Here is a 72089-nt window from a genome sequence, read left to right on the forward strand (position 1 = left end):
TCCAGTGACATTTGAACCTGTGATCTTCTTTATTCAAAACTTAAACCCTAGGCTCTAGAACTACCCAAAATCTTGTATGGATGTGTGTGCGTGCGTGTGTGTGTGTGTGTGTGTGTGTGTGTGTGTGTGTGTGTGTGTGTGTGTGTGTGTGTGTGTGTCTGTGTGTGTGTACGCGTGTGCGTGTATGCGTGTGCGCGTATGCGTGTTTGTAGGGTCTTTGTTTCTAGCTGACATTGGAATGATAACGGTAGAAGATGTTTAAAACTAATACATGTAAATTATTATTATTATTAGTCACGAAGAAGAATGTTTTTAACTTATTTGTAGGTGAAAGTACAGCTCTTTACAAAGACAGCCTAACAGTGGTCGACATGTGATCATAATGCATTATATCACTTGAAGTTTATAAATTATATATTGCACAAAACAGCTTAATTGGCGATGGCCCAATGCCTCTGGTCACTAAAGGTGCTTCTCCTATCATTATGTTAGAGCCAACAAGCAACAAAATGGTCCCAATTTGCCAGTAAATATTTGTGTTCTGTTTACCGCAAGTGTTCTCTACTTAAACATAATGAGCACTGGATACAATCTGAGCATGTCAATGAATCCCATTATACTATGGAGCTGACACTGGTACCTACTTTCCCTGTTGTTTTACTTCAGCCATGTTATAATTCACTGGTGAACAATGATATTGGCGGAACTACCTCACAGCTGAAGCTTACTTATGGCTCTATTTGTTGAAAGTGATATTTGTGTTTCTTCATATTACATTTGTTACAAATCAAACTGTGGATTTTTATTTGCAGGAGCTTTGAGGTGGAGCCCCTCTGTCATAGAGGTTACACAGCATATGAGCAGAATGTGCTTAAGAAGCGCCTGCAATACACCCCAGATAGGGAGGGTTTGTCAACAGCCAAGAGAGACAACAAGTTCAAGAAAAACACCTGACCACATGCTTTTACACAAGATGTTTTAACAAGTCATTTTTCCTTAGAAGTGAATTTATGATGCCTCATTTAACCAGAATAAGGAACATGCATTTTCAAAAAGAAATCTTAACTGTATGCAATTACCAGTTAAACAATTAAATGTATATGTTACTGATAATTGTATACGCTAGATAATTGTATATAACTGTTACAGTAAGCACCTGAGCTATGCAATTAACAGGAATATGTGATATGACTTAATATGATGTGCTTCTGATATTAAAGTTAGATTGCAGTGTCACCTGCATGAATTATCTCTTAATACATTCAGGATATATTGAACATTTCACCAGCGTAATTGTTGTGTTTACAATTAGAAAAACAGGAACTTGAGATCTCAAACTAACATTTTTTCCTTGAGGTATTGGGGGTAATTCTAAAGGTTTTTTTGCGTTCATCTAGAGGTATTGGGGTAATTCTAAAGGTTTTCTTGTGTACATCTAGAGGTATTGGGGGTAATTCTAAAGGTTTTCTTGTGTACATCTAGAGGTATTGGGGTAATTCTAAAGGTTTTCTTGCAATCATCTAGAGGTATTGGGGGTAATTCTAAAGGTTTTCTTGTGTTCATCTAGAGGTATTGGGGGTAATTCTAAAGGTTTTCTTGTGTTCATCTAGAGGTATTGGGGTAATTCTAAAGGTTTTCTTGCGTTCATCTAGAGGTTTTTTTAGGGGGACGTCTGGCAACACAGCAGAAAATACGCTGCGCATGCCTGAAGAAAAATTAAAATACTGTAGCTCCTAAATTACTTTATCGATTTCTTCGGTTCCAGAAAAAGGCAATGAGTCCCTGCCTGCCAAATACGGGGTTTAAAAACACAGCCGTTTTTTTTTAGCGGTTCATCAAGGTCACTATCATCTGAAATTTGAAGTTTTTTTGTTTTCTTTAGGTACTCTCTTTTTAGGAGGGGGCATTTCCGTTAGGTCATTAAGTTTTCTTCTTAGCTCGCCTTCTTTTCCTAAAATAAAAATAAAATAAATAAAACCCTGCATTATGTCCAGATATTTGGGGATTATATTTATTTGTCATAAAAATACTGCGCTTTGACCATACAAATTAAGATGGACAGCCAACACTGAATCAAAACCGAAGTTAAATTAAATCTGGTTTAATTTATTTTGTGGGTTTGGGGATTTTATTGTAAAGCACAGCACACAGTAAATAGTTCTTACAAATGCCAGTCGTCAAGTGTGACGAGTTCTTAGCGCCCTCAGCACCACCTACCATGTTATAACAGTATGAACGAAGTACAACAAATTAATGAAATAAACCTTCATTTCAAATATACTGTGATATTATATATATATATATATATATATATATATATATATATATATATATATATATATATCAAATACCGTGTAAAGACTTTTTTTTTTTTTTTTTTTAAAAACATACTTACCAGTCATAATGATCTGCGCTTCATGGACAGGCCATCCACCTTTTGGAGGTTTGTTCGTGTCTCTCCACTCTGCTCTGAAGCTTCGAGTAGTCTCTTCGACATCATCAGCAATGCTGAATAAATCAAAATTTCGAATCCAAGAAGTTGGAATCACGCTGTAAGAGTCTTTGTCGACCCCGCTTTCCCACTTCACCAACGCGTGCATCACCACCATACTACCTTCACCTTCTCGTCCGTTTTTAAATTTTCTGCGCGGTTTTTTTCCCCCAACAGGTCACTGCACAAAAAACAGTCCCGCTCTGCATTCTGGTACTTGGCGTTCTTAATAACACCAACAGGGTGTAATCGCATAGACCACCGAAGTATAAAGTACTACATATCCCATCAGTTACAGTCTTTTTCCTTCTTCTGAAACTGCAAGCGCACTGCATAAAGTTTTGCAAATGCAGAGATTTGGATGATGAGTTTACAATCTTATAAACAGTATTTAAGTAAACCTAGATATGCAATTCCAAAAAGAACAGTATCGAGATGGAGAAACAGGTAAAACAATAATAATAAGATGTTTATGCTTTTTAAAATATTTTAATTACAGTATGTCATTATTGCCTTTTGATTTACATTTACAGAAAAAGAACGGCGGGAAACGTGGACTACCCAGCAAGAAGCAACAAAGTTACTAAAATATCAGATTCTCAGGTAAGCTTCATGCAGCCATACACGTATAATTATAAAATCAAAAAATAGACCTTGTTTACCTACAACTGAGTTTGAGTGTTAATTCTATTTAAGAGATAAAAAAAAAAAACATTTTTTTCTGAACTAATAATCTGTGAACATTCAATTATCTCTATAATTTTAATAAATACATTTATTTTATTATTTTATGGTGGAACATTATATTTTTTTTCAGCTCAAATGATTTCACATACCATCAATTTTTCTGTTAATAAATGTGCTAAAAAAAATTCGGATGGATAGGCCCCTACATATGAAGATTAAGTTAAAGGCTAGAGTGATCAGTGTTCTTCACTTCCAGTCCTGGAGGGCCACAATCCAGCTCTTTGTAACTCATCAACAACAAAAGACCTGGGAAAAGGTTTAAATGGCTTCAGTTAAGCCAATTAGGTAATTAAGAGCTCAACTGGAACAAAAACCAGCAGGCATAGGGGTACTTTAGGACCACAGTCACTGACGTAACTGACAATGTTGTTGTAACGAAAATCAGCAGACACAGTGGGCCTCCTCCAGGACCAAGGTTGAGAAGAACTGGTCTTGAAGACAACAATAACAATCGACCTCAAGGGCTAGTGATATTCGAGGTGATGCTAAACCAGTCCTGAATGTTTAAATATAATGTTATTTTCTTGTAGTGTGCCTTTGCTATTAATGCAACCAGTTAAGTGGAGCCATCAGAAACAGAAGCTGACGAAAGACATCAACATGTAAGTTTAGTTGTAAATTTGAAGTGTGTGTGTGAAAAGTATTTTGTATATGGAGATTAACCCATAGTTTCATAGATAAAGTAGTTGTGGACTAGTGATATTCAGGATATTCAAAACAAGTCCTGAATGCTCAAATTGAACGCTTCTTTTTTGTAGAGTGTCATTGCTGTTAATGCAGCCAGTGATGTGGAGCCATCAGATACAGAAGCTGACGAAAGACAACATGTAAGTTTCCTAAATTAAAATGGTGTATCAAAATACTTATTTAGCACTTTCAACTGTTTCTTTGTGATTCCTAAAATTACTTTCCATCTACAGTAGTAAGGATATACACTAGAAATTGTTTGCCTTTTGAAACAGTAATGTCAGGATCTTTGCAAAATCCACACCCAGGTACCTATTGCAAACTAGGATACATCAGAAAGTGAGGATAATTCACACCTTAAGTTAAATTAAAAAGGAAAGTGTTTCTAGGGAAAATTATGGTATTACATGTTATGATTACCCTTTCAGCCAAATAGAAATAATACATTTCTTTTGAAAATGATTGTGAATTTGTTACAACTTTCAATAAAGTTTGATTTTTCAATCAAAGTTTGAATTATCTTGTGTGTATATATATATGTATCTTGTGTGTGTATATATGTATTTAAGACTTTATTGTTCTTGTTTTTAGAGAAGCATACCTTTAGAGCTTAAAGATGCTGGAGTTGAAGAAAGCATTACAGACAGTCACGTAAGCGATAGGTAGCTTGTCTCTGCATATTAACATCATAAAACATCTAACAGTTCTGCAAATTTTTGAAACCATTTTTGTGCCTTCCGTCTTCATAGGGTACTTCTTGTTATCATAATAGTCTGACTTTACTTTTTTATATATTAATAAAACACCACATTTTTACACCGTAATTGTATTCTTAATAGTAATATTACTTTTGCTTGTTTCCAGGTATCTTCAGACATTCTCAAAATCACAGAATCATCTCTTGAACAGAACCAACTCCTACTTCTTGCCCTGAAAGCTAAACATCAATTAACCAGTGAAGCTTTAACCGTCATTATGAAAGTTATAAATGTAATATGTGTAGAAAATGTGATTGCAACTTCAAAATACTTATTTGAGAAGCAGATTTCAGATGTTAAAGAAGTCATTCGTGTTTGTTATATATGTAAGAACTGTGGCTCTAATTTAGATAGCTGTGTTACATCAGGAATTTGCAGTGTTTGTGATGAAGTATGGACATCAAAAGATTGTATTGAAAAAGGGAATTTTTTCTTTTACATTCCACTAAGACACCAACTTCAGAATCTTTTAAATGACTTAGCTGTGCACAACAGTCTTTTAAGAAGTGTCTGCAGTGAAACTGATGTGCTTTCAGATAAACATGATGGAGTACTATATAAACGGTTGTTAGTTGATCAAGGCAGCCAAGAAGGACCACTTGACCGATTATCTTTGAGTTTTAATTGCGATGGAGCGCCAGTCTTCAAGTCTTCTTCACCAGTGTTGTGTTCTTTAAATGAGCTACGCCCACTGAAAGACTGAAGAACATATTAATGGCTTCCTTGTGGTTTGGGAAGTGCAAGCCTGACATGAATGTGTATTTAGAGCCTTTTGTAGAAGAGTGTCGTAGTTAATGGTCAGATGAGTTCAATGGGTAGATCCACTTAGTGGTAATGACCGTATATCAAAGATATACACAACTTGTGCAGTCTGTGATTCTGTAGCTCGACCTCTAATGCACAATATGATGCAGTTTAATGGGTACCAGGGGTGTGGATTTTGCAAAAATCCTGGTGTCACTGTTTCAAAAGGTAGAGGATTTGTCCGTGTATATCCTTATCGGAGAGAATCTACTTTGAGGAACTACATAGAAACAGTTGAATGTGCTGAACAAGCACTAGACTCTCAACAACCAATCTGTGGTGTGAAAGGTCCAAGTGTTCTGTACAACATACCAAAATTTGATATTGTGGAGAACTTTGTACCAGACTACATGCATTGTGTGCTCCTAGGTGTAGTGAGACAAATGATGGCCCTATGGTTGGATTCACAGTATCACACAGAAAGATATTACTTGGCAGCTCACATAGACAACCTAGATTTTAGACTTCTATCTATTAAACCTCCTTGTAACATATCTCGGGTGCCACGTTCAGTAACGTTGCGTAAATATTGGAAAGCCCATGAATGGTATGCATGGTTGATTTTTTATAGTGTTCCAGTACTTAAAGGAATTCAGCCTCAAAAGTACTTTAATCATTGGTGTTTACTAGTAGAGGCAGTTTCAATTATGCTTGGTGAAAGCATTTTTACGAACCAGCTTGACTACTGTGGTGATGTACTAGTTCGGTTTGTTTTTTTACTCGAAAAACTCTATGGAGTTCAGCATGTGAGCTACAATGTACATTTACTGTTACATCTGGTGAAAAGTGTCAAAGACTGGGGTCCATTATGGGCACATTCAGCTTTTTTATATGAATCCTACAATGGCTGTTTACTCAAGATGATTAAAGGAACACAGGGAGTGCCTTTGCAAATTTGTAGGAAATTTCTGATTGAAAAGGCTTTGCCTTTGCATGCTACTGAAATGGCTGGGACACCTAAAGGGGAGTTACTCAACTACTTCATAGACACAAACAGAAAGATTAAGTTTGCTGAGGAAATTGAAGGTGGAGCTGCTTTGGGACGATCTTGTCAGAGAGTTCTTAAAAGGGAGCATTATCTTGCACTGCACAGCTTTGTTAATGAAGTGGATCCAACAATAATTGCAACTTATAATGACAGAATTGTTATTGGAAAAGAAATTGTTCACACAAAACTATACAGAAAGGCAAAGAAGAGAAACAGCTATACTGTTATATTGAAAGATTCTTCTTTTTTCTCAATAGAAACATTTGTAATTTTGGATCTTGGCTGCGGCAGAAAATGCTATGCATTAGGAAGGTTCTTTCAGAACAGGAATTTTAAAATATGTTCTGATAATGCACTAAACATAGGATTAAGTCACATTTTCCCAGTTTCTCCTGAGTTGGGCCATCTTGTTGCAGTGGAGAGTTGTGTTATACAGCAGAAGTGTGTTTTTGTATATATACCTGGCCAAACTGTTGCTTTTGTTTGCAAACAGCCAAACCGTTTTGAACTGTGCAGATAGGTTTCAACTAGTTTCAATTTGTGTCATTTCATGAAAATATGTTCAAACTGGAGATATAATAAAATATAATTATACATCTGATCAGAGGTGGAAATAAGACCCCTAATGCATACCTGTTTGGTCCATTTTGGGTTTTACTGACTGCAGGTCCTTGTATAAACTGTACTGAAGAAGCAGAAAAAACAAGAGTCTGCAGCTCATAAAACACAAAATGGCTCCAACTGCTGTGCAGTGGGAGTCTTATTTCCATCTTTGTCATCTAGATGAATGAAACAGTAACACTCCAAAATACAGTAACTGTTCACAATGCATAACCCAGGTATTTCTGCCACACCTGACAGGGTTACTATTTTTGTTGGGGTATAGAATGTTCTTTTTTTGTAAATGTGTTGCAGTAAATTATGTGCAGCATTTTTTATTCTCAAGGATTACTGTTATGTAACAATTGCAATGGGGGATGCAGTCTGTGGTGAAAGCAGCAGGGCTTCTTTTGTGTAGATGAAAATGTGAGTTACAAAAAGTCAGGTTTGAAAAAGTACTTGCTCTGTAAACATGTCTAAAAATTGACAAATTAAAGAATAAACCAAATAACGTATTTGAACAAAATTATATTAGGTGGTTTTAGTTTAGATAAATTAGCAGACATTTGTAATTAGAGTTAAAGACTAGAGTAAACAGGTTGAAAATATGCCCCAAAAGATTGGAGCAACTGATAGAAAATCTCATAGTTATTGAGGATTGATCTTTAGTAAAATGTTAACATTAAATTATGTTGGTGTTAAGGTAGCTTTAATTGTGTCTTGTGTAACTAAGGTATCTTGTATCTTATGTAACCTGTATGTATTTGATATATGCTTTTTAGATTAGCAGATGTGATTTTACACGAGTTATGAAAATGTGGTGTGTGATAAAAATACTGATACTTTCATTTACTTAATAAACATCAAAAATATTGTAATTTTCTTATTTTCATTGTTTTTATTTGGAATAAGTGCAATAACTCACATTTTTGTAAATAAATGTGTAGAATATATTTATGGCATACAAATCAAGTTACATCATATTTTTAAACATATATGTTCACAGTTTGCTTTTTTTTTTTACATAAATATACGGATATGTGCTGCATATAGGTAACATATAAAACAGTGTACAATGACTATATTTATAATATTGAAAATATGTGTTCTTTCCGTATGGGCAGAGAGCAAATAATAGTTATTAGTTCCCAACATACCCTCCGCATTTAAACTAAACAACCCTGCTTTCATTCCTGCTGGGGACCAAGTCTGCTTAAAATAAATGCTTCCAATTCCAATGCTGTACTACAAAGCGACTTGGATCTGAATCATTTCAGCACAGTTCAGAGTAATAGTAACACTAAGAAGAAAGAAGTGTGTCTCCTTCTTAACTATATAACCCGATGCTATTGGAGTTTACATTCAAACCATCCGCCAGTTGCAAAAGCATGTCTCTTGTTTCTCACTCATTATATTCCAACTCGAGATTCACTACCAAATAATAATCTTACCATTAGGGACAATGGCTGCTTTTTCATATTTTACAGCATAATTTAAGGTTGCTCATATTAGAGTGAATTTATCTAGATAGACCTCCCTCCACACTTAAATTATTCACCTGCGTAGTTAGTGTAGCGGCAGAGGAAGAAGTAAATACAAAATAAACACAATATTCTAATATTCTAAGTGTCCATTAATTATACTTTAGAAGTATAGTAAAGCTAAGTAAAAAAAAACAGCAGTGTGAGTGTCTCTTGTCTTGGGTTACTTATCTGCTGATCGTGGCAACATAGCTGAATGAGTCCAACTCCAGTCCAACACAAAAGTCTGCTATTTAAAAAACAAACGTCAGGGAGAAAATCTTCGGCTATACCCCCTCAGGTTGTCAGTTCTTTTCCATCCCCCGAACACATTTTTCAGCTTCATGTGGTGAAATGAAGAACCTCTTCGTGCCTTGTACTCCACCCTGAGTTTAGCCGGGTACATCAATGCATATTTCAGTCCCTTTTCGTTAAGCTTCCTCAATGCTGAAATCTGGAAAGAGAAAGATCCTTTTGCCGTTGAAGTAAAGCTCACCTATCTCTCTGGGTAAGTGGAGGATTCTCTCTTTGTCTCTGAAATTTAAAAGTTTCATGATGATGGATCTCGGTCTATCCGCATTCACTGGCTTGGGCGCTCTCTCTATAATGAGGGGATCTTTAAAGTGGTCTTGTCCCACCAGCTGAGGTATTAGTTAGGCAACGAAATCTTCTGTGTCTCGCCCCTCGGAGCCCTCCGGAAGACTGACAAGGCGAATGTTTGATCTTCTTCTTCTGTTCTCCTATTTTGTCTTTAAGAGACGATATTTCTTTCTCCAGACGTGCAATTCAGCCTGCAGCGTCTTGTAGGTTGTCTTCGTTGGAGCTTACTCTGTTTTCAACCTCCGCTACCTGTTCTGCCAGAGTTGAAAGCGAGCCTTGTATGTGTGTCAGTTTAATTTGTATGTCTGCTGTTTTGGTGTCAATATGTTGGAATAAATCTGATTTCGATTGTTTAATTACTTTCCACAGCGCTTCTAGAGTTATCCGATCCTGCTCTTCCATGGTAGTTTTCAGCGGGGATGATGCGGCCTGTACATGCGCTGGAGAACGAGATTTATTTTTTGCTGTGGATCTTTTATTTCTTCGCAAATTGCAGTGTGCCATGAAACTTTAGGCTACTCATGTTATATTACACCATTTAAACAGTGGATGTCGAGTATAATTGTAGAATTAATTCAGACAAGGATCCCCAACAACGGAGCTCACAGAAACACGTCCTTCATGGTCGGCTGCATCACGTGACCCCCACCCCCTCCGCTTTGCAATATTTATAGTTAAGAATAAACACGCTCATTAACATTTAAACGTGAAATGGGGTTTCCATGTCAAACTGGGTGTGGAATTTCCCATGTGTTTCTTCATTCACACGAGTAAATGAGATTTACCCTATCCCTCTCTTTGGTCGTTTTTTTCAACCACAAACCTGATTTACACGAGGAATTCTCCCAAACGTGCCCGCGCATCGCCATTTCACGTGTAAATTGACCCGCACTGAAACCCCATGACTGTCACTGCTTTGGAAACCAGTGACAAGTGATCAGAAAGCAGACTTAACTCTCGCCTGGCATTCTGTGTTAGAAAGCGGTTACAAATTAAAAACTCAAAGCAAGATCAGTGACTTTCTTAAACCAGCTTCCTCCGCCCCTGAACAATGGATATAATATACTGGTAGGTGTGTAATGTCACTTTGTTGGCTGTTGGCACAGGGGTATATTGTTATGCATACTAATCTGTGTTTTTCACTTATTCTGGCACACTTCGGTCCCTATCTGCACGAATTAAAGAGTGTCTGCTGTGTTTACATGAGATATAAGCAAGATCTGCATGTATAAAGTGAATGGGGGGGGGGTTTGACAATGCAAACATTTGTGATCAAAAGTAAATTGAGCTTGGTATACCCTGTATTCTGTATCGCTACTGAAACCAATATATTTAAAGTGGTAAAAAATACATCTTTCTACGCATCCTAATAAAGAGCAACTTGGAAAAGAGCTGGGATGGTCCTTTCTTGAGAGGTTTTTACTTCATAATGAACTCTTTCTAAAAAAAAAAACAAGTTTATTTAAAGGGGGATTTGGGGTTTTCCTAAACATAGCTTTAATTAAAGTTGTATTCTCTTGCTGTTTAAAAATGTGATTAAAAGTGTGATTTAATATAGATTCATTTTTTTAATCGCACGATTAATCGAGATAAATTTTTTTTATCGTTTGACAGCATTCATCACTTTAAGAAATGGCCGTCTGAGAGTAAAAACTACATGTCCCAGGATCCTCCGCGGCAGAGACAGGAAGGGCGGGGACTCCTGGGTATATAAGGAAGCAAGCTGAGAGAGTCAAGGCAGTTCGTGGGATGTTGCCGCAGGGAACAGACTCCAGATCGCTTGGATTAATACTGGAATACCAAAACCTGTTACAAGCTTGAAAGAGGTGTGTGATTCAGGACTGCCGTTGTCTATGGAATTACGTTTATAGTTAAATCTGTGGGTGAGTAAAATCGCCGAGGTTAATTTGCTAAAGTAGGGGAAAATCAAACAAATAATTATATTACCAGCCAAATAGGGAACCTGAGAGTGAGGGGTAAGCCTGAAGACATGTGACTCTGTAATTTATTATAAAAGTAACCACACGCTCGTGAGAAACGTAAAAAACAAACAACATACAAAAAAAACTTTATTTGTTGAACACTATTTCTGTGGGGAAACCAGAAATTCCGCCCTCTTCACACCCGGGAGTTTTTGATCGGACATCTCGGCCATGTAGGAAGCGTCTGACCTTTTGGAGCGGTTCCACCCAAAGTGTCCTGATACTCACCTGGGGGCAAACCGCTCGGACCTGAAGTAAAAGGAATGAAGAGGGAACTGAAATAGGGAAAAGCAAGAAAAGAACTGAATGACTGAAGCGCACGTGGCGCGACTGAGTCTCCACTCACCTTACACAAATCCATACTACCCTGTTGGTGAATGGGGGAAATACTTGACTACAGACTCAAGCCGTGTTTGTTTGTTTGTTTGTTTGTTTGTTTCTCTGTGTAGTGAGGGACAAAGAAGAAAGTCAGTTAGGCCCGGAAAAGAGCTAGGCATGTTATTTTGGTTTGTTTGAGGGCCTCCGCCACCTTCACCGGCAGGACACTACACGCCTCCGCCACCTCCACCGCCAGGAGCAGAGCAGCAGGAGCTGCCTCTGCCTCCGCCACCTCCACCGCCAGGAGCAGAGCAGCAGGAGCTGCCTCTGCCTCCGCCACCTCCACCAGCAGAGGGTGAATGCCTGCTGGGTCCCTGTCCACCAGCAGAGGGTGAATGCCTGCTGGGTCCCTGTCCACCAGCAGAGGAGGAATGCCTGCTGGTACCACTTCCCCCACCAGCAGAGGATGAATGCCTGCTGGTACCACTTCCCCCACCAGCAGAGGATGAATACCTGCTGGTATCACTTCCCCCACCAGCAGAGGATGAATGCCTGCTGGTATCACTTTCCCCACCATCACGAGGAGAGGAGCTGGAGCTGCCTCTGCCTCCATCACCATCAGGGGGAGAGGAGCAGGAGCTGCCTCTCCCTTCACCAGAAGGACCAGGACTAGATGCTGGTGGTCCTCAGCAGCCCTTGCATAGGCTGCTGAGGAAAGCATGGGGAAGAACCGCCTGGCCGCAGTGGCCGAGAAGAGGGCCAAAACCTGCACCCCAGCTTGTCCTGACTCCCTGCCTCGCTTCGCCCAAGGATGCCTGCCTGGCATCTGCTGGGGTTGCCAGCCGCTCTGCATCGCCTGGGGTTGTCAGCCGCTCCGCATCGCCTGGGGTTGCCAGCCACATCGCATCGCCTGGGGTTGCCAGCCGCATCGCATCGCCTGGGGTTGCCAGCCACTCCGCATCGCCTGGGGTCACTGGAACTGCTTCGCCAGGGGTTGCAGTCAGCTCTGCTTGGCCGCAGGGGTCAGTGTGGCTGGAGCCCCACCAGAGGGAGCTGCTGGCTATGAAAAAGGGGGGAGAGGTCAGGAGTCCACCTTCCCCCACAGCAGTTTTGCTGCAGGAGTTCTGGGGGCTGGAGTCCCCCCAGAGGGAGCTGCCGGCTATAAAGGGGGGAGAGGTCAGGAGACCACCTTCCCCCACAGCAGTTTCGCTGCCGGAGATCTTGGGGGAGGTCTGGAGACCACCAACCCCAGCAGCTTTTCCGCTGCTGGACTTGCCCCGGCTAAAGGAGTCAGTCTGGGAGCTGTCAGCACGTCTGCTGACAGCCGCACCATTGGCAGCATTTCCGCGGCCAGTGGTACAGTGGGAGGAGAGATTTGCCCCACTGTCAGCACGTCTGCTGACAGCATGGCCAGTAGCAGCCTGGCTACTGGCAACATTGCCGCCCATCAACCCCTTAAAGTCCCTGTTCTTGGCCCAGGACTTTGAGCGAGACTTTTGGGATTTTAGGGGGGGAGGTGGCCATTGAGGCCATGTGTGCTTTGCACGGGGGGGGGGGGGTATATGTGACGAAGTGCCTGCCCCTGTGTGTATTTTCTGCTATATGTTGCGTGTTGTGTGTTAATGTTGGTATACAGTCATTGGTACACAGGATATAAACGGGTCTGTGTAACACGAGTGTTTAAAATGTATATTTGTATTTTGTCACGAGGATTGCACAGCACTTCACGTGCAGGTAAAAAGTAATAATATGTGAGCACGGGGAATTGCACTTTATTAATTCACGTGCAGTTGTACCGCAACTCCAATTGAATGATTGATTAGCAGTCGAGTCTCAGTACAGCTGCATAAAAGCAGCATGTTTTCACCCTCTCAGGGTTGTGTGTTCGGTGAGTGGAGAACGGGATTGGAGATGGAGGTAATTGTGATAATTGTAAGAAAAATAGAAGCTCACCGTGTTTGTCTGTGTAGTCCGTTTTGTTTGTCTATTTATTTTGGCGAATGTGCCGTGTCCTGTCTTTGTATTGTTACAACCGTTTATTTTCTGTCTGTCTATTCATTCATTAAATGCTGATTGAGACCATTCGCTCAGCTCCATCAAACTCCACCTCTCTCTTTGTTTATTTTCCTGTATCTGGTCGGACGTCACCCACTCCGGCCGTCTTTGTGACACGTGTATATATTTCATTTTGGTATTTTTCAGTTAGCTTTAGCTGAAAAACGTTTGGGGAAATACAAATGTAATAACATAACTGTAAACATATATGTAAATGCTTTTAACTTAATGTACAGTAAAGTGTTTTGAGCTTGAGAGTGTTTTGAAAGTACTTGAGAGTGTTTTGAAAGTACTTGAGAGTGTTTTGAGCATAGAAGTAGAGTGTTACGAACGTGACCTGAGTGTTTTGAAAGTGACTAGTAGAGTGCTATGAATGTGACCTGACTGTATTGAAAGTGACTAGTAGAGTGTTACGAACGTGACCTGAGTGTTTTGAAAGTGACTAGTAGAGTGTTACGAACGTGACCTGAGTGTTTTGAAAGTGACTAGTAGAGTGCTATGAATGTGACCTGACTGTATTGAAAGTGACTAGTAGAGTGTTACGAACGTGACCTGAGTGTTTTGAAAGTGACTAGTAGAGTGTTACGAACGTGACCTGAGTGTTTTGAAAGTGACTAGTAGAGTGTTACGAACGTGACCTGAGTGTTTTGAAAGTGACTAGTAGTTTTGAGCGTACTACACCTGTACTAGATCATAATACACAGCAGCGATCCTCGTGCAGTCCGTCAACATTCTGTTGGAGTCTATCAGCATTCAGAACTGGGCAGACACATGGCAAATGACATTTAATAGAGAAAAGTGTAAGGTACTGCACACAGGCAATAAAAATGTGCATTATAAATATCATATGGGAGATACTGAAATTGAAGAAGGAATCTATGATAAAGACCTAGGAGTTTATGTTGACTCAGAAATGTCTTCATCTAGACAATGTGGGGAAGCTATAAAAAAAGGCCAACAAGATCTGATTGAAGCATTCAAAATTCTAAGAGGTATTAACAGTGTCAACCCAGAGGACTTTTTCGACCTGAAAAAAGAAACAAGGACCAGGGGTCACAAATAGAAATTAGATAAAGGGGCATTCAGAACAGAAAATAGGAGGCATTTTTTTACACAGAGAATTGTGAGGGTCTGGAACCAACTCCCCAGTAATGTTGTTGAAGCTGACACCCTGGGATCCTTCAAGAAGCTGCTTGATGAGATTCTGAGATCATTAAGCTACTAACAACCAAACGAGCAAGATGGACCGAATGACTGGGGAGCTTCTCATAGGACCTGTCCCAGGCCCCAAAATTCCTGGCTGCGGCCCTGATTAAGATAACCGGCAACTGTTGGTGAGCGCTGCCTTATCTGGGGAGTCTTGCAGCCACTTAATCACATTCTGCAAAATATGCTGCATAACCTCTTTGACAGAGGAACTCCACCTCAAAGTTCCTGAAAAGGAAAGCTAAAGTCTTGAAAGCACTGAAATTAAGAAAAAAAAGAAAGAAATGTTTGCTGTGGGTGTTTGTGTTCTATTCTTTCATTTTACAATTACAATTATTTTAAAGATGGCAAGTGACCAACCAACCTCGTTCACATTATTGGCCTTTCAGAAACACTTTTGCGTCAATGTTCTGCAACCAACTAATGTGTAGAATTGACACATGTGGTGCTAGTGACTCAGTTATGCAAACTGAAATCTTTAAAAAACAATAAACACATTAATTAAAAAAAAAATCTAATTTATTCAGTGACGAAACATGAAACAGAGCCTCGTACCAGCCGCAATGCAAACACAGTTACGAGGGGGAACAAAGTTAGGAATGTCATTTTAATTCAACAGTTTTATTTTTTAAACATAGTTAAGACAATGGCGATACCTGTTGTTGAAATGAGGGAGGATACATTGTAATTACTAGCACTGCCCCCCCCCCCCTGTATTGGTAGATGGGTGTATTTTGCAGATCTACACGCCCACATGAGAGGATTATTTAAGGAAGCACACATTCCCTGGCAGTCATCTGTTTAACTAGCTGTTAACAGGTAGCATATCTCTTCTGAAGAAACTACAGCAACTTGTTGCTCGCAATTGTCCTGTAAGTATTCTTGATACTGCAGATTTTATTGTATGTGATGATGGAATGTTTCTGCTTTAGAAAATATTTTGAGCATTTAATATCCAGGTGTGTGTTGAATTGCTTTGTAGCACAATGCAGGATATGTAAATACGTTTGTTACTAATTCTAATTGATTCATGGCAGTCGTACAAGTTTTGTTACAGTAATCAGAGCTCTTCTAGTCATTGTAAAGAACAAAGGGTACAGCAATAGTCCAAATACATGACTGAACAATAATTCAGTGAATGTCTGTGTTACCATGAAATATTAACATCCTTCTACTAAAGAGACAGAGACGGAGGTATAGACAGCAGTCCAAGACAGAGATAAAGAGAGACAGACAGAGGTATAGACAGCAGTCCAGTCATGAAAGACCAGCAGAGTGTACACTCCTCAGGATGCTCCACACAGCACAGTGAAGTCATTTAAGAGTCAGCTGAACCTTCACTAATGCTCTTGTTTTCCCTACCAGCTTGTGCAGCTCCGAATCAGGAATTCAAAAAGCCACCCAACAGGTAAGTTGATTAAATGTCTTCATTTATTCCTGTAACACTGTAAAGGTTATTTTAAAGACAAACGGACTAAGAAATGTAGAGAACTAGAGGGGGAGTCGTATGGATGATGTGAATTGGAGGGGAGGGTTGTTCTGCCAGGGCTGGACACTGTCTCGCGGTGGTGCACAGGGCTGAATAGTTTCAGATCTGAAGCCAGCCTCTCCCTCTATAGTCAGGAGATTGACTCCTGGAAAGAGTTTCTCTGGCATGATACTGGCTGGTGTAAAAGGGAAACACTGTTCAGAGAGTGGAGGCTGGAGGGAACCTGCATTATCCTCTTGGCCTCTTCACTGACACTAAGGGAGTCTTTGTGAAGCGGTGCAATAATTCAAACTGGGAGGGGAGAAAATAGAAAAATAATTGGTCACAGTAAATTAAAAAAAATCTTCTGGATTCCTTCAAAAGTAAAATACTCAAACATACATGAAAAGGGATCAGATCCTATACAATATAATGTATCGCTTATCAAATAATTGTAAATAACTAAAAGAAATGGAGATGGTATAAAAATCTTATTATTAACACTAAAGACACACCTTGCGATCGACACCAGACTTCTTTGTTAATGTTATCTGCATGATTTTAAGATGAAGGGTTTTGAGTCATGAATGATCCAATAGTACATGGTATATTACAGTCATGTGAACATTGCTGCTTTATTTTTCATTAGCCTACCATGCCTTCCATCTATTAATGCAATTAAACAAGTTTCTTCATTAAAATGCTGAGAAGGAATTGTGTGACCAGGTCCAGTTCTTTCTATGTGTTCTTGATTCATTATCAGCACTGTTGGCAGTATAGCTTTAGATAGAGAATTCTACCCTACCCTGAATTAAAACTGTTATCAGTGTTCTGCGTTTTTAGAAAAGCAAACACATCATTGAAACAAAATAACTATTTTAAAACACTTCTGCCTTTAAACTGAGTTTATATATCATCATAAATAAACAAGATAGAGGAATGGAAAATTGTTGAAAATGTAGCATTTGAAAACGGATGGCTCCCTTTGAAAGAGGGACCACAGACATGACTCTAGGAAGGTCAACCCGGCTTCTAGGCCACGGGATCATTGATATATGACCCTGAGAAGGGTCATTTTTGGAAATTTTTCACATTTTGGACCCACCGTACCAATTTTCAAGTCTCGGGGACCCTCGAAACCCGAGATATAGCACCCTGAAAAATGTCTATGGGGAAATCCCATTATAAAACACCTTTGGGGCGAAGCCAGCCATCTGGCGCCGGGGTTGCGTAGGAACCCGTGGTCGGTGATTTTCTTTAGCTGAGAGTCATGTGCACATGAAGAGATTGCTCCCTACTTCGTTGCCCCAGGGGTCGTGGAGATATGAGGTACGATAAGAGACCACCCCCTCCCTATGGCAAATCCCATTATAAAAACACCATCGGGGTAAGGCTCGGCAAATGGCGGTCGTACGAACTTAAAGGAACCCAATTTCTTTAGCTAAGACTGTTGTGCATCTAAAGAGAGTACTAGCGAGTTCGTTGGTGAGGATTTGTGTGAAAAATGTGCATTATATATAAGACCTGAAACATGCGCATATTATAGTGTATTCATGCAACAGGAGCACCGATTAAGTCCATGTGAAGTGTTTTGGGATCACAATCTTGAGGTTTTATCTTGAGGTAAACATTTTCAATGTCACACAATTATACGGAGATGGGAAGTAAATGTTACCCTAAAAAAAAAAAAAACCTCTCCATTGCACACTATTGTGTATTATTCATACTAACGTTGCCGAATATAAAGCAAATACGACTGTTTCCAAAGAGATACCAAATATTTGTCTTTTTAATTCTGTGCATCCAAATACTTGTAATTAAAAGGTTTAAGAATTAAAGCTACTGTTTGTTATTCTGTCCTAAACCAGCAGTTTGTACCTAAACTGTTGTGACATTAAATTATTTATTAAATAAATATGGGGGGGGGGGGGGGGTCATCAGATTATTCTCCATTTTATTGTAACTGAGGTACCGTTCAGTTGAATGAAAATTGTAAAGGGGTACCTGAGCTGAAACCTCCAGGTAGAAGGGGTACAGTTTCAAAATAAGATTGAAACACTCTGGCCTAGAGTATAAACTATCAGGAATAGATAAGGGAAATGTTGACTAATACAATACAATAAGATTTATTTGAAGTTGTTGAAAGTCTCTTAAACCCAGAAGCTCTGATAAACCCCTACGCAGATCTATATACTGATGGGCATTATATAAGCAAATGAAATGTCTTTTTTTTTGTTTGTTTGTTTTGGAATACAATGTTCCTTCTCAAAAGTGTTTTAATATTAGCCTTTAATAAAGGAAAACGTCTGCTTTAATTCATGTTCATGTATATTTCAAGTTTCTTCATTGTAATAAGAAATACTTTAACATTTACATTTTATTTATGTTTCTTCACAAGAAAAAAAGTTTTCTTGGAAGAGTAAAACATACATTAGCTTTGATTCATGTACTCAGGGTTACTCTCAAATGAATTCACGATCCAGTTTATGGTAAACTGCGCATGCATGACTTAGAAACTCGGTTGTCAGCTGAGCAGAATATCCCAAAAACTGGGCTGAATTCGAAAATACAGAATTTGGGACGTTATCAGAGCGGCCCGGAATTTGAGACATTATCTGCAAACCAAATCGGCCCAGAATTTGGGACATTATCAAAAGCAAAGCGGCCCGGAATTTGGGATGTAAATGAAAACAGGGGCAGCCTATATTTAAAAGTGTGATTACATTTGAAATAAACTAATGTATCCTGTAACAAAACTGCAATAGTGTATATATTTGGTATTAAAATACATTGCGCAAACGATTATAGGTAAATGCTGTTTGAAAGAACAGTGTACACCACTACAGAAAAAAACAATTCTTATATTCGTGCACAACATGATAATTCATATAAAGTAATAACCCATAGTTTGTTATATTAGTAGAGAAAAATACGATGTTATATTTTAATTGAAAGGTAGTGGAAAGCAGATCTTCGATCTTCGCGCAATCCCCTCGCTAAATTTGTGCCTCGCAGAAAAAATAGTGCTTTGGCACAAAATGAGAGATATTCCAAAATGGCACAAAGCAGTTGAGCGACATTGGAATATAGCATATTTTTTAACAATTCGCAAATGTCTGCAGTCTCGCTTGGCTGTTGTGTGCAGTTGCTATATTGGTAGTGAATGCGCAGGCAGTTTTGCGAGGCACAAACAGATTTGCAACGCAGCTCTCGCTATTCCTTATCCAATGCTGCCATCGTGTGGCCCTTTAGTAGAACAGCCGGTTCAATACAACTACTGTGTTTTATTGTTAAGATGTCACAGAAACGCGAGACGGCATTCTTTCCATGTAACTCGCTGAAGAGGCGCCTCTGTTATTTTTTATAATCCACGGATCCCCTTGTGATGCTGATATTAAAGAAGACGAGGTTCAGCGGTACAGTCGGGTGTTTTTTTAAGCGTCGTGTTTCAGGGCTGTACAGACGTTCTGTCTCGTTATCCGTTAGCGCTTCAGCTTTATTTGGATGATTGCCTTTACCTTGTTTTAATTTCCCGTTCCTCTCCAGTTTGTGAGATATGAATGTACCAGCTTTACATCATTTTTTTGGAACATATTCTCATTTTGTTGATAATTAATGAACATTTCTGTACTGTGGTTGTTGTCGAGAGTGATTGAAAACGAGTCATTTTGTGTTTGAATTGAAAGTGATGTTCTCGAGCAATCGAATTTTCCTCTAGAGGAATGATCACTTTTTGACGTCACTGCTGTGTTATTATGCGTTTTTTTGGAATGGCTCGGGATGCAAATCTAGCCTTCATCCATGTATTATATATACAGGCTCCCTTGAGAAAGACATGTACAACATATCGAAACGCTGGGCAGCTGGCTCTGTGAGATATATATATATATATATATATATATATATATATATATATATATATATATATATATATATAATCTGAACACAGCTCAGTTGTCCTTTTGAAATGACTCAAATTAACCTTAACCTCTGTGCAAAAACAGACATTTCAGATACATTCTTAAAATACAGCAAAATGAATATTTACAGGATAAGCAGGAGAGTACTGTGTGTATAAATAATACAGTTTTGTGTAATTGCACTTATTTGAAATCATTCTCATGCATTTATCATGCTTGCTACGTGTTCTTAATGGACTCGTATAAGCAAATAGTTACTATCAGGTTTAGCTGCTCTTATCGAATTCGCTCTTATAATTTACTCTGTGTGCTTTGTTTTGCTCTTTCTTGAATTGCTCTTATTGTTCTTTTATAACTGCTCTTGTATTGTGGTGTTCTCTAATGTGATATTTTCTAATGTGATGCTTTGTACTGTGAGAACTTGTAACAAGTGTAAGTCGCCCTGGATAAGGATGTCTAGAAAGAAAGAAAGAATAAAGTAATTGTTGAATATCACTACCTGTACTCCCCATTGCAAACAGCAGAGCAATGGCTTGTCACTGAGCTGTGTTCAGATAAAAAAAAAAAAGTAGTTTTATTAAAACCAACAGTTCTACTAAATGACCACACTATGGCAGCATTGGATAAGGAATAGCGAGAGCTGAGTTCTGCACCCCCTTAATAGTGCCTCATCTGCACTCCATGTAAAATCCTTCTATTGATTTTAATTTTTCTCACGACTCGGTTTTCAGAATGAATCCAGTTTGTGCAAAAATTAAACACAGCAGTATTGTTTCTTGTTGCATCTAAATCAATAACCAGGCTTTTATGTCTTTGGTCAAACTGCATGACAGGGAGTAGAGATCATGTAGATTTTGTTTAAAAATGTGTTGGTTAGGGTTAGGGGAAGGAATACATTATATATCAAAACATATCATTCATGGGTAAAGAAACTAAAGACATGAAGATCTTATTCCGGTTTCTTGCCCTGCACTGAAAAAAGAATCTGGAAGATGAGTTTATAAAGTGTATAGAAATGAAACTGCTGAGGATGAGAATTCACTGGACAATGAAATGAGGAGGGATCAGATGTGAAGAACAAATCCCACACACACACATATACAATAACATGAGAAAACAGAGTGCATATCTAATACAGAATAAAGACAATCCATGTGTATGAGATTAGAAAGAAACAGTGATTAATACATATCCAATAACATGAGCAAACAGGCAGTACATATCTAATACAGAATAAAGACAATCCATGTGAATGAGATTAGAAAGAAACAGTGATTAATACATATACAATAACATGAGCAAACAGGCAGTACATATCTAATACAGAATAAAGACAATCCATGTGAATGAGATTAGAAACAGTGATTAATACATATACAATAACATGAGCAAACAGGTAGAACACATCTAATACAGAATAAAGACAATCCATGTGTATGAGATTAGAAAGAAACAGTGATTAATACATATCCAATAATATGAGAAAACAGACAGTACACTTCTAATACAGAATAAAGACAATCCATGTGAATGAGATTAGAAAGAAAGAAACAGTGATTAATACATATACAATAATATGAGAAAACAGGTAGAACACATCTAATACAGAATAAAGACAATCCATGTGAATGAGATTAGAAAGAAACAGTGATTAATACATATACAATAACATGAGCAAACAGGTAGAACACATCTAATACAGAATAAAGACAATCCATGTGAATGAGATTAGAAAGAAAGAAACAGTGATTAATACATATACAATAATATGAGAAAACAGGTAGAACTCATCTAATACAGAATAAAGACAATCCATGTGAATGAGATTAGAAAGAAAGAAACAGTGATTAATACATATACAATAATATGAGAAAACAGGTAGAACACATCTAATACAGAATAAAGACAATCCATGTGTATGAGATTAGAAACAGTGATTAATACATATCCAATAATATGAGCAAACAGGTAGAACACATCTAATACAGAATAAAGACAATCCATGTGAATGAGATTAGAAACAGTGATTAATACATATACAATAACATGAGAAAACAGGTAGAACTCATCTAATACAGAATAAAGACAATCCATGTGAATGAGATTAGAAAGAAAGAAACAGTGATTAATACATATACAATAACATGAGCAAACAGGTAGAACACATCTAATACAGAATAAAGACAATCCATGTGAATGAGATTAGAAACAGTGATTAATACATATACAATAACATGAGCAAACAGGTAGAACTCATCTAATACAGAATAAAGACAATCCATGTGAATGAGATTAGAAACAGTGATTAATACATATCCAATAACATGAGAAAACAGACAGTACACATCTAATACAGAATAAAGACAATCCATGTGAATGAGATTAGAAAGAAACAGTGATTAATACATATACAATAACATAAGCAAACAGACAGTACACATCTAATGCAGAATAAAGACAATCCATGTGTATGAGATTAGAAACAGTGATTAATACATATCCAATAATATGAGAAAACAGACAGTACACATCTAATACAGAATAAAGACAATCCATGTGAATGAGATTAGAAAGAAACAGTGATTAATACATATACAATAACATGAGCAAACAGGTAGAACACATCTATGCAGGGGGAGGGGCCAGTCTTCTTCAATACAGTGAATAATTATCATTTGAAATATCTACAATGCAAGCTGGTCCTGTTGCTTTTGCTGGTCTTTCTCTGCTCTGCATACCAGTGATGCCCTTCTACCCAGCGTGCAGATCTGCTGTGCTGCTTCACTGCTTTCATTCAATGTGTGTGAACAAGGTTTATATTGGTGATACCTTTTTATTAATTAAACAATACAAAAGAGAATGACTTTTTACAACAACTTAAGAAATCAGCCCTTCTTTAGCTTTCTTTCATCCTTTTCAGTTAATTGAAATGATTTCTCAGGTTAAACTTTCTTAACCCTTTTAAAGGGTATTGTAACTGGACTGTTTAATACAAACCGCTCACTCTCTGACAGATATGATCTGATTTCATTATTCATTCAATACATTTAGTTTATTAACCTGCTCTGTCACTCCACTGGGTAGTTATTCATATAATAAAAAGCATTTCATTCAAAGAGCTTTAGTTTTCTAACACCTCTCAGGGTTTTCTTGTGGAATGGGACGCTTTTTAATCACAATAAGACGCCTCAGGACATCTTTTCAAAGCTTTTATGCCAGTCTTTAATTAACTCCTATTTATTTTAAAGAGGTAAACCACCTGTTCATTTTACAAAACTAGAACCACACAGCTGAGTGATACACTGCATTTCAAGCCCTCTTCAGCGCTCTCAGTGTGTTTATTTTTTCATGTTGTAACATTAACATGATGTTTTGTCCTTTTTTAAATCAATAGCAGTTAATTAAAGGCTGGAGGAAGCGCTTTGATAACGCGTCCCCTCGAGTCTCACAGAGCAGCGCACTCCTTGGCGTGTCTCATTGCTGGTGACTCTTCTGCTGCTGTGGACGCGGCTCTGTTGCCTGGTTTAGTTCGCAGCGCAGTCTGAGGAAGATTCTAAATCTGTGCCGCTGGACAGCAGGGAGGAATACTGTCCTGGATAAAGAATAGGAGACAATAATACAGTTTAAGAGAAACTAAATAAAAGCATGTGGTAGAAATAGCAGAAGTTACTACCTGGAAGTTTACTCGTAAAGAATGACCTTTCTGCTCCCCTGTGCTGTATTTACCAAAAACAAGTTCACACGCCCTGACCCTTCCGAGACTAACGAAGAGAAAGCTGAGAAACTGCGCGCATGACTACGCCATTGTGGATCTGTTTGTGACAACAGCGCTCAACTTGAATTAACCTGATATACTTCTAAAAAACATTACCAGGGGTATAGCGTTAGTGTTTGAACATTTCGTTCTGAAGAAGAGGGCAGAAAATATAAATATTGACACACAAAACACAGACTATTTATCTGCGAAAAACTCGCTGCATCGGTGCTGCTTCAGTCACAGCGTCACGGCTGATAATATAACTCCCGTCGCGGTCAACTATCACGGTAGAGCCCTCATCGCCGGGCACTCTCTCAAATATCTTTTTTTAATTTTTTTTTTAATTATAATCTGCAAATTCTTAGACAAGACGGATAATTACTCACAATAAATAGCACTGGTGTACACACACAGAAGCAGCTATGAGAAATAAAGACATGAACCATTTCTTTCCATTAAATATATTGGTTAATTGTGGGCTCTAGTTGTTAACATCACTGAGCCCCTTGTGCCTGTGGATTGCAACCACAATGTGGAAACATATAGAGAATGTATGGGAATGGCCAATGAACACTGATTTCTAATACTGGACCCTGTCTTAATACTGTATTACATTCTGAATATGAATATAGCTGAGTTATTAACTGTAGATAATACTTATAATACCAGATACACATTTAGCATTAAAAAGCAATCCATGTGATTTCTTTAACAGCCAGTCAGTCTGCCCGGACTGCACCTGAACCATCTTAAAAACACGAAGCCTCCAATAAGCTCATTTGTAAAAGTTAGTAAAGAATGGCGCTATATAATCTAAGGAAGCTGAATGTGAACTCCTAGCTGGAGCAACGAGAGAGGGAGAGAGGGGGCGGGGCAGAGAAGGAGTCTCCTCCATTTGCATGTTCTAAATGCCTCGTTTGGCTTTGGGATAGAAAAATGCGTTGTGGGACCGGCCGATATTTCCACATGAACATTGGATCGGGGTTTGGTTTGGTCACAATTCCGAGATACTGGCCAACACTCATCAAGGGTTTAATATCAATTCGAAATTACCGACACTTTTTACATATTAAATAAAATACAAATTCAAGTTAACACACATACGTTTTGTCACTTTTCATTCATTTATATGCACTGTACGGTTTGTTTGATAGGACACACTGCTCAGCTGACTGTGGCGAAAACTGCCTTTGTGATCCAGCACATGCTGAAGTAAAATGTTGAACAGTCTTTATGACAGTTTACTGCATAGCAGTACAAGCACATTTATTCTTTTTAGAAAGTGTTGCTAATTGCGAATTGGTGTAAAATGATTTATGAATACTGATCACTATCTCAGAAGTCTGCTATTAAAATTGAACTTTTTGGCCTAAATGCAAAGCGTTATTTTTGGTGCAAACCTAACACGGTGCATCAACCAAAGAACACCATCCCTACTGTGAAGCATGGTGGTGGCAGCATCATGTTATGGGGATGTTTCTCATCAGCAGGGACTGGGGCACTTGTCAGGATTGAAGGGAAAAATGAATGGAGCAAAGTACAGAGAAGTCCTTGAGGAAAACCTGTTGCCCTCTGTAAGAAAGCTGAAACTGGGATGGAAGTTCATCTTTCAGCATGACAATGACCCAAAGCATACAGCCAAAGCTACACTGGAGTGGCTAAGGAACAAAAAGGTAAATGTCCTTGAGTGGCCCAGTCAGAGCCCCGACCTAAATCCAATCGAAAATTTGTGGCATGACCTGAAGATTGCTGTTCATCAACAATCCCCAAGGAACTTGACAGAGCTTGGACAGTTTTGTAAAGAAGAATGGTCAAATCTAGGTGTGTGCAAAGTTGGTAGACCTATCCCAACAGACTCACAGCTGTAATTGCTGCCAAAGGTGCTTCCACCAAGTATTAACTCAGGGGGGTGGAGACTTAACCAATTATGATCTTTCAGTTTTGTATTTGATATATATACCAGCAGAGACACTGCAGCATTGGCCCTCCAGGAACTGAGTTTGATTGATTTTAATTATTTTAATGTAATTTAGTTTAAAGTAATTACTAGAAACTAAAAGTTAATGTTAAAGTAGCTACAACTTGTGTGCAATTTTTATTGATATTCCAGTTTGTTTACATTTACTCAAGTAAGATAGAGACTGTCTTTAAGACATTCATGAATGGAAGGAAGTGTGGAAGGTCACAGAAGCAGAGTTGAGAAAGTAGAAGGCGTGTAAAATCAGGATTCAAGAAGAAAGTTTCTTTCCACACATTGCTCCAACCTACCTGCTGCTGAGTAGAAATCAGAACATCGTTTAAATGTAAAGAGATACCGCTTGCTTTATTGAAAAGATTCAAACTGGGACTGTGCCAAAACCAAGTTGTAATCGAAAGAAGAGAATGGACTGGTGCAAGTTTCTTTAAGGGTGCATGTGGCAAAGTGCCCCGCCCCTGTGTGCATTTGTGTGTTCTTTGTTGTATGTATGGTGAGTATGTTAATGTTGGTGTATAGATTGGTACACGGGATATAAACGGGTCTGTGTTTCACGTGTGTTTAAATTGTATATTTGTATTTAGGCACGGGATTGCACATCACGCACGTGCATTTAAAATATAATATGTGAACACGGGGTTTCACGTAATGAATTCACGTGCTGGGATTCAAGTGAGTAATTAATTAGTAATTGAATCCCAGCACAACAGTATATATAGATGCACGTTTCTGTCACTCGGGGTTGGGTGTTCGGAAGAGGAGAACGGGAGAGAGAGAGAGAGAAGGAGAAGGAGAAAGAAAAGCAAAGTAAAATCGTAAACGTAAAGTGTTTGTTCTCACCGTGTTTGTTTGTCTCTCCGTGCACCGTTTGTTTAGTGTTAGTCCGTTTTGTCTGTCTGTTTATTTTGGCTACAAGTGCCGTGTCCTGTGTTTTTGTTACAACCTTTTTATTTTCTGTTCTGTTTATTAAATGCTGAGTGCGATCACGCGCTCAGCTATACCAAAACCCCAAGTCTCTCTGTATTCCTTCCTGCTTCTGGTCTGACGCCACCCACTCTGGCCGTCTTTGTGACAGTGCAATATAAAATACCAGCAGAGCTGCTATACAGAGTGTTGTGCACAGCAGAGCTGCTATAGTGTTCTACACAGCAGAGCTGCTATACAGAGTGTTGTGCACAGCAGAGCTGCGATAGTGTTCTACACAGCAGAGCTGCTATACAGAGTGTTGTGCACAGCAGAGCTGCGATAGTGTTCTACACAGCAGAGCTGCTATACAGAGTGTTGTGCACAGCAGAGCTGCGATAGTGTTCTACACAGCAGAGCTCCTATAGAGCATGTGCACAGCAGAGCTGCTATACAACTTGTTAGGCACAGCCAGTATAGCAGTTCTGTGTACATCGGTGGTTCTCAATCCTGGTCCTGGGGACCCCCTGCTGTGTGTCTGCTGGTTTTTCTTCCAACTGATGAGCTGCTCTCAATTACTTAAACCCTTAATTCAATAAAAATATAGAATGGGCCAGGAACAAAAACACAGACACTGCAGGTATGGTGTAATTGCGCTTGCACCATTTTATTTTGAACAACAAAAATAAACTATTCAAACAAAAACAAAGCAGCCACACAAAATAGTCACGATCACTAAACCATATAGGTCAGGCTGGGTAATCGCCTTCACTGTTCCTATATTTTTTAAACTCCTCGCGCTCTCGCTTGCTCCGTCCTCTCCTCCTTTACACGTTCCCACCTCTGCCATTGCTCCCGGCCTTTCTCGAGAAGGTCCGGTCGGAGAAGGCGTCAGTTCTCCTAGTGGCCCAGGAGAATCTGGTTTTCATCCCTGTGCCAGCTATTGAACGTCCCGTCCTGGGAGATCCCGCTTCACCAGGATCTTCTCAGTCAGGCGAGAGGAACACTGACACCCGGAGCCGGGCAGGCTCCAGCTATGGGTCTGGCCCCTGAAAGGGACCGCTGGTCAGCCTTAGGGCTGTCTGACACAGTCATGGGTACGTTGCAGAATGCTAGGGTGCATTCCACTAGGTCATTCTATGCCTATAACTGGAAATGTTTTCAAGATTGGTGCCGACTAATGGTCATGATCCAATCTCCTATCCCATGACTGCCATCTTGCAGTTTCTGAAGGTTTACCTAGCGGCTATTTCTGCTTGCCATGCCCCCATTGACTCAGTGTCCCCGGGCGCGCATTTTTTGGCTACCTGGTTTCTCCGAGGCGCTCAGCAATTGCACCCTCCTAGGAGGGCCACTCTCCCCGAAAGGAGCCTTGAGATTGTACTGGAGGCTCTCACGCAGGCCCAGTTTGAGCCTATATACTCCATCGAGTTGAAGCACCTGTCCATGAAGACAGCCTTCCTCCTTGCTATCACCTCTGCAAAGCAGGTGAGTGAGCTGCAGGCGATGTCTGTGCATAGCTCCTGTATGCATATTTGGGATGATGATAGCAGAGTGTCACTGCGTGCAAACTCTGCTTTTCTCCCCAAGGTGTTACAGCCTTCCACCTGAATCAGTCCGTGGAAATGGAGTCCTTTCATCCTCCATCGTTTGTGTCGGAGGAGGATAAGAAGTTGAACCTTCTCTGCCCAGTTCAGGCATTGAGATGTTATGTGGATAGGATGAGAGCGCTGCGTCAGTCTGACCAGCTCTTCTTCTGCCATGGATCACGGACCCTGGGACAGCCAAGCAGCGGCTGTCGCATTGGATTGCGGACACAGTCTCGACTGCGTATGATGGTGCTGGCTTACCCCCACCTGGGCGGATAGCCGCACATTCCACGAGAGGTGTGGCTACGTCATGGGCCCTCTTCCGAGGTGCCTCCATGGCTGAGATTTGTGATGCGGCTAGCTGGGCTACCGTCTGAATGTGGTCGATCCCTCATTGCCCTCTGTGGCCACTAGGGTCCTTGAGATTGCACGCTCATGTTGCTGACCTTGGTCAGGCAGGACCTGGCGCCCTCATATGCTGCCGTTCTTTTCTCCCTCGCGATGGCTCTAGTACACGTTTCCCATATCGATGTTTGGTGGCCATCTTTGAATTGAAAGGGAACGTCATTTTACCTACCGTAAACCTGGTTCCCTGAAAGAGACGATGGCCATCAACTGCGAGGTCGCATCGGTCGACATCACGGTTTCAACGCGAAAGAGAACGAACCTCCCCGGCGTGACGGTTAAGTACCCTCGGGAGGCGGGACCGAGGGGGTCACTGGGGGGAGGGGGCCTATTGGCAGCTTTGATAGACCTCAGTGACACCTACCAATAGGCAGGAGTGTGTCCCATAACAATGTTTGGAACCTGAGTGTACTCCACGGCGCTTTCAAATTAGACTTTACATGTAGAACCTACACAAACTACTCCACATTGATAAAGTTAAAAAATATCATATATAAAAAAGAATAGCATATAAATAAGACTTGCAGAGAAAAACAGATTAATCTTAGTTGCATAAGTATTCAACCCCTTTTCTACTGCAGCCCCAAATCAGCTCAGGAGCAAGTGATTTGTTTGAAAGGTCACAAAATTAATGAAATGTTTTCAGCCGGTGTGTACTCAAAAGTGGTTTAACATGTACATAATTTCCCTCGGGTATATAAAGACTTAAGCTGGAACTCACATAGTGATCCAACAAAGCAACGATAAAGACCAAAACAAGTCAGTGATAAAGTGGTAGAGAAGCACAGAGCAGGAGAAGGGTACAAGAACATTTCAAAGACGCTGATTATTCCTCTCAGCACAATGAAGTCCATCATTAAGAAGTGGAAGATGCATCATACCACCCAGATCAGGTCACCCTCCCAAAACTGAGCAGCTGGGAAAGCAGGAAACTGGTTTGGTATGTCACTCTGAAGCCAACGACCTTGAGAGATCTGCAAAGTTCTGAGTCTCAGATGGGAGTCAGTGTTCACACATCAACAATAAGATGGTCCCTACACAAAGCTGGCCTGTATGGACGGGTGGCAAGAAAGAAGCCATTACTCAAAAAGCATCATCTTAAAGCACATATGGAGTTTGTGAAAAAGCATGGAGATGATACTGCAGACATGTGGATAAAGGTTTTGTGGTCAGACGAGACAGTTTGAACTTTTCAGTCTAAATTCCAAACGTTACGTCTGGTGCAAGGCCAACACTGCACATCACCCAGTCAACACCATCCCAACTGACAAGCATGGTGGTGGCAGCATCATGTTATGGGGATTCTTCTCTTCAGCAGGGATGGGGAAGCTTGTCAGGATAGAGGGGAGAATGTATGGTGCAAAGTACAGGCAAATCCTTGAGGAAAACCTGTTTGAGTCAGCCAAGACTCTGAAACTAGGGAAGAAATTCACATTTCAGCAGGACAATGACGTGAAGTGGTTGAACAACAAGAGAATTAAATGTTCTGGATGGGCCAGTCAAAGTCCTGACTTAAACCCAATCTAAAATTTATGAAGAGACTTGAAGATTGCAGTCCATCTATGATCCCCAACAAACTCATCAGAACTGGAGCCATTTTCCCCCCCATGAGCCAAATCTTACACTCTAGACATGCGGTTATTACAACAGTTCTGCAGTTCAAAACCATCTTGCTACATGGTGTATGCCAATTACTAACAGATTTCCACATTTAAGTCAAGCAGTGTCTCACCAAGCAAGTACAGTAATTGAATTTAAGAATTCAATAGGCCTGTGTGATTAAGGACTCAATTGGCTCAAAAAAAGACAAAGGCTCTGTGGGTCAGATTTACAAATTTGCTTTTTGAAATTAGTACCTAGTCAGAAGACTTATCCGTATTTTGTTTTCTGAGTTTGTGTCTTAGTTCAGAGATTTTTCTGTTGATTGTTGAACCAATCTGACTTTGTTGCATTTGGAATACACACACAAAGCATAAGTTGTTTGCAGATTAGCATCATTAATAGATGGTTAGCCAAATATCTAAACACTGGATTTTAAAACTAAAAACCATGCCTAAATGAAGCAAGATACTAAAACTACATCATCTCCAATCCCACAGTACCATACATTACTTCATGCAAGCCTTTGTTCACAAAATTTGGGGGGTGGGGGCTGACACCTCTGCAAATGGTCCATCAACAAGAGATCAGTTTGTATAGCCACGATTGGCGATACATGTTAAAAACAGTACCTTTTTAAATAAAAATCAGGATTACCGTATACAGCATGATCTTTAGTAGAGTCAAGCGCATCTTCTCTCCCCATCTTGCTGCTGCTTGTTACAGCCTCCACGAAGATTGCTTCTGACAAGCGTCTCAACGTCAAACACAGCCAGCGTTAGAGAGCGTACAAATGAAGAACAGGAAGTTGCTTTATTTGTTAGAGTCCAAGACAATTCCTCAACAAAAACATTGCTTCCTGGATGGATTTCCACCTGTAAAAATAAAAATAGAAAAAAAAATGAACCTGAAGTAAAACCCATTTTAATCAACACACTGTTAGAACAACCCTTCCACGCAAATGTGGTAGACTAAAATTTCAAGAATCACAGAATGCTCCTCCGAATTACCTGTCAATTTGCATACTGAATGTCAAACTTACAGCTAAACCTTAAGGACAAAAGCATTTTATCCCACCTCAGAAATACAAATTTGGCAGTATAGTGAAGCTGCAACATTGGCAGTGTTTATATCCAAGTGGAATTTGCTCGAAGGGTCACATAAACTGAAGGTGGTCTGCCTGAATTGCAATAGTGCAGTTACATAGACAATCCTATCCTTTTCTGGGAGTGCAATACTTTACGAAATGTACTCAGTACATTTTAAGTGCAATAATAGTAATAAGTTGAATTTTTCCATGTGCTCATCTGGTCATATCTGCCCATTCTTTATCAGACTTTACTAAAACTGTAGTGTAGTTTCAAGTCACACTTTTTCCAGGGTGGATTAATATATGGAACACAATGTATGAGGACAATAGATTTTGCAAAGTGTATTGAAACTGAAATTGAGGTAGAAATTAAAACAAATGTCAGTTATTTCAGTCTTCAAATTTAATTTTTCACAATGAAGATTAAACAGATAAGTTTTACCTTTCCAGCAGCTTTCATGGGAGGAGGCAGCACAGGTGCTGATAATACAGATATTGAAGCAGCTGAGGCTTCTGTTGAATTCCCAGTGGAACGGTTAGGCGTTCCATAACGTGACTAAATCAGAATCAGGAATAGATTTGCACACATGATTTCTGTTCAAGCACTCGAGTTTTTGGAGTATTGCTAAAAAAGTAAGAAAAAAAAAACAATTTCATGAACAGATAGAAATCCACTTTTTTTTTTTTTTTTTTTTACCAAAGTTCATATACAGTTTTGAAATTGGGCCCCCATGTTCCCTGCTTTAATCTGCAAAGTTTCTCTTAGGGGGCCATCTTACTTAATTGTAATTGTGCTATTTTAAATGAGACATCTTTACAGAATGAGAAACCACACATACATCTTTTCACAAGTTTATTAAAGTTCATTAAACTATTAGTATAATATTTAAATGAGCATTTCAAGGGTATGCTTGTATATGTCAGATGAACTACAGACATTCTAGAAGATAGAGTAAGTTACTTTCTATATCTTATATTGTGACTAATGCAATCTTGGCAACGGCAGTGTTAATTACTTGTATAAAAAGGTGTAATAATGCTAGAGGGCTCAACTTGTTCTTGCATTTCTACTTACCTTGTGCTTGAGTGAATTGTTTTCTTCCTCCAGTTTTTCAACTATTCCACGGCCATAAGTTGGTCTACTTCACCATCTACTTCCTCACGTGCTGCCTTCAGCTTTTTCCAAATGTTGTCACATCTGTCTTGCTTAGCAGATATCTTTATTTTGCTAAAAGATTACATTGTTCAACAACATTTCAAAATAAAAATTAAACCACATTTCAACATTTTGTAAACAAAAACATTACATACAAAATGCAAACTTGCAATTCACAAATAACTATCACTACAAAACAATTCTATAGCTAAATGTAAGCAATCATATTTCACTCATGACATTGGAATGTCTCCCCATACTTTACAGTATTGGCTTTTCAGCAAACGTCAGAGCAATAGAGAATCAATTAGCTTTAGGTATGTTCCCAGGTCATTAATGAAAAATAAAAGTTCTCACTTAACATACCTGACTAAATAAAGGTTAAATAAAATAAACACAAATAACGTTATAATCATAATAAAACCTAAAAACAGGAAATGTCTCACTTTGCGCTGAAACCAAAACAGAAGGGTACAGCCCAGGCTTTTCAAAATGTACTTAGTTTAATGCTCTAACTCAATGTTACACAAGGCACAGTCGCCATCAGCTACCATTTGGAAATCATTTGTGTAAAGTTACCTGGATTGGTTCGGAGTCACTTGACAAATCATCCATGTATCTTATTCCGCATTATGAATCTTTAGAGGCTGGCGTTTTGTTCTCAGTTCGGTCCTCCTCATTTACTTTCAGGTCAGATTCTTTTGGTGTACACGCACACAAAAGTAAAAAAACAAACATAAAACGGCTGCAAATGTTCTTTCAGTGCAAGTAATAAATTAGCTTGAAAAAAACCTCACACAATGTATCATTAATGAAAGACATACCTGACATTGTGGACCTCGCAGTCACACAGGACTGCCTCCACGCGGGGTTTTCTTCCCTGACCTCCATTCTCCTACATAACTTCTCGAATCCATGTCTCCATTTTCTTCAAATGTGTCTTCATCAAAATCCCTAACATTATAATTAAATCGGTGAGCCATGTATTTTTATATGTTACAAGTTCAAAAATGTATTATTCATATATAAAAATTCTTTCATATATACATTTCATATATTAAACATATTTCCTTTCCGTATGGGCAGCGAGTTGACTTAGTAGAGCACAGTAAAAAATAGGTTCAGTCGCTGAATACAGTTAGCATCTCGTCTCATGAAACAAAAATAGACAATAACAAAACAGCAAATTCTACAACAAATGCATACAAACACACAATACTGACTCAAAGGAGCGGAGCTGAGAGCGCCGACAAGAAGCAGAAAAAACAAAGGGGCGGTACAGTGTGGGGCACATTGTAATTATTTCTTTGAAATGCTTCGACACTATTGTATAGTACTGTAGATTATATGTGTTTACATGATATACATTTGCATTGGGATTATTTTGTGTTTCAGTGATGTGATCATCAGAAATACTGTAATGGCAGATAAGTAGCCTGCAGAATGTGCGCATTGCAGAAAGAGATTATTATTAAAACATGACGAGACATCTCTTAGGCTTTATTACAGTAATAACTTTGCAAGTTCGTTGCAATTGACCCAATGAGACCTCCCCCCGCAAGCACCGACCAAATTGTTTGGTGTTGTATGTAGTCTAAACATTGAATTCAATATATATATATATATATATTAAAAAAGAAAAATAAATGAAAATGCAATGCACAGATTGAACCCGGCACCTCCAGTACAGCGCCGATCCGCTATACAAGAGAGCCGCGACCCCTTATGAGTGAATCAATATTCTTGTGTTGCATCACCTACCAGTCCTGACCACTACCCCATGCATGCTACAGCTTACTAATATGTAGCATTGGCTACTAAAAACATACTTTGAGACAAGTATACATATGTTATATATCACATAAATATATATATATATATATATTACTCATATTAAATATTGCAATTCCGTTCCATGTGGGTAATACATATTTACTGTACGGCTTTAAATATATTATCAATTATTTCATGATAGTTTTAATAAATTCTCTCAACTGTAATTGTAATATTTTGGCGTTAGATCATTTTTTCGCTGTGGAAGTGATTTGATCAGTGTGGGGGTATTGTTTTCAGTATTGTTATAATATCACGAAACTCATTACAACGCTACACGAATATATTGTAATGGCATCCCTTATATATATATGTAAAAAATTATATACAAGTAAATATGTCTTTTTATATGTAAAATATAGGTACGTGGATTTGCGATTATGAATTGTTCAGTTACAAAAATACATTTTGGGGGTTTTCACATTTGTTCCACTTAGTACGGTGCTATAAATCGTTAGTCTATAGAAAGGATTAGACTACTTTAGTCTCGTACTTAGTATCCTCTAGAGCAGGGGTGCACAATTCCGGTCCTGGAGGGCCGGATCCCTCCTGGCTTTTGTTCCAACTGTGTTCTAAATTACTTAATTAGACCAATAATTGGTAATAATTGGTCCAATTAAGTAATTTAGGGCAAGGTTGGAACAAAAGCCAGGAGGGACACCGGCCCTCCAGGACCGGAATTGTGCACCCCTGCTCTAGAGGGCAGCAGCAGTTATTTTTTGGGTTCGTTGCAATTCAGACCTTTTTTTTAGTAGCTGGGGACTAACTTCAGCGGCCAAGTTGGTTGCAATTGGTATTTAACTTGCGTACTCGTTCAGTAGGGAGCTGCGTACTGACCACGGGATCATCCCCCGTTAGAAACTATGCAATGGCAACAGATCCGTGTTCTTAAACTTCTCCATTACATTATGCCCTATACAGAAATCAGTGTATCAGTAACTGTTTATAACAGTAACCTTTAAACCATGCCAGCCTTGTTTCATCCATGGCTTTCAGCGTTGCAGTCACAGTACTGCGTTTCTGTCTTCAGCCAGACTACAGACCAGTTATAATACTGTTTGTATCAGAACCACATTTCAATTGGCTGCTAACCCACGATTCCAAGATTTTTGCCGGAATTGACAGTCAGCTGTATCCAACACAGATCAGTGCGCTTCAGCGTGAGATTGTGCTCTGTACGCGATACAACTTAATAGCCCATTAACTAACTAATTATAGGAAACGTAGCGAGCTGTATCAGCGATTTATTTGTGATGATTGAACCATGTTTTCTTTGGAAGCCTTTATACTTGCTAGCACGCTAGTTATTGTCTTAATTGGATCAGTTGAACAATTTTCCCAGCTCTCTGGGTGATTTATAGAAGCATCGAAACCTGCTGGACACGTTTTATTTTCTCCATTTGTCAGTTTCAACATGAACTTGAGCAAAACCTACATTGTTGTGTAATGAAACTGATCAAAAACATTTGTCATTCTCCTTTGGTTTCCTTTGTATTTCTGCAGTTAGACTGTATGCAAATAAGTTCCCAAGGGGCAATAACTTCCCCAAAAGCAGGGCATATATAAAAGACTGACGTTATGTTACAAACATAACAGTGCTTCAGGAAAGAAGGAATTACACTAGGGTGAGTTTATGATGATGATTATGATGATGTCATTAACTGCATTAGAAAGAAACTGAACTGTAATACTAACAAAGTACATGTGGCTTTGACAGCTAGTATGAATCACCCCCTAATCGCTTCTGGAGAGACATTTAGGTGGAGAGTTGCACTTCCTATTTTGTTTGAACAAATTCTGTCATAAAAACTAAAACCAAAACTTGAATTTCTGTTCGTTTCTATTCAGTTAATCTACAGAGAGACGCTGCCAAGATGTCTAAGGAAAACCCGGTAAGTAATGGTACTATGCTTTCTTGAAATACAGGAATTGTGTTCAAATATACAACTATCAACTATCTTTGTCTCCAACTTTTAGTTGATCTTGTTTAGCTCTTCGTGGCCACACAATGCATTATCCACACTTTGTATTCGGTGTGTCTTATCTTTTCTCATAACCATAGCTGTTTATTTTTTCCCACAGAAATTTAATGTGGGAGACATAATCTCCTTTAGCCGTGGACTCTATCATCACTGGGGGGTTTATTACGGACAGGAACATGGAAAACATTACGTTGTCAACGTTTCAGGAGGTAGAACGTGTGTTTTGGTTTGTTTGTCTTCAGCTATATGATCTAAATAGCAGTATGCTGTGTTTTATATTGATTTTTCTCATTTCTTTTATGGCATAATTGATATATTTGTTATATTTACATGTTTTAAACTTGTTGGGAATCATTAGAACTTGAATATCCTAGATGCTTTCTCCCAGTGTCTATTGATTTTTTTCTCATAATGTAATGCTCATATACCAACATTACAATTATTATATAGGAGAGTCCAACAGCAAGCCTTTGGCCATTACTTCTAAATTGGTGAAGGAAGAACTTAACAAGGTGGCTGGAAAAAGTGCCTACTCTGTGTACAAAGAACTGGACAAACATAATGAACCAAGAAGTCCTGAGCAGATGAAAGCAGACATGGACAAAATGATTGGTACCAAAATAAAGTATGATCCCTTTGGAAAGAACTGTCAACACTTTGCTACACAAATACGGTACGGCAAGGAAATATCTCCCGAGGTAATATTTGTTCATGTTTTTATGTATTTATTTTTAGATAATGTATTAATGCCTGTCATGGTCAATAAGCAGAATAATGTATTATTTAACTCCCGAAACTAATTATGCCCCCATATAGCCGTATTTACCCAATGAAGGTTCTACATTTTATAAGGTTTCTGCAAATACAACAAAATGCCTTTTTGTTTTTTCAATACTGTAACACATGAATGCCTTGTTATGGGACATGAATATCTGTCTATTTACTAAACCACTCTGCAGGGATATACTGTATAATTTAAGCCTTAACTTGAAACATGACCTTTTTACTGACTGTATATTTCCATAACATGTAGTCTATGTCATGACCGTCGATCTGATCTGAATTTAGATTCACTTGGATTTACAATTGGAAACTTCCAGGCCTTTAGATGTTCAAAATAGTCAGAAACAAAGCTAGCAAACAAACACGTGGCAGGTGCTGAAGTCATTTTAACTGCAGTTTGGATTTCATTTTAACTGCAGTTTGGATTCATCATTTTCTTTTTTCTTTCTGTAGGGGGAAAGTGCAGCCAAATCCGTGGGCAAAAACCTGTCAGATTTCCGTGCAGAAATGGACCCTTTTTCTGCCAAGTAACAGCTTATTCACCTGATGAATTTCTTCATCTTTTGTGGTGTTCCTTGCCTTTCTGATAAAGGGCACAATTTCTCTTTACAAAGTACAATAGAAAATGCTTGTTAAAATATTCTTACTTCTTTAATTATGGTGAGCAAAATGAATCTATTGTTGTAAAAATGAAATCAATAAAAATTCAAGTTGCATCAAATTCCTTTCACTGTAGTCATTTAACAGTAGAACCGCCATGCAGGTCAGTTTGACCCATTTTGCATTTAAAATGTTAAATACTCTTCCGCTGTAAATCGTATGTGTATGTCCGTGTGACAGGGCGCTCGTCTCCCGTGTGTGGGTAACCACTGTTTAAGCATCACAGACATGGGAAGGTGGAGTTGAAAACGCCAGCACAGGCGCGCAGGATTTATTCACAAAACAGAAAGTAAACAAAAGGGTCATGTGATGTTGCCAGCCATGGTAACACACAGAGGACAAATACAGCAAGCTGTGCAAAAGGAAAAATAAAACACAGTATAAAAACTACAAATAAAAGGTACACACAGGGCGAGTGCTAGCCTTATAAACGAGGCGTCCCGCTCCAGGAACCGGCTACACTACATAACCCTCGCTGTACATTACATGGGATTACTATCCCCTAAACTAATCTACTGATGAGCCGGTGTTCAGATGACGACTCCTGCTGCTTCACACGGCCTTGGCTGGGCATTGCCTTCACAAGCACTGCTTGCAGTTGCAGGGTTGTGTAGCTCCCGTTCCTGCAGAGCAGATGCTCTCTTCCTGAGTATACGCAGCTCCCCTCTGAAGTATGGCATTGCAGTCGCCCAGAGCGATCGCCACTGGATGTTTTTAAACTGACGGACACTCGGTCAAGACTCGCGCACCTGCCGCTTGAGGAACAGCACAGCCAATCACTTGCTGTCAACCAAACCTTCCCCTCTCCTTCCCCTCAACCAAACCTAGCAGGCAGCAAGTCTCAATGGAGCGCCCGTCTGTAAACAATAATCTAATCACAGAAAATCAACTCCCACAAAGATACACAATAAACCCACTTCCACATACAAATTACACCAACACTAAATTCCCCATTGTGCAGGGCAATCGTGCTGCCACAGCCAGTTTTTGACTTTTCCTAAATATATGAATGAACCCTTTGAGTAGTAAGTTTTAGAATGTTTGGATGGGCCCACTGGAGTGAGTTTTTTTTTTTATTTCTCATATTTACACTCCTCACATCGACACATCTGTTGGTAGGCCTATTAGCAATTTATTACACAATGAAAATATGTAAACAACTATTTCTTATAGTAAATAAACAAAACAAATAAAGATGAATCGTTATTTTGTCATAGCGAAAGGTTTTGACAAAAGTAACAGGTACTCAATAAACAACGATCAGGATCAACAACACGTCCGGGTAAACACGTGGTGAGGGTGAAGGCAGTGAGGAAAATGTAGCTCAGTGATCCCTGTCACATTGTCTGAGCTTGGGCCACTCGAGGAAGGTAAATATTCTTCACTGATATTTTCACTAACGCCTGATTCAGTAGAAGAATTTAAATCGGAATTCAGTATAATTTCTCGTACTTCTTTCCCACAGAGCATTTCCCACCGTTTTCCAGACATTGTGGACATTTTTTGACTGGGTTTGGTGTGTGTAATTCTGTCAGTATCTGGCAGATGACGCAAGAGACCATTACAAGGTGTTACAGACACCTAGTGTTACAATATCAGATTATCAGCAGTTTTGTAGACCCAGTAATTGTCGTTCAAAATTCAAATTCAAAAGCTCAAAATTTGCATAACGTACCAGTACATTCATACTCCCTGGAGACCATTAATTCAATGACGTACCGGTACATTCGTACTACTCAAAGGGTTAAAGATTTTTGGCAGGGTCTGTCTCCACAGCTCAGGCACCCACACTAGGCAGCTCTGTGACAATGAAACAGAAGCTGGCTCTTCTGACCAAAACAGACCAAAGTTATTTCATACGGAACATCACTGAAATCTAAAGGTGTTTTTTTTTGGTTTCTCTCTTGCATTCACTCGTGTCTTACAAGGTGTCGTGACTTATAGAAACTCTTCCCACAGTCAGAGCAGCAATGCATTTTTTATCATGTGTGAATTCGCTGGTGTTTTACAAAGTCTCTTGAATCACTGTAACTCTTCCCACAATCAGAACAGTGATACGTCTTCACTCCTGTGTGAGTTCGCTGGTGTGTTTTAAGGTGTCCTGACTGATTAAACCTCGTCCCACAATCAGAACAGCCATATGGTTTCTCTCCTGTGTGAAGTCGTTTGTGAACAACAAGGTATCCCGACGAACTGAAACCCTTCCCACAATCAGAACAGTGATATGGTTTCTCTCCTGTGTGAACACGCTGGTGTTTTACAAGATCTCCTGACTGAATGAAACTCTTCTTACAGTCTGAGCAGTGATATGGTTTGTCTCCTGTGTGAATTCGCTGGTGTGATACAAGGTTTGTTGATGAACTGAACGTCTTCCCACAGTCACAGCGATATGGTTTCTCTCCTGTGTGTGTTCGCTGGTGTGTTTTAAGGTGTCCTGACTGATTAAACCTCATCCCACAGTCTGAACACTGATATGGTTTCTCTCCAGTGTGAATTCGATGGTGTATTACAAGCGTAACATGACCAATAAGTTGCCACCTGTTCCATCAAAACATTACACACAAAAGACAACATTCCTCCGCCCAGGAGAGCAACCACCAAGAAAAGGTGTTAAAACCAATCCTCGCCCAGGACAACTGGAAGCTGCTAGAGACTGGAATATGCTGGCAGATGTTGGTCAACGGCTTATTTTTCCACCTGAGATTGCCACCACTAACCTTCGACCAGATATTGTCTTGTGGTCTGGATCAGCACGCCTTGTTCACCTGGTAGAGTTAACAGTGCCATGGGAGGACGCTGTAGATGAGGCGTATGAGAGGAAGAAACTGCGGTATGCTCAACTAGCCACTGAAGCGGAACAGCGAGGATGGAGAGTTCGGGTTTACCCAGTGGAAGTGGGTTGTCGAGGATTTGTGGCACACTCTACAACCCGGTTTCTCAGAGACGTCGGATTCAGTGGCCAAGAGTTGCGTCGCACAGTGAAGAACTTATCTGAAGCAGCAGAGAGGAGCAGCAACTGGCTGTGGTTGAGACGGAAAGATTCTGGCTGGGGACAGGTAAGTAAGCTGGGCTGAGTTGAGTGGGGGACGGAGGGGGGTGATGCTGGGACGCCAGAATCACCGTCGAGCCCTCTTGAGGTGTCGTGGGCTAGTCGACGAAACACTGAGGATGGAAGGTGCCCACTTGAAAACCCCAGAGATGTACCCTACTTAGCTCAATCCAGACGGTTGTCATGCTGATGCGCTGGGGAGGCCGCACTTTGGTTGATCCCCGGAGCCAGCATCGCAGCCGTTGTGTGTGCTGATGCGCCAGGGAGGCAAAATAAGCTAATCCCTGGAGCCAGCATTACACTTCAGCCATTAACACCAGACAGAAGGATATCTACATCATCATATGGAAGGAAACGTAAATGGATGGAGACGCATATGGATCACATTAGTTTACTGTAAAGCTACGTCTTAGTTGGTGCTTATCTTGGCGAGAGCCGAGTTCAAATCAGCATGAAGTTTTAACATCTACTCTCGTGTAATGGAAATCATGAAGATCTGGATACGTCCAGTGACTGCTGTGAATAGTGCAGCTGGCAACAAGGGAAAGACCTTGTGACAGCCTGGAGAGACAGCTGACAGGAGGAAAGAGACCCCATTGGGGCTGGTAAGGGTTAGCTACCCTTGTCGGCAGTATCCAGCTCTGTGTTTACAGGATGCTGGAGACACCCGCCCAAGGCTTCTAAGAAATTAAAGAGAAAAATACCCCTAGAGTCTGCGAGAGCGGGGGCGGAAGATGACTCAACGTTGGACAACACGGTTAACGACTTAGGAACGGAAACGGATATGAGTATGGAGAGTACTTCACAAAAGACTAGTTCAAGATCTGCAGTTAACAAAGACATGGAACTCCAGGTTTGTGTCTGCGGCTGGAGCAAGGCGACAACGGCCAGGGGTTTGAAGATTCATCAAGGGAGAATGAAATGCTTGAGGGAGAAGGGACAAGGGCCTTGCATTGATCAGTACTTCTTACGAAGTCAGTCAAGTCAGTCGAATGAAATCCAGCGACAGGAAGCAAACCACAGTTCGCAGGATATCAGCACCCCTGTCATAGATGTGAGGAGGACTTGCATGGACACAGTTAGTGATGAACCTAATGATCCTTGTGAACCCGGTCAGACAAACCAGCATAAGAGAGAAAAGAACCTCAATGGGCACAAGCCTGGAGTTAAATGGCCAAGAGCTTGTGAGAAAACTGCATGGGACACAGTAAACACAGATCTCTGCGTTGCATTGGAAAGATTAAGTGGAACAGTTGAAAAGAAGCTGGATAAATTTGGGGACATCATCTACGCATATGGAAGTGAGAGGTTTGGAGTTGAAAAAAGGAAGGAAAAAGTACAAACTATTCCTGGAAAGTCTAGACGGCAGCAGGAGATTGAACGCTTAGTTAGAGAAAGGAGACAGCTGAGGAACCAATGGAGAAGAGCAGAACAAAGTCAGAAGGAGGGACTCAATCTCTTACAAAGGGTCATAAAAGATAAGCTTGCAACATTGCGCAGAGCTGAGCGCCTACGGAAACGCTACAAAAAGAAGGAGCGTGCGAGAGCTAACTTTTATAAAGACCCATTCAAATTTGTAAAGAAGTTATTCACCAGTGAGAAGAATGGCACACTAAAAGCATCTAAGGTTGAGCTGGAGAGATATTTGGAGGAAACACATACAGATTCAAAAAGGCAGGAGCCTATGTCAATTCCGTCAGACATCCCACCTATCAATCCACCAGAATACCAAATGGAGGACTGTGCACCTAAGTGGAAAGAAATAGAGCAAGCTGTGAAAAAAGCAAGGGCTTCATCATCTCCAGGGCCTAATGGAGTTCCGTACAGAGTGTACAAGAGTGCTTCAGGAGTTCTACGAATTCTGTGGAAATTGATGAAAGTGGCATGGGAAAAACAGGTTGTACCAAGAGCATGGCGCCGAGCAGGTGGAGTCTTTATACCTAAAGAAAAAGATTCTACAAGCATCAGTCAGTTTCGTCCCATTTCCCTATTAAATGTAGAAGGCAAGATTTTCTTCAGCATTATTGCTCAGAGATTGTCAGCTTACCTATTAAAGAACTGCTTCATTGACACTTCAATACAAAAAGCGGGCATTCCAGGTTTCCCAGGTTGCTTAGAACACATCAATGTGATCTGGCAACAAATTCAATCAGCTAAAAAGGAGAGGAAGGAGCTCCATGTGACATTCCTGGATTTGGCTAATGCATATGGTTCAGTGCCACATGAACTACTTTGGGCAGCATTTGATTTTTTCAGTGTACCGATGACAATAACAAATTTAGTGAAAGCCTATTTTGGAGATTTGCAATTCAGTTTTTCAACTTCAGAATTCAGCACTACATGGCAATGCCTAGAGGTTGGAATAATGGCAGGATGCACCATTTCTCCACTGGCTTTTACCATGGCAATGGAAGTAATCATTAGGGCATCAAAATGGGTAGTAGGAGGAGAGCGCTTGGCTTCTGGAATGCGACTACCACCAATTCGAGCATACATGGATGACATGACAACCATGACTACAACAGTAGCCTGCACTAATCGATTATTGGGCAAATTAACCAATAACATTGAATGGGCACGAATGCAATTCAAGCCCACTAAATCAAGGAGCATCTCTATAATTAAAGGCAAAGTAGTAGATAAAACATTCTTCATTAATGGTGAGGCAATACCAACAGTATCTGAGAAGCCAGTGAAGAGTCTTGGGAGATGGTACGACGGGGATCTAAAGGACACAGTTCGTGTGGGAGAAGTTAGACAACAAGCAGTGGAAGGGTTGAAGAGCATAGACAGCTGCGCTCTACCAGGTAAACTAAAACTCTGGTGCTTTCAGTTTGGTCTACTGCCGAGGTTGCTGTGGCCACTGACTGTGTACGAGGTTTCTTTGACAACAGTAGAGAAGCTGGAAGCTTTAATCAGTTCATACATCAGGAAATGGTTGGGAGTTCCACGCTGCCTCAGCAGAGTGGGACTTTATGGTAAAGGAATACTGCAGCTACCAGTCTCTGCTCTAACCGAGGAGTTTAAGTGCGCCAAGGTCAGACTGGAAATGACATTAGTAGAGTCACGCGATATATGCGTAAGGGAGGCAGCACCTGTGTTGAAAACTGGAAGAAAGTGGGCGGCAAAGAAAGCTGTGGAAGATGCAAAGGCTGCCCTTCGAATTGGTGATATCATGGGGCAAGTTCAGCATGGAAGAGGGGGTCTTGGTTTCAGTTCAACTCCTCCTACATGGCACAAGGCGGCCCCAGCTCAAAGAAGGAAGCTGGTAGTCAACGAGGTGCAAAAGCAGGAGGAGAGGATGAGGTGTATAAAGGCCATTTCCCAGGCCAAACAGGGAGAATGGATGAGATGGGAGAGTGTGGAACAACGCAAGATTGGCTGGCAAGACCTATGGTCAATGGAACAGAGCAGGATCAGTTTCCTCATCAGGTCAACATATGATGTTCTCCCATCACCACAGAACCTAAACCTCTGGGTAGGAGAGGATCCCTCATGTCCTTTGTGTTCATCACCTGCAACATTAAGGCACATTTTGACAGGATGTAAGGTGGCTCTTAGCCAAGGACGGTTTACTTGGCGCCATGACCAAGTGCTGCGATGTTTGGCCTTAGCATTGGAAGACAAGCGTAACATGACCAATAAGTTGCCACCTGTTCCATCAAAACATTACACACAAAAGACAACATTCCTCCGCCCAGGAGAGCAACCACCAAGAAAAGGTGTTAAAACCAATCCTCGCCCAGGACAACTGGAAGCTGCTAGAGACTGGAATATGCTGGCAGATGTTGGTCAACGGCTTATTTTTCCACCTGAGATTGCCACCACTAACCTTCGACCAGATATTGTCTTGTGGTCTGGATCAGCACGCCTTGTTCACCTGGTAGAGTTAACAGTGCCATGGGAGGACGCTGTAGATGAGGCGTATGAGAGGAAGAAACTGCGGTATGCTCAACTAGCCACTGAAGCGGAACAGCGAGGATGGAGAGTTCGGGTTTACCCAGTGGAAGTGGGTTGTCGAGGATTTGTGGCACACTCTACAACCCGGTTTCTCAGAGACGTCGGATTCAGTGGCCAAGAGTTGCGTCGCACAGTGAAGAACTTATCTGAAGCAGCAGAGAGGAGCAGCAACTGGCTGTGGTTGAGACGGAAAGATTCTGGCTGGGGACAGGTAAGTAAGCTGGGCTGAGTTGAGTGGGGGACGGAGGGGGGTGATGCTGGGACGCCAGAATCACCGTCGAGCCCTCTTGAGGTGTCGTGGGCTAGTCGACGAAACACTGAGGATGGAAGGTGCCCACTTGAAAACCCCAGAGATGTACCCTACTTAGCTCAATCCAGACGGTTGTCATGCTGATGCGCTGGGGAGGCCGCACTTTGGTTGATCCCCGGAGCCAGCATCGCAGCCGTTGTGTGTGCTGATGCGCCAGGGAGGCAAAATAAGCTAATCCCTGGAGCCAGCATTACACTTCAGCCATTAACACCAGACAGAAGGATATCTACATCATCATATGGAAGGAAACGTAAATGGATGGAGACGCATATGGATCACATTAGTTTACTGTAAAGCTACGTCTTAGTTGGTGCTTATCTTGGCGAGAGCCGAGTTCAAATCAGCATGAAGTTTTAACATCTACTCTCGTGTAATGGAAATCAAGGGCTGCTGAATGACTAAACCTCTTCCCACAGTCAGAACAGTGATATGGTTTCTCTCCTGTGTGAATTCGCTGGTGAGATGCAAGGTTTCCTGACCGACTGAAACTCTGCCCACAGTCAGAGCGATATGGTTTCTCTCCTGTGAGTGTTCGCTGGTGTGTTTTAAGGTGTCCTGACTGATTAAACCTCATCCCACAGTCAGAACACTGATACGGTTTCTCTCCTGTGTGAACACGGCAGTGTTTTACAAGATCTCCCAAGTGACTGAACCCTTTCCCACATTCAGAACAGCGATACGGTTTTTCTCCTGTATGAATTTGCTGGTGTATTACAAGGGTTGCTGAATGACTAAACCTCTTCCCACAGTCAGAGCAGTGAAATGGTTTCTCTCCTGTGTGAGTTCGCTGGTGTGTTGCAAGGTTTTCTGACCAACTGAAACTCTTCCCACAGTCAGAGCAGAGATACGGTTTCTTTCCTCTGCGCGTTCGCTGGAGTATTCTAAAACCTCCTGACTTGGTGACACCATTCCCACAGTCACTGCTCGCCCTTGCTTTAGCTGCTATTCTGGAACCTGGAAAATACAAACAGGAGAGAAAGTCAGGCTGTTTCAAGTAGGGAATGCTGCAATTGTATCTTCCTCATTTTGTTGTTTCATAACCTTTTTCTACATTGGGTTATTAGCAAACACAGAACTGTAGCGTAGTCTCCACCAGGGAGGTTGCAATTACAGCAGGCGGATTTCTGGAGCCAGCATTATACTTCAGCCAATAGGAAAGCCATGAGTAAAAGAAATCAGGAAATGTACAGATTATCATCTCTTTTGTTCCAGATTGTACCCGTTTTGTCATAAGAAATGGTTGAAAGCTATATATTGTTGAACTTGTCTTTCAGTATGTTTAAATAGGTTTCTAGTTTACAACAAACACAAACTTCTGTAACCACAATATACAAAGAATAAAACAAAAGCAATAAATACATAAATAAATAAAACACATGTAGGCAAAAACATGAGCTAAATAAAGACACTAAAATGCAATCTCTCACTTAACTACCACCAAACAATTACACATGAATGATACAGGGTTCCCCCCCAGGAATTTTCAGTCTCCAGGGTGGCAGGCTAAAGCAGCTGGGTGGCAGAATGTTATAACCCCCCCCCCCCCCCGATCTTGTCAAGCATCAAGCAAATAGGCACAACTGGAATGGTGCTGGGGCCAGGATTAACACAACTGTTGTTTCTAACTTGGCTTCTTTTTATGAATACCTTCACAGATATTAGGAGAGTAAGCAGAAGTTCAATTTTAACAGCTCATTTTAAATGCCCTTGGTCGACATTTGCCAGTGTAGCAATGAGAGGTATTATATTGATTTGTATGGCACTGCTGAGATAATAGATAACATTTTGTTTTGAGACACAGGTAATAAGTACTATTGTGTGGGTAGTGAGTAATAAGTACAGCCCACACAACAGAGAGCTGCATATGAGGCCCACCATGTTAAACAGGTTGAGAACCAACTAACTGATCTTCAAACAAGCATACCTACATTTTAACAAGCATACTTTCAACTGTCAAAATAAAGCAGAACATGGCCCAGACCAAACCAAAACCTGCACAATCTGCTAATCACACTTTAAAAAACAAACTGCTATAAATGCTGTTAAACACTGTTTCTATAAAGTGAGATGAGCAGCTTACGCAGGTTTTGATTTGGTCTGGGCCGATGTCTCTTAGGATATTTAGGCAATGGATATCAATGTTGACAGAATTCAATTTTTTTTCACTGTTTTGAATCCTTAGCTTGCCTTCCGATTAATATTGAACCCTTGGGATAGTAAATACTTGGAATTTTAGTAAATTTTACCACTTGTTCGTTTTTGTAAGCTAGGTATCCTAAACATTACGACTCGTCATCCAGTCACTGTGCTCCACACATCACTTCCAACTCTTAACTTAAAGAATAATTCCAGCGTACAGACTTCCCAATCTTCAGAAAACAATAAGCTTGTCTTTACTTACATCCAATAATAGTCAGACGAGTGGAGAACCCTTAAAATACAGCAATATGTCTCGTGCCAGGAACTCCATCCAAGCACAAACGAATATTCTTCAGTGTAACTATTTTCTTATCATTATGTCTTTATATCCTTTAAGAATGTAAAAGGACTGAAGGATAGTGTCATTATGATTTCTATGTATACAGTCTTGTTATTAATCTATATACGTATCAAACGGTATCAACGGTCAAAAACTGTATTCGCTCCTCCGCTTACAAAAACTCATTTACTTTCAAAACCGAATTCTAAAATAGCGTCATTAGCTATAAACAAAACTACCACTTGAGGGCGCAGTGCATAGAAAAGGAGCACATACCAATCTAGAAACAGTAATAATAATAATAATTACATATATCTAAATAAACTCAAATAAGAATACATTCTTTTTTATAATCAAAATACAAAATTCTAATTCGTTAGAATTTTTTTTTTTTATTATTAGTCATGTCTGCTTTACAGCGGAACGGCCCTTCAGTGCGATTCTAAAACTCAGATGTACAAGACTAGCGATCCCCTTTTTATTAGCAGTGACCCAGTTCTGTTTAAGAAAGCTCGATATCCCACATGGCGCTGCGCTGCTCTCGTAAATGTCACAAACGCATTAGACGCCACATAAGCAAACAGACAATGCAAATCCCCTGTGTATTAATGAGAAGTCTATACTTGGAAAGGTTTGCTTTAATAATAGAGGATGTTCAAAATACCAAGGTGGCTCGCAAAAAACAGCAAACCTAAAACTCACAGGCCTACAGAGGGGAAAAAGGGATGTACTTTCCATTGCTCAACTGGTGCAGGAGGTGGGTTCACTTCAGAAAACATAGCAAACCACCAGCACTGGGCAGGGCAGTGGGTTGCTGAGGATTGAAAAGCTCTCTGAAACAGCCCAATCCAGGAGATATCCTTCAGAAGCTTTGAAGTCACTGATTAAAACCAAAACAACTGCATTAATGACTGTTGACAATGTGACTGTTTAAGCTCTTCATTCAAGTATTCCAGTGAAATTGTGTCTGTTCATTAGGAACAACATTACAGAACGATCATTTCCAATCCAAAGATGACCATTCTGTGGCAACCTACACACACATTCAAGGTCTGTTCACATTCATAAGTCTGTTATTGCTAAACCAACAAAAAATAAACATGAATCTCTTCAGTTAAAAATCAAGGAAACAAACCCAGCGACAGTATTTTATCTCCTTTCAATGGTCTCATCACTGTGCCACATCAAATTTATAACGAGTTCACTTGTCACTCAGTACTATGCTTCAGCTCATTCTGTGGTATTTCGGCTTGGGGTCGTTTGCATTTGGAAGGACAATTTCTCTCGATAAAATTAACTCTCATGCAAACGGCACTGTAGGGAAGTCATTAGCAAAAGAGAGCAAGTTAAAAGGGACCCCGTTTTTCACTTTCTGCATGTAAACATGGCCATGGTCTCACTTCACAGGTGTTCATATTCTAATTGTTCTGATTATCTTTTACAATTCACATGTCAATGCTTTTAGTCACAAAAAACAGTGACCTTTCTTCACTTCTAAAGCAGTGGTTCACAGCCTGGTCCTGGGGACCCCTTGTGTCTGCTGGGTTTTGTTCCAACTGAGCTCTCAGTTACTTAAATGAACACTCAAGTGAACTTACAATTTGGTCAATCACATTTTTAAACTATTTTTCAGCTCATAAGTAGTTGATTAGATTTCAAGTTCTATTCATTTTCATACAGAACCTGAAATATCCATCTCTTTCAAATCATTCAACAGCTTTGATAAGGCAAATAGTTGAACTGAGTGTTTTTTGTTAAATTCGATTATGGTTAGTCAATAAAAAAGGTTTCTACCTGCAGTGACCGGACCAAGAAGTGATTAAACAGGACTCCGTTTCCATTGACTTACATCACACTATAGGGCAGCAGGGCTCTGGACTGTTCACTGGAGGGTTGTGGGTTCAATCCGAGATGGGGGACACTGCTATTGTACCCTTGAACAAGGTACTTTACATAGATTGCTCAAGTAAAAACCCAGCAGTACAAAAAGGGTAATTGTATGTAAAAATAATGTAAGGGCATCTAAGAAAATAACAGTAATCATACTGGGGACAATGTAATTGAATGATAATGGGAGTGCGACATTAACAGGAGTGATATTAAGTAGCTTGTAGCATAACCCATCTGCTCCCTGCCTCTCAGTCCTGCTGTGGATAATATGACACAGTAGAATGACGTCATCACAGCTACTCAGAGTTACTCACCTGCTGGACTGCACTCTGAATGGGAGCTCCCCCCGTCTTCCTTTCCACATCCTCGCATGCTGTTGGGAGAGCTGGCTTCTGCTCCAGCGCCCTGCACTCTCAGGCAGATTCTCTTCAGCACCACGCTACACGCCCGCAGGCGTACAGGACCCAGCGCAGGGGGGGCTGCTTTCAAGGAAACGGGTTCTTCTGTCTGGCAGATCTCCAATTCACTGGGTTCAGCTTTAATCCCAGCACACCCCTCTGGCTTGATGCCACTGCATGGCATGATCTCACAGAGCTCCTGTTTAATGGGGAGGGAAGCCAGTGCAGATAACAGTGTAATGGGAACCACTTCAAGTTCAGGGAGCTCCTCTTTAATCGGGTCAGATTCAGTCTTCACACTGTCCATGGCATCACACATGCTTCTGCTTAGTGGCTGCTGCAAGAAGAAAATGAAAAATGATTCAAAATGCTATGAAAGCTGTTTAAAAAGAGCGGCTATCTGGGGTTTTTAAAAAGATGAAGTTCTCAGTCCCTGCATGTTGTTGCGGAGTAACATTCATGCAATTTTCACCTCCAGTGTTAATATCCAGACAAGTTTTCATACTTCAAAAAAAGGAAAAGAAATTAAAGATGTCCTGATAAGATTGTCTTGGCCAATACCGAGAGCCAATTCGAGTTTTGATTTTTTGTGTTTTACCTCATTAGACAAACATACAGAAAGACACAGAGAGAACACAGACAAGCAGCAAGACAGACAGAATGCAAACTTTAAAAAATGTACTGTAGAAGAGATTTGATTTTAGCATTATTTAAAAAGATTGCAATTATGGAGAGCAATGACAAACCTGCCAGAGAAATGAAGTGCTTACGTGTGATAAATAATATCCATCACCTATAAATGAGGCATTGAAGTAAAGAAATGGGATCCTCAAACACCAGGTCCTTTCCAGGCTGGAGCCGGCTTGAAAACGGATTTCTCACAGAGGAGAGTCTATTCATTTTTTGATGAGGACGGCACTTAAGAAACACATCTCTGCATGTTAACAGCACAAAGGAAAGCAGCAAAGTTTGTGGGTTTGACATCATTACTAGGTTAATGGCATCTACACAATACAATATATTTCATACATACCATTTCCAGCACCTCTTCTTTTATGGGACCTGGTCCTGCTGTCTGGGGGATCTCCAGTTCATTGCTCTCATCTTTAATACCAGGCACCTCTGACTTGATGCTGTCACATGGCATCTCCTGTTTCATGGGGAGGGAAGGCAATCCGGAGAAAACCAGTCTAATGGGGACGAGTTCAAGCTCAGGGAGCTCCTCTTTAATGGGGACAGATTCCATCTTCACACTATCCCTGGCATCAGACACGGGGGTTCTGCTGAGTAGCTGCAGCAAAAAAATAATAATGAAATGAGTAAAATTAATCAAATCAAAGACATTTAAGGGATTCACAAAATCTTACTAGCAGGGTGTCTTTAGTATTGAAGGAAGTGAGAACTGAACTTGGGTTGCAGGTAAAGTTTGCAGAGGTTCAGCAGCAACTCTGTGCTCCCTATGTGGTGGAAGTAGTCAATAACCATATTAAGTGGCACCATTCTCTCAAGTAGCCAATCAGAATGCAGTATTTTGAACTTTAACTGGCTACTCTTTTAAACCAATCATATTTGTATTTTACCGGAAGTGCCGCCCCTTTTAACAATCCTAGACCATACCACCGCCATCTTGGTTTGTAATTTGATGAGAATGCATCTTTGTTAGTTTTTTGAGAAAGGGGGATTCATCTTTGTTTGTAATTGATGAGAATGCATCTTTGTTAGTGTTTTGAGAAGAGAGATTCATCTTGGTTTGTAATTTGATGAGAATGCATCTTTGTTAGTGTTCTGAGAAGAGAGATTCATCTTGGTTTGTAATTTGATGAGAATGCATCTTTGTTAGTTTTTTGAGAAAGGGGGATTCATCTTGGTTTGTAATTTGATGAGAATGCATCTTTGTTAGTGTTTTGAGAAGAGAGATTCATCTTGGTTTGTAATTGGATGAGAATGCATCTTTATTAGTTTTTTGAGAAAGGGGGATTCATCTTTGTTTGTAATTGATGAGAATGCATCTTTGTTAGTGTTTTGAGAAGAGAGATTCATCTTGGTTTGTAATTGGATGAGAATGCATCTTTATTAGTTTTTTGAGAAAGGGGGATTCTTTGTTTGTAATTGATGAGAATGCATCTTTGTTAGTGTTCTGAGTAGAGAGATTCATCTTGGTTTGTAATTGGATGAGAATGCATCTTTATTAGTTTTTTGAGAAAGGGGGATTCATCTTGGTTTGTAATTGGATGAGAATGCATCTTTGTTAGTGTTTTGAGAAGGGGGTTTGTAATTTGATAAATCAATAGAGAATAATGTATCACTTACAGTGACAAAAAAACTGGAAATACAAGCAGATGAGATGTTGACAAAGTTAAAAAAACATGTTATTGTAGGAAATTAATATATATATACACACACACATATATACACACACTCATTATATATGCCAAGCACAGACTACAATACAATAACATTTACAGTTTAAAATAGCATATATGCTTTCATTACTACCACTAAAAGGATCGCTTGTAACGTTACACTGGAACAATCAACCTTTGAGCACCAGGCCAACCCGGTATTCCCAGAATAAGAACAGGTTTCTACGAAAGACCCTTTAAATAATACTGTATAACGTAGATGGCAGGAAGGCAGTTTGACAGCAGTAATAGGATTGCTGGGCTCGCTGGTTGCAAACAGTTTAATTTCTGTTGCACGCACAAGCATACACACGAATGGAACACTCAATAAGCACCCAAGAAGCGCCAGTAACCATGGAGACTAATAAACCAGATCGCAATAGGAGAGGGTTGAAATTAACCACTAAGATTGTGGCACAGGTAAGAACAAAAGAAAAAGAAAAAACAATATTTGCTAAATGACTTCAGCCACGCTACATACAGTAATGCGTATATGCAATCAATAAGGCAATAGCGTTTCAAAACAAATCCAATGCCTCGAATATAACAGTCTCGTACCCTGCTCATCAAAAAACAGGCCAACACAGAAAATAAACGTATTGGTAAGATACAAAAAAATAACCAAACGTATTTGTAATCCACAAAAAAACAGGAAGCAAAATAAAACAAAAAATATCCAAGGAATCCAAAACACTGCTGTTCTTGAACCATCCAATAAATAATAATAATAATAATAATAATAATAATAATAATAATAATAATAAATCAGCTTCAAGGGCGTAGGTTTGGTTTGAACATTGGTGGGGACACAATTTTTTAGGGGGGCGGAGTCACGGTCGCTAAGGGGGTTCAGGGGCGTGCCCCCCCGGGAAGACATTTTTTAGGAGACAGCTGTTAAATGGTCACTTCTGGTGGCTTGAAATGAATGAATCGAGGATAATCTGATTGACATGAAGTTGGCTGGTATACACTTAAAACACTATGATAAAGTGTCCCTCCTGGAAGCTGGTTTGACATCCCTGCTATAGAATTACTAATAACCTGAATTATAACCTATCCCAGCCTTACTGTAAGCTACCAATACCCCTGGCGCTACAAGCATGAGCACATGCACGCTCACGTGCTCTGCCTGCCTCTCCTGTGTCTGTGCTGCTGCTCGTACCTGGGTGCACTGCTTCATTCACCTGATAAAATAATAAATTAATGCATGCCATATAGAGAGAGAATATATGGCTTACTATATTACTATACAGCATTAGCCTACTATCATATCACAATGTGCCTCAAACAATAATATATCTCAAAACTGAGTCTAACACTTTCACTGTTATAATCACTAAGCCATTACAGACCTCACCTGCGACCCTATTGCTCCACCTGCCTCTGTACTGCTTTTACCAGGCTGCACTGCTTCACTCGCCTGATAAAATGATAAATTGATGCATGCTGTTTAGAGAGAAAGTATGACTCTGCTAACTTCATTAGTAAATTATTTTTTCATTTGCTATGAGAATCATTATCAATTGTGTTTATTACTTTAACAACATCTTCCTACTTACACTTTGACTTTTTGTAAAAAAAAAAAAAACTTCCTTATGTCCATCTTTATTTTTTTGGCTGCCATTATGCTTTAGTCACCTAAAGCCAAATTGAAGTGATTCGCTAACGTTAGTTGGTTGACGATATGAAAACATGCTCACGCACTCTCTCTCTCTCTCTCTCTCTCTCTCTCTCTCTCTCTCTCTCTCTCTCTCTCTCTCTCTCTCTCTCTCTCTCTCTCTCTCTCTCTCTCTCTCTCTCTCTCTCTCTCTCTCTCTCTCTCTCTCTCTCTCTCTCTCTCTCTCTCTCTCTCTCTCTCTCTCTCTCTCTCTCTCTCTCTCTCTCTCTCTCTCCTCTCTCTCTCTCCTCTCTCTCTCTCTCTCTCTCTCACACACACACACACACACACAATGATTAGCTGTGAAACAAGCTAGCTAGCCACCAAGGACGTGGGGTTAGCAGCTAGCAATGGGTCGCTAACGTAATAAACCTACTTGCCTACCCATTAGGTAGGTCGGTAGGTTTATTCTCTAACTATGTTGCTGACGAGCTGACAATACCTTCAGCCCGGCACCTGGCTTTCATTCAGTCAGTGGCTCACACTCCTATCAGACTGACCGGCAAGCGGCAGCTTCAGATGAGCGTCTTTCCAGAGTCCAGCCCAAGCCAGCGGGTCTCAACCTTTTTTACTCACGCCCCACTGGAATTTATGTTTATATCCCTGACGTCAGCCGCGCACTGAGTTCGTGTTACAGTGATGCATTATGGAATTTGTAGTTTTCTTGTCTGCTGATTACACCCCAAAACCCCACCAAACACCTACAAATGCCAGGGTGCCATTCTTTTTAAAGCTATCTCTTTTTCTCTCTTTAATAACTCGCTGCACTCAAAGGGCGAAATCGGGAGCATCGGTTGGCACGTCACTGTTATTATTACTAGTACGTTATTATGCAAACGTTCACCGCCCGGTTGAGAACCTAGTGCCTAAGCCAATCAAATTAGCGTGTTTTTGTTTGTTTGTTTTTTGGAGTAGGGAGGAGCAACGAGGGGATCTTGAGAGAGTTAACCCTTTGTGGAGCGGATAAAATAACATGATAAAAGACGTTTCAGATTTATCAAAATTATTGGTAGGGACAATTCAACGGTCCCTTGACATTGGTAGGGACATGTCCCTACCGTCCCTAGCTAAATCTGCGCCGGTGTTATTATTATTATTATTATTATTATTATTTTTTTTTTTATTATTATTTTTTTTAGTAATTTGGCTGACTTTACTCAAGATGACTTAGAAGTATTAATCATAATTTGTGCAAAATAGTTAACTATAGATGTGATTCATTTTGTATGTGTATAAAAAATAACAAACACACAGAGGCTACAACTAGTAGTGATTCATTGTATTATTTATTTGTTTGGCAGACTGACACAAGGTTACGTACACAGTAAACTAAGAACTGTAAGAAATGATGGTGCACAAACTTGTAATCTGAGTTCCTTACAGCGTGAAGCAGCTCTCTAGAAAGTACACACTGTCTGGAGTAGTGGTTAGGGCTCTGGACTCTTGACCGGAGGGTCGTGGGTTCAATCCCCGATGGGGGACACTGCTGCTGTACCCTTGAGCAAGGTACTTTACCTAGATTGCTCCAGTAAAAACCCAACTGTATAAATGGGTAATTGTATGTAAAAATAATGTGATATCTTGTAACAATTGTAAGTCGCCCTGGATAAGGGTGTCTGCTAAGAAATAAATAATAATAATAGCTATATAGCTCTGGTTTGGAGGCTGTAACGGGCGCCATTTTGGCTCACACAGAGTTCTTATCCTGCACTAAGTAAGTGGGAATTTGGATCCAACATGGCACATACGGTCTTCAGTTTCATAACACTCAACGAGCTGAGAGACAACCCGGTTTCCTTGTTACAACAAACAAATCATCCAGACTCGAGAGGTAAGGAATCACTTCATGAGTTTTGATAGGCTGGTAACTCGACTCCTGTGCGCCACGCAGCTTGTTCATGGGGTGAATCAAAAGAACCCATTCAATGGGGACTCTGATCCGATTCCCATCGTTCACCTCAGTGAGCCATTCAAAAAGAACGATTCATTCGCGAACTGCCCATCACTAGTGCGGAGAGGACTCCCTTCGTAAAAATATCTTGGGACGTCCAGATTTCCCCGTCCCACATCTGACTACCGCTCAGACTCTTCTGCTATACTGTCATCACTGGTACTGCGTAGAATTTGATGGCGAATTATCTGCAAGTTAGCTCTGGCACCTTCATCAATATTTTCATCAGTACATGCCAATATCTGTCCTACACCTGAGAGGCGTTAGAAAACTAAAGCTCTTTGAATGAAATGCTTTTTATTATATGAATAACTACCCAGTGGAGTGACAGAGCAGGTTAATAAACTAAATGTATTGAATGAATAATGAAATCAGATCATATATGTCAGATTGACAAGTGTGTCCGCTAAAAAAAAATAAAAAAAAAATCCTAATAATAATATGTGTGTTTGTTTTGTACTTGGATAGGAGACTGTTTGGCAATACCAGGTACTAAACACTTTTCTTTGAAGTTGTACTTGTTTAATTAACAAATAGTAGATTAAACAGCAAAAATGAGCTGATTTACTTTTAATGTATTGCTGCCAGCTCGCTGCGCTCGTCTTAAATAATTCCCACCTCGCTTTGCTCGCCTTAAAGATTCCCGGGTCGCTGGGCTCGCCGGCTACTCACTGCTGTTCAACACCACAGAGATAACACGGACATAAACAAACAAGACAGCTGCTTCTGCATCCAGCGCTCAAAAAACATCACAGACATCTGCAGAGCGTTTTGAGATGTTACAGTAATAAAATAACGACTCGGATCGCGTGATCGAGGAGTTTGGTGATAAAGAGAGTGATCAGGACATGATTTATCGGTATGCACGACTATGAAGAGGTATGTGATGAATACAGTGAACAAGGAGCGGGGCTGGAGATGCAGTACTGAGAGTCCTGTTGATATGCAGAGACATTTAAACCTGTTTAACTGTGAAAGAAAATACTTTTTAACAGCGCATGTGAAAATAAATTGGACGTGACACGCCTGAGACACGCTGAATAAACGGACCGCAAAGGGTTATTAATCGCTATTGAAATAATTGAATAAGAGAAGTTAGAGATGGATTTATTTCACGCCTCCACTTGCTGTTTTAATTGCATTTGGATCATTCCAGACACCACCTGATACGCGAGCGCAACAAACTCAGCAATGCATTGATCATGAATACATTTAAAAAAAAAACAACATCCAAGTCACAGCATGCATGATATTCGGGCCGGGACATTTCAACTGGATGAGAACAAGCAGAGTGTTTAGCCGCTCAGAAGCACGCCGCTCTTTCCCAGGTCATTTGCATATTTTGGGTAAACCAAGAGGCATGATGGGATGCTGGAGGCGTTATGGCAAACCCTGCTCTTACTTTATTGTGTGCTCCCTCAATTAAACTGGTTATCGAACCCGGAGCATCTCTCATCTTTCACTGCTACTAATGAATTACTCTCCAACTCTGGGGAAACAAAACACAGATGTGTGGATTGTATTATCATGATGTGCTAGAATTTCCCTTGCGCTAAAGACTCACTGTGCTGTCTGTAGCAACTTGTATTATAACAAGGTAATGTTTATCAAGACATCTAGAGAATGGATGGGAATGGTCAATAAACATCATCTCTGCTGTTTCTCTTAAAGCGTGTTTATTTATTTCTAATACTGGACCCTGTCTTAATACTGTATCACATTCTGAATATGAATATAGCTGAGTTATTAATTGTAGGTAATACTTAGAATACCAGATACACATTTAGCATTAAAAAGCAATCCATGTGATTTCTTTACCAGTCGTTCATTATTTTGTGTATCAGCCTCCACACAAAGCCGAGCGCAGTGCGGTATACTGTAATGATGCTGCAGTCAGTCTGCCCGGACTGCACCTGAACCATCTTAAAAACACGAAGCCTCCAATAAGCTCATTTGTAAAAGTTAGTAAAGAATGGCGCTATATAATCTAAGGAAGCTGAATGTGAACTCCTAGCTGGAGCAACGAGAGAGGGAGAGAGGGGGCGGGGCAGAGAAGGAGGCGGAGACGCTGCTAGGCAACCGGCTCCTGAACATTCCACTCCGCTGAGCAGAGACCGTTAGGATTTAAAAATGCCAAAGTTCCGAGCGCCGTTAGTATGGGCTGCCAGAAATGAGGAGAAAATAAATACAGCTTTTTATAAATGTGTGCATTCAGATATCATTTAGAAATCTAGTTACAACATTTAACAGTTAGCTAAATATTTAAATACATCTTAAATCTCTTAATTAGATTTAACATTTAGCTAAATATTTAAATAAATCTTAAATCTCTTAGGTAGATTTAACATTTAGTTAAATATTTAACTGGCAGCTATAGTGCATACCTTAAGTGTATGTGTGCGTGTGTGTGTCAGTACCTGTGTTTCCTTGTCTGTACCTGTGTCTGTGTCAGTACCTGTGTGTATGTGTCACTATCTGTGTGTGTGTGTGTGTGCGTGTGTGACAGTACCTGTGTGTGTCACTATCTGTGTGTGTGTGTCTTAGTGTCTCAGTGTGTGTGTGTGTGTGTACCTGTGTGTATCAGTGTGTGTGTCACTATCTGTGTGTGTGTGTCTCAGTGTGTGTGTCTGTTTGTCAGTACCTGTGTGTGTGTGCGTGTCAGTACCTGTGTGTGTGTGCGTGTCAGTACCTGTGTGTGTGTGCGTGTCAGTACCTGTGTGTGCGCAGGTTAGTACCTCTGTGTGTATTTCAGTACCTGTGTCTGTGTGTCAGTACCTGTGTGTGTGTGTGTGTGCGCAGGTCACTACCTGTGTGTGTGCGTGTTTGTGTCATTACCTGTGTGTATCTGTTTGTGTGTTTGCGTGTGCGCATGCGTGCGTCAGTACCTGTGTGTCTCTGGGAGATATATTTTTTGTCTCAAGTCCCCTCCCGCGCTCCGTTCATAACTGATGGAAAACTAAAACAACTCCTCAGAACTATTCATGACGAGGGACATGTTAATAAAAACATAAACCATGGCGATTGTGTTGATAAAGATATCGCAGGAATAAGTCCAGGCAGCAGAACGCCAGGGAAAGCGACGCGTTGTGTTTTAAACCTGTCAGCGAGCCCGGCTCTGAAGAACAACAAAACACAAAACAAGAGACGCACATCGAGGGCCTGTCAAATTTGAAAATTCATTTATTACATTTCTCTTCATAGAATCCTCTGGAAGGTTAACATACAACCAGTCAGATACAGAACAATAGATTTTGATAATTTACTCTAGTTATTGATAAATAATTAGTAATATTTGTAAAACTTCCATCCTTTCCACAAGTCTCAAAACACCTGAACCGTGCCGTCTGAAGATATCCCTGTGTCTCTATCAGATGAATCTATAACAGCACAGCAGCTCAAATTAAAATGTGCATCGCTGCCCGAACCCAGCGACTGTCTATCACATGTCTGCAAACCTCAAGCCTAGAGGCCGTCCCAAACTGCACAGAACCGCGGAAATCTGAAGAGAATCTGTAATCTGCAGAGGGAGCATCTTACCTGTTTAGAATTTGAATGATAAAAATGGAAATCAAGTAAACATACTATCAAACTCTTTACAGGCGAAGCACTTCCAATGTAACATATCAGGCCTTTTTGTCAGTAAAATCTTTATACGCTGTCAAACAAAAACAAGACTTCTCATTGGGTCACGTTTTCAAACCCTCAACTCCAGCCTTTATGAACTCCTGCTTCTTAAAAGGAGACACAACGTCTGTCGATTTCACAAAACTAGAAGCGAGCAGCTGAGTTCATGTATTCCAGGTCACTTTAGCGGTCCGTTTGTGATAATTCCGATGACGATGTCGCTGAGGAAGATGGCGGCTCCCTGGAGGAGTGCGAATTCCCAGGAATTCACTCCTCCACAGATTCGGACCGTCTCTACTCCAGACCGACTGGTTAATTGCAATCCCAAAACACCACTTCCGAGAGACTTCCTTAAAAACAAAGTGCTTGATTACTTTCCCATAAACTGATTTCCTCGTCAATTTCAAAGATCGCAGGTTAACCAGGAACTAAATACTGTATCACATTCTGAATATGAATATAGCTGAGTTATTAATTGTAGGTAATACTTAGAATACCAGATACACATTTAGCATTAAAAAGCAATCCATGTGATTTCTTTACCAGTCGTTCATTATTTTGTGTATCAGCCTCCACACAAAGCCGAGCGCAGTGCGGTATACTGTAATGATGCTGCAGTCAGTCTGCCCGGACTGCACCTGAACCATCTTAAAAACACGAAGCCTCCAATAAGCTCATTTGTAAAAGTTAGTAAAGAATGGCGCTATATAATCTAAGGAAGCTGAATGTGAACTCCTAGCTGGAGCAACGAGAGAGGGAGAGAGGGGGCGGGGCAGAGAAGGAGGCGGAGACGCTGCTAGGCAACCGGCTCCTGAACATTCCACTCCGCTGAGCAGAGACCGTTAGGATTTAAAAATGCCAAAGTTCCGAGCGGCGTTAGTTAATTAACGTTCGTTTCGTTTAATTAACATCCTGTTGCTGGAATACATTTTGATTTTGAAGTAACCATATTTTAAATACTCAGACAGCGCTGTATTAAAAACTACTTGCTTTGACCAACTAAAAGCTATGACCAGCAATTATAAGCGAGATTTAATATAAATGCTTGACGCGCACTGACATTTAGGGACACACACACACAAATAATAATAATAATAATAATAATAATAATAATAATAATAATAATAAACATGTTTTGCTTAAATGTGTTGTTGAATGTCTACAGATCTTTTTGTTCCTTCTTTCTTACATAACACGTGTGCAGTTTAATTCTTTTGCATCAACACAATTAAAATGGATAACGTTTTATTTATTTATTTATTTATTTATTTATGTATGTATTTATTTTAGCTGTCTGCTCGCATGCTCCTCAGAAGGCGCTGAGCTGCCTCTCCGCACACTGCGTGTCGTTTTGAAGCGCTGTGTTTAAGATATTTTCATGTTTCATCTCCTGGCTCTCTGTTAAAATGCAGTCTGTCCTGCCATCAGTTCCCCTGCATCCTGATAAAACGGGAACAACATGGAGGTTTTTAACATTGTCAAACTGAAGCCAGGGTTAATCTTTTATCCCCTGTTGGTTGAACTTGTATTTTACACGACTGTGGACACGCTGCAGCTAACTCGAAGCTCCCTGTTCACTTTCATCTTCTGACACACCTGCATTGCTCATATCCTGTAAAGACGCCGACATATCTGAATTTGTTATTTTCCTCATCTTGGTTTGACAAACTGTCTGGAAACGAGTAGCCATCGCACTGATAAATCACTGAAACTGGCGGGTATGGGATTTGTAGTTTTTAATGTGTGATTAACAGTGGGCAGTGGACACCAATAAACTACATTCCCAGAGTGCATTACGATTGAGCTATGAGTTCAGATCCAAATGAGTTGTTTTTTGTTTTACTTTCCAGCTGAAAAAATAAATAACGTTTATTTTTTTTTTATAGTCAACCTTTAGGAATTTCTAGTCGCCTACGTGCGCCTAAATTAAAATGTATTTTCGCACAAGCATTTTGTTCGTCTCATATGCAGAAACTGTTGAGATTTCATCTGTGCTACTGGACGACACAGAAGACTCTGCCCATCATCCGAAGCAAACACTGTTGTGTGAGTATATGCTGTGATTCGACCCGACATCCACCGAAAATCTCTGCGATCCACGTACCGGCCGCCACTGTATTAAACTAACATGTTATTTGATCTGAACACAGCTCCGTGACAAGCGGTCGCTGCTGCCCTCTGCTGTTTACAAGAGGTAGTACAGGTAGTGAAAATCAGCAGTGACATTATTACTGTTATTAGTATTTATTTCTTAGCAGACATCCAGGGGGACTTACAATTCTTACAAGTTATCACAGTACAAAGTATCACATTATAAAACATCACATTACAGAATATTATAATACAGATAAGAGCAGATATGAAAGTACCATAAAATCAATTCAATTAAGAGCAAAATAATAAAGCACACAGTAAATTATAAGAGTGAATTCGACTAAGAGCAGCTAAACCTGATAGTAACTATTTGCTGATACGAGTACAGTAAGAACAGGCAGTTAGCATGATAAATACATGAGAATGATCTCAAATAAGAGCAATTACAGAACACTATTATTTATACACACAGTACTCTCCTGTGTATCCTGTAAATATTCTGTTTGCTGTATTTTAAGAATGTATCTGAAATGTCTATCTTTACACAGGGGTTAAGGTTATTACGAGTCATTTCAAAGAGCAACTGAGCTGATAGATAGATAGATAGATAGATAGATAGATAGATAGATAGATATGTATATAGATATATTAGAACAACAGTTCTAGTAAATGGGCACACGATGGCAGCATTGGATAAGGAATAGCGAGATCTGCGTTCTGCCCGTCTCCATGACGACCAGGTTTACAGCACAGGAAGCCCCGCAACCCGACACCTCCCCATGTGAGTTTAATTATTTATTCTTAAAACCAATACTATTTTAATCCACAGCAGGGACTGATAAAACAGCCTTTGTACAGCAGTTGCCCTGCGGTGTGCAGGTCAGGGAGCTGTGTGGGTGCTGGAGTGCGCTGCAGAGCAGATTTCCACTCGATCACACAAGGGAATATAAAGGATGCCGTGTTCAGAGCTGACTCTGCGATTTAGTGCGTGGAGAGATTGAAACCACTGAAGCTCCTTAAAAAAAAAAAAAGTAAAGAAAATGTACGTGGTCTTTAACTCGCTGTTTTTTACAAACAAAAATTCAAAAATGAAAGCGTGCGTGCCGCTTATTTCCCTACAAGCCCTTGTCTTTAACCCCGGGAGCACACAGCCTCTTACGGGGGTTTGAAACCGCACATCACTTTGCGCGGATCCTTACTCATGTCTGTCCCACAGGAGTTCCCTGGCTGTAGTTTATGTGGCTGTTCTTTGATCTCATGCAGTGTTACAGGAGTGTGCAGAGCTGACTGCTAGTCTGTGATGGTTGAAAAGTGCCTCCTATTTTCTGTTCTGAATGCCCCTTTATCTAATCTCCATTTCTGACCCCTGGTTTCTTTTTTCAGGTCCAAGAAGTCCCCTGGGTAGACATTGTCAATACCTTTTAGGATTTTGAATGTTTGAATCAGATCGCCGCGTAGTCTTCTTTGTTCAAGACTGAATAGATTCAATTCTTTGAGCCTGTCTGCATACGACATGCCTTTTAAACCCGGGATAATTCTGGTTGCTCTTCTTTGCACTCTTTCTAGAGCAGCAATATCCTTTTTGTAACGAGGTGACCAGAACTGAACACAATATTCTAGATGAGGACTTACTAATGCATTGTAAAGTTTTAACATTACTTCCCTTGATTTAAATTCAACACTTCTCACAGTATATCCGAGCATCTTGTTGGCCTTTTTTATAGCTTCCCCACATTGTCTAGATGAAGACATTTCTGAGTCAACATAAACTCCTAGATCTTTATCATAGATTCCTTCTTCAATTTCAGTATCTCCCATATGATATTTATAATGCACATTTTTATTGCCTGCGTGCAATACTTTACACTTCCCTCTATTAAATGTCATTTGCCATGTGTCTGCCCAGTTCTCAATGCTGTCTAGATCATTCTGAATGACCTTTTCTGCTGCAACAGTGTTTGCCAGTCTTCCTATTTCTGTGTCGTCTGCAAATTTAACGAGTTTGCTTACTATACCAGAATCTAAATCATTAATGTAGATTAGGAATAGCAGAGGACCTAATATTTATTTGAAAGAGTATTGTACGGACTAGTGTTAGATGTTTACAATCACATATTCTACATTAATAAAGTCCAGAAGGACGATATTGACGAAAAAACGCCCCCCACACGAGCATTGGTTTGCCCCGCGGTCTGCACTATTATCAGCGATGTGTGTGCAACAGAAGCTGCTGGTAGATTACAAAAAACATCAATTAAACTTAGGCTAGGTAGTTGTGATCTTAGTATGTTTTATTCTTTATTAATTAAATTATATTCATTGAAAAAGGCAAGAGAACCAGATTGTTATTATTGTTTTGGTTTAATATAATATAGCAGGCTAATGTTCCTATTGAATTGGGCTACAATATATTTTGTCGTTCTACTCATTTAATCAAACCAAGTAGTGTAAGAAGATGCTTGTATCGTTCATGACGTTTTTCAAATCAAGTAAGCTTATTTGTGTATAAAAAACGAGAATAGAGTTGCAGCCAGTGTCATCTTACTTAAAGGCGCTCAAGCTGAAATCGTAAAGTAATTTAAAAGTCGGCTACAAACGTGGCAGCGGACTGTCTCTCTTTAACGCGCACGCAAGAACTTGCAGACTTGATGCAACTGTGTTGAGATTTTAAAAATAAAGCATTTTAAGAGATTTTTAACTATAGGTACCGGCACTATGACTCAAGCTCAGACACAAATGAATCCCTACGCTGTAGTGAGGTGGCATGTTGCTTTGAAACCACGCCCACTATAGTGCTTCAGTGGCGGTACAGCCTTTCACACAGGCAGTTAAGACGCTTCAGTGCCGTCTCTGAACCACCTGGTGAGGTGCTTCAGAGACGCTATAAAATATGCCGGTATTGCTGTGGCTGTATAAGCAATTCACACAGACCTGTAAGCCGCTACAGTGGCGGTTCTGAACCGTCATGACTCCTCTGTGTGAAAGCACTTCGAATACCTGGCCAGGTTAAGTTAATTCTCTATTCAATTGCTAAGTAAGTACTTTATTGCTCGTTTATAAAGTCGGTCTTTCAGATTCATAAGGTAAAATTAGGTGAAGCTATATCAATTTACTGTCAGTTTTTGGTAAGGGGTTTATCTCTGCACTGGTCTCTGTCTGTCTGTCTGTCTGTGTGTCTCTCTCTCTCTCTCTCTCTCTCTCGTTGTTTTAACTGAATGATCTTTTCCTTAATTTCCACATGGAAATTCTAAATAGATTCAGGTGTTTTTCTAATTGCCTTGGCAAAGGGCTTATTGAGCTTGATTTATCATTTTGTCTTTAAGTATCTTAATTGGGAGCTCTTTAAATACGGCTATTACTTCCTGTGAAGGGGGAGTGGGTTCCTTTTTCTGGGGTGATTCTTTTTCGGGTGTGGTTTTTGTGGATGCAGAGCGTTTGGAGGAAGGAGCAGGGTTTTTTTTTGAAGAGGAAGGTTGCTGGTCTGTAAAGGAGAGACCGGGAAGCAATCATCTTTTGGTTGTTAAAAACAGAGTGATTTCTCTAATCTGCCATTTTCCTGTTTGAAAGTAACCAGTTCTCTAATCTCCTGCCAAATTGAAACTATCCACATCATTCAAATGGTTTATTTTTATCCTAAGAGCAACAACGGTGACTAATCCATTTCTTATCCAAATCATCACTTTTTGTCTCCTTACCTGATTGGAAACTCCAAGCTCTACAGGACCCAGGAGGAACCGGGTGAGATCCCCTGATGGGGAGGAATCTCTAATTTTTTAGCTGCTGGATTATCTGTTCTGTTCTGACTGTTTGTTTGGGATTATTATCCTTTTTGTTTATTTATCAGGGTTTAACGAGCTCCCCGCTCAGAAGTCTCGTTTTTTTTGTTTTTTTTGTTTTGTGTTTAAACTGTTCTGGCTCAACTGCATTCTCAATACAGACCTGATATATAACAGCTTGGGACTTTCAAAGCATTGGCTGTTGTTGTTTCATGGACATTTTGTTTTCTATAAGGACTGCCTGATGGACTCCTTGGTAAACACTTTAATCAACATTGGCTATGTTAGGCTGTACATTACTGAAAGCTTTGATCTGTCCTATATGACTGCTATTGATGTGTGTTCTGGTAAACATTTTGACTGGTCCAAATGCTGTCTGATTCAAACCCATGTACACCAAATGTTTGACAGGAGGCTGTGTGGTCCAGTGGTTAAAGAAAAGGGCTTGTAACCAGGAGGTCCCCGGTTCAAATCCCACCTCAGCCACTGACTCATTGTGTGACCCTGAGCAAGTCACTTCACCTCCTTGTGCTCCGTCTTTCGGGTGAGACGTAATTGTAAGTGACTCTGCAGCTGATGCATAGTTCACACACCCTAGTCTCTGTAAGTCGCCTTGGATAAAGGCGTCTGCTAAATAAACAAATAATAATAAACACATCTGTCTACAAGTATAATATTCCACACATATTCAATAACATCTGCTATTTGAATTCTGGTGTTGTCTTCTGGTTTAATTTTCTTCCTATTTTCTAGGTATTGTAAACAATCCTGCCTTACCCAGCAATTTTTCTTGGTTCTGTCGCACAATCCTACTGCTTTGGAGAGTTTATATTGTCCAGGGTAGTTTATTTGTATTTCCGTCATAAAATACTAGTTAATGGACGTTGCTTAAGAATTAGGTTTGTTACATATTTAGCATTAAAAAGCAATCCATGTGATTTCTTTACCAGTCGTTCATTATTTTGTGTATCAGCCTCCACACAGCCGAGCGCAGTGCGGTATACTGTAATGATGCTCCAGTCAGTCTGCCCGGACTGCACCTGAACCATCTTAAAAACACGAAGCCTCCAATAAGCTCATTTGTAAAAGTTAGTAAAGAATGGCGCTATATAATCTAAGGAAGCTGAATGTGAACTCCTAGCTGGAGCAACGAGAGAGGGAGAGAGGGGGCGGGGCAGAGAAGGAGGCGGAGACGCTGCTAGGCAACCGGCTCCTGAACATTCCACTCCGCTGAGCAGAGACCGTTAGGATTTAAAAATGCCAAAGTTCCGAGCGCCGTTAGTATGGGCTGCCAGAAATGAGGAGAAAATAAATACAGCTTTTTATAAATGTGTGCATTCAGATATCATTTAGAAATCTACTTACAAGATTTAACAGTTAGCTAAATATTTAAATACATCTTAAATCTCTTAGCTAGATTTAACATTTAGTTAAATATTTAACTGGCAGCTATAGTGCATACCATAAGTGTACCTGTGCGTGTGTGTATCTGTGTGTGTGTCGGTACCTGTGTGTGTGTCAGTACATGTGTGTGTGTGTCAGTACCTGTGTGTGTGTGTGTCTGTGTCAGTACCTGTGTGTGTGCGTGTCAGTACCTGTGTGTGTGTGTGTCAGTACCTGTCTGTGTCAGTACCTGTGTGTGTGTGTGTGTGTCAGTACCTGTGAGTGTGTGTGTGCGTGTCAGTACCTGTGTGTGTGTGTTTGCGGGTCAGTAACTGTGTGTGTGTGCGTGTCAGTACCTGTGTGTGTGAGTGTGTCAGTGTGTGTCTTAGTGTGTGTGTGTCTTAGAGTGTGTGTCTCAGTGTGTGCATCTCAGTGTGTGTGTGTCTCAGTGTGAGTATCTCAGTGTTTGTGTGTGTGTCTCAGTGTGTGTGCATGTCTCAGTGCGTGTGTTTGTTGTAGCACTAGCCACATGAATGCAGCATAAGTAATTTGCTGTCTGCTGCTCTTAATTGAGTATTAAATTTTCACACAGAAATGCAGCTACTGTGCCGTCTCTGAAACGTTTTAATGAGTGTGTAAAATACCCTTTAATACAGCATGAAATCACACAATCCATGCGGGTGTAATAACGTCATCACCCTTTCACACAGCATGAAATCACACAATCCATGCGGGTGTAATAACATCATCACCCTTTCACACAGCATGAAATCACACAATCCATGCGGGTGTAATAACGTCATCACCCTTTCACACAGCATGAAATCACACAATCCATGCGGGTGTAATAACATCATCACCCTTTCACACAGCATGAAATCACACAATCCATGCGGGTGTAATAACATCATCACCCTTTCACACAGCATGAAATCACACAATCCATGCGGGTGTAATAACATCATCACCCTTTCACACAGCCAAAGAGGTCGCGCGAGTACAACCTTCAAACCTGTCAATCAACAGACTGTTCACTGACAAGACCGAGCACGTGCAGGCAGCGCTTAATGTGTAAAGAAAAAGGAGCCGAGACGCAAGCAATGACAATAATACCGACCCTAAGAAGAGCAGATTCAAAATCAGAACACGTTTAAGAACATAAGAACATAAGAAAGTTTCCAAACGAGAGGAGGCCCCATTCAGCCCATCTTGCTCGTTTGGTTGTTAGTAGCTTATTGATCCCAGAATCTCATCAAGCAGCTTCTTGAAGGATCCCAGGGTGTCAGCTTGAACAACATTACTGGGGAGTTGGTTCCAGACCCTCACAATTCTCTGTGTAAAAAAGTGACTCCTATTTTCTGTTCTGAATGCCCCTTTATCTAATCTCCATTTGTGACCCCTGGTCCTTGTTTCTTTTTTCAGGTCAAAGAAGTCCCCTGGGTTGACATTGTCTATACCTTTTAGGATTTTGAATGTTTGAATCAGATCGCCGCGTAGTCTTCTTTGTTCAAGACTGAATAGATTCAATTCTTTGAGCCTGTCTGCATACGACATGCCTTTTAAACCCGGGATAATTCTGGTTGCTCTTCTTTGCACTCTTTCTAGAGCAGCAATATCCTTTTTGTAACCAGAACTGAACACAATATTCTAGGTGAGGTCTTACTAATGCATTGTAAAGTTTTAACATTACTTCCCTTGATTTAAATTCAACACTTCTCACAATATATCCGAGCATCTTGTTGGCCTTTTTTATAGCTTCCCCACATTGTCTAGATGAAGACATTTCTAAGTCAACAAACTCCTAGATCTTTCATAGATTTCTTCAATTTCAGTATCTCCCATGTGATAAATATAATGCACATTTTTATTGCCTGCATGCAATACTTTACACTTTTCTCTATTAAATGTCATTTGCCATGTGTCTGCCCAGTTCTGAATGCTGTCTAGATCATTTTGAATGACCTTTGCTGCTGCAACAGTGTTTGCTACTCCTCCTATTTTTGTGTCGTCTGCAAATTTAACGAGTTTGCTTACTATACCAGAATCTAAATCATTAATGTAGATTAGGAATAGCAGAGGACCTAATATTTATTTGAAAGAGTATTGTACGGACTCGTGTTAGATGTTTACAATCACGTATTCTACATTAATAAAGTCCAGAAGGACGATATTGATGAAAAAACGCCCCCCACACGAGCATTGGTTTGCCCCGCGGTCTGCACTATTATCAGCGATGTGTGTGCAACAGAAGCTGCTGGTAGATTACAAAAAACATCAATTAAACTTAGGCTAGGTAGTTGTGATCTTAGTATGTTTTATTCATTATTAATTAAATTATATTCATTGAAAAAGGCAAGAGAACCAGATTGTTATTATTGTTTTGGTTTAATATAATATAGCAGGCTAATGTTCCTATTGAAGTAGGCTACAATATATTTTGTCGTGTTCTACTCATTTAATCAAACCAAGTAGTGTTTGAAGATGCTTGTATCGTTCATGACGTTTTTCAAATCAAGTAAGCTTATTTGTGTATAAAAACGAGAATAGATTTGCAGCCAGTGTCATCTTACTTAAAGGCGCTCAAGCTGAAATCGTAAAGTAATTTAAAAGTCGGCTACAAACGTGGCAGCGGACTGTCTCTCTTTAACGCGCACGCAAGAACTTGCAGACTTGATGCAACTGTGTTGAGATTTTAAAAAGAAAGCATTTTATGAGATTTTTAACTATAGGTACCGGCACTATGACTCAAGCTCAGACACAAATGAATCCCTACGCTGTAGTGACGTGGCATGTTGCTTTGAAACCACGCCCACTATAGTGCTTCAGTGGCGGTACAGCCTTTCACACAGGCAGTTAAGACGCTTCAGTGCCGTCTCTGAACCACCTGATGAGGTGCTTTAGAGACGCTATAAAATATGCCAGTATTGCTGTGGCTGTATAAGCAACTCGCACAGACCTATAAGCCGCTACAGTGGCGGTTCTGAACCGTCATAACTCCTCTGTGTGAAAGCACTTAGAATACCTGGCCAGGTTAAGTTAATTCTCTATTCAATTGCTAAGTAATTTATTCCTCGTTTATAAAGTTGGCCTTTCAGATTCATAATGTAAAATTAGGTGAAGCTATATCAATTTACTGTCAGTTTTTGGTAAGGGGTTTATCTCTCCTCTCTCCTTCTCTCTCTCTCTCTCTCTCTCTCTCTCGTTGTTTTAACTGAATGATCTTTTCCTTAATTTCCACATGGAAATTCTAAATAGATTCAGGTGTTTTGCTAATTGCCTTGGCAAAGGGCTTATTGAGCTTGATTAATCATTATGTCTTTAAGTATCTTAATTGGGAGCTCTTTAAATACAGCTATTACTTCCTGTGAAGGGGGAGTGGGTTCCTTTTTCTGGGGTGATTCTTTTTCGGGGTGTGGTTTTTGTGGATGCAGAGTGTTTGGAGGAAGGAGCAGGGTTTTTTTTGAAGAGGAAGGTTGCTGTTCTGTAAAGGGGAGACCGGGAAGCAATCATCTTTTGGTTGTTAGAAACAGTGTGTTTTTTCTCTAATCTGCCATTTTCCAGTTTGAAAGTAACCAGTTATCTAATCTCCTGCCAAATTGAAACTATCCACATCATTCAAATGGTTTATTTTTATCCTAAGAGCAACAACGGTGACTAATCCATTTCTTATCCAAATCATCACTTTTTGTCTCCTTACCTGGTTGGAAACTCCGAGCTCTACAGGACCCAGGAGGAACCGGGTGAGATCCCCTGATGGGGAGGAATCTCTTATTGTTTAGCTGCTGGATTATCTGTTCTGTTCTGACTGTTTGTTTGGGATTATTATCCTTTTTGTTTATTTATCAGGGTTTAACGAGCACCCCGCTCAGAAGTCTCGTCTCGTTTTGTTTTTGTTTTGTGTTTAAACTGTTCTGGCTCACCTGCATTCTCAATACAGACCTGATATATAACAGCTTGGGACTTTCAAAGCATTGGCTGTTGTTGTTTCATGGACATTGTGTTTTCTATAAGGACTGCCTGATGGACTCCTTGGTAAACACTTTAATCAACATTGGCTATGTTAGGCTGTACATTACTGAATGCTTTGATCTGTCCTATATGACTGGTATTGATGCGTGTTCTGGTAAACATTTTGACTGGTCCAAATGTACACCAAATGTTTGACAGGAGGCTGTGTGGTCCAGTGGTTAAAAAAAAAAGGGCTTGTAACCAGGAGGTCCCCGGTTGAAATCCCACCTCAGCCACTGACTCATTGTGTGACCCTGAGCAAGTCACTTCACCTCCTTGTGCTCCATCTTTCAGGTGAGACGTAGTTGTAAGTGACTCTGCAGCTGTTGCATAGTTCACACACCCGAGTCTCTGTAAGTCGCCTTGGATAAAGGCGTCTGCTAAATAAACAAATAATAATAAACACATCTGTCTACAAGTATAATATTCCAGGCATATTCAATAACACCTGCTATTTGAATTCTGGTGTTGTCTTCTGGTTTAATTTACTTCCTATTTTCTAGGTGTTGTAAACAATCCTGACTTACCCAGCAATTTTTCTTGGTTCTGTCGCGCAATCCTACTGCTTTGGAGAGTTTATATTGTTCAGGGTAGTTGATTTGTATTTCAGTCATAAAATACTAGTTAATGGACGTTGCTTAAGGATTAGGTTTGTTACATATCTAGCATTAAACGGCAATCCATGTGATTTCTTTACCAGTCGTTCATTATTTTGTGTATCAGCCTCCACACAGCCGAGCGCAGTGCGGTATACTGTAATGATGCTCCAGTCAGTCTGCCCGGACTGCACCTGAACCATCTTAAAAACACGAAGCCTCCAATAAGCTCATTTGTAAAAGTTAGTAAAGAATGGCGCTATATAATCTAAGGAAGCTGAATGTGAACTCCTAGCTGGAGCAACGAGAGAGGGAGAGAGGGGGCGGGGCAGAGAAGGAGGCGGAGACGCTGCTAGGCAACCGGCTCCTGAACATTCCACTCCGCTGAGCAGAGACCGTTAGGATTTAAAAATGCCAAAGTTCCGAGCGCCGTTAGTATGGGCTGCTAGAAATGAGGAGAAAATAAATACAGCTTTTTATAAATGTGTGCATTCAGATATCATTTAGAAATCTAGTTACAAGATTTAACAGTTAGCTAAATATTTAAATAAATCTGAAATCTCTTAAGTAGATTTAACATTTGTGTGTGTGTGTGTGTGTGTCTCAGTGTGTGTGTGTGTGTCTCAATGTATGTGT

The 72089-nt window shown here is 40.2% G+C and overlaps 2 protein-coding genes across 3 annotated transcripts; one reads left to right on the plus strand and one right to left on the minus strand.

Moving 5' to 3' along the window:
* The first annotated feature begins 15534 nt into the window (after nt 1-15534).
* On the plus strand, nt 15535-37937 carry LOC117409858 (phospholipase A and acyltransferase 4-like). The gene is made up of 6 exons (XM_034016198.3): nt 15535-15628; nt 16122-16164; nt 36300-36343; nt 36534-36642; nt 36884-37131; nt 37670-37937. Exons 3-6 carry the CDS (start codon nt 36326-36328, stop codon nt 37745-37747), a joined length of 453 nt encoding a protein of 150 aa, XP_033872089.3. The 5' UTR covers nt 15535-15628; nt 16122-16164; nt 36300-36325; the 3' UTR covers nt 37748-37937.
* Nucleotides 37938-44981: 7044 nt separating this feature from the next.
* LOC131720933 (zinc finger protein 135-like) lies at nt 44982-51601 on the minus strand. 2 transcript variants are annotated; one of them, XM_059013468.1, is made up of 3 exons: nt 50996-51601; nt 49879-50296; nt 44982-46149 (listed from the first exon to the last, which is right to left on the minus strand). In XM_059013468.1, the coding sequence occupies exons 1-3, from the start codon at nt 51206-51208 to the stop codon at nt 45536-45538; spliced, it is 1245 nt and encodes a 414-aa protein (XP_058869451.1). In that variant the 5' UTR covers nt 51209-51601; the 3' UTR covers nt 44982-45535. The 2 variants fall into 2 exon arrangements, with proteins under 2 accessions (XP_058869451.1, XP_058869450.1); XM_059013467.1 differs by having other exon boundaries at nt 49879-50299; nt 50996-51595.
* Nucleotides 51602-72089: the final 20488 nt, after the last annotated feature.

This window comes from Acipenser ruthenus, chromosome 45, assembly GCF_902713425.1.
Source record: "Acipenser ruthenus chromosome 45, fAciRut3.2 maternal haplotype, whole genome shotgun sequence".
Classification (NCBI taxonomy): domain Eukaryota; kingdom Metazoa; phylum Chordata; class Actinopteri; order Acipenseriformes; family Acipenseridae; genus Acipenser; species Acipenser ruthenus.

Excerpts from the sequence above, each read along its gene's own strand:
- LOC131720933 (XM_059013467.1), bottom strand. The coding sequence starts at position 51,208 with ATGGAATCTGTCCCCATTAAAGAGGAGCTCCCTGAGCTTGAACTCGTC. Across the intron at positions 50,300-50,995 it reads AAGAAGAGGTGCTGGAAATG|CAGCCACTAAGCAGAAGCAT; the intron begins GTATGTATGAAA and ends TTCTTCTTGCAG. Across the intron at positions 46,150-49,878 it reads TTCAGAGTGCAGTCCAGCAG|GTTCCAGAATAGCAGCTAAA; the intron begins GTGAGTAACTCT and ends TGTATTTTCCAG.
- LOC117409858 (XM_034016198.3), top strand. Across the intron at positions 36,643-36,883 it reads CGTTGTCAACGTTTCAGGAG|GAGAGTCCAACAGCAAGCCT; the intron begins GTAGAACGTGTG and ends ATTATTATATAG. Across the intron at positions 37,132-37,669 it reads GCAAGGAAATATCTCCCGAG|GGGGAAAGTGCAGCCAAATC; the intron begins GTAATATTTGTT and ends TTCTTTCTGTAG.